Raw genomic sequence first — 72089 nt, forward strand, 5'->3', positions numbered from 1 at the left:
TAACGCCCTAGAGTGACACCTAGGTAGCCTGGAACGTAGAAATGACCATTACTTTCACAATGTTTCCAATTATTCATTTTATACGATGGAAAAACTGTTGTACTTATATTGTATTTTATTCTTATGGCGTTGAATTCTAAGTCCCTAGCTATGCGATTTGGTGGAGCAACGCCCTAGAGTGAAACCCTGGTTGCCCGGAACGTAGAAATTACCATAACTTTCACACTGATAGCAATTATTCGTTTTATACGATGGAACAACTGTTCTATTTATTTTGTATTTCATGCTTCGGGCGTTGACTTCTAAGGCCCTAACTATTCAATCTGTTGGAACAACGCCCTAGGGTGAAGCCTAGGTTGCGCGGAAAGTAGAAATGACCATAACCTTCATACTGGTTGCAATTATTCGTATTATACGATGGAAAAACTGTTGTATTTATATTGTATTTTATGCTTCTGGCGCTGACTTCTAGGGCACTAACTATTCGATCTGGTGGAGCAGCGCCCTAGGGTGAAGCCTAGGTTGCCCGGAACGTAGAAATGACCATAACTTTCACATCGGTAGCAATTATTCGTTTTATACGATGGAAAAACTGTTGTATTAATATTGCATTTTATGCTTCTGGCGTTGATGTCTAAGTCCCTAACTATTCGATCTGGTGGAGCAACGCACTAGAGTGAAGCCTAGGTTGCCCGGAACGTAGAAATGCCCATTACTTTCAAACTGGTTGCAATTACTAGTTTTATACGATGGAAAAACTGTTCTATTTATTTTGTATTGTATGCTTTGGGATTTGACTTCTATGGCCCTACCGATTCGATCTGGTGGAGCAACACCCTACAGTCAAGCCTAGGTTGGCCGGAACGTAGAAATGAAAATATCATTCTCACCGGTTGCAATTATTCATGCTATACGATGGAAAAACTGTTGCATTTTTATTGTATTTTATGCTTCTGGCGTTGACTTCTAAGGCCGTAGCTATACGATATGGTGGAGCAACGCCCTAGAGTGAAGCCTAGGTTGTCCGGAACGTAGAAATGACCATAACTTTCACACTGGTCGCTATTATTCGTTTTATACGATGGAGAAACTGTTATATTTATATTGTATTTTATGCTTCTGGCGTTCACTTCTTAGGCCCTAACTATTCGATCTGGTGGAGCAACGCCCTAGAGTGAAGCTGAGGTTGCCCGGAATGTAGAAATGACCATCACTTTCAAACTGGTTGCAATTATTCCTGTTATATGATGGAAAAACTGTTGTATTTTTATTGCATTTTGTGCTTCGGGCATTGACTTCTAAGGCCCTAACTATTCAATCTGTTGGAGCAACGCCCTAGGGTGTAGCCTAGGTTGCCCGGAACGTAGAAATGACCATAACTTTCACACTGGTCGCTATTATTCGTTTTATACGATGGAGAAACTGTTATATTTATATTGTATTTTATGCTTCTGGCGTTGCCTTCTTAGGCCCTAGCTGTTCGACCTGGTGGAACAACGCCCTAGAGTGAAGCCTAGGTTGCCCGGAACGTAGAAATGACCATAACTTTCACACTGGTTGCTCTTATTCGTTCTATACGATGGAAAAACTGTTATATTTATATTGTATCTTATGCTTCTGGCGTTGACTTCTTAGGCCCTAACAATTCGATCTGGTGGAACAACGCCCTAGAGTGAAGCCTAGGTTGCCGGGAACGTTCAAATGGCCATCACTTTCACACGGGTTGCAATTATTCCTCTTATAGGATGGAAAGACTGTTGTATCTTTATTGTATTTTATGCTTCAGGCGTTGACTTCTGAGGCCGTAGCTATTCGATGTGGTGGAAGGACGCCATAGAGTGTAGCCTAGGTTGCCCGGAACGTACAAATGACCATCACTTTCACACGGGTTTCAATTATTCCTGTTACAGGATGGAAAGACTGTTGTATTTTTATTGCATTTTATGCTTCGGGCGTTGACTTCTAAGGCCCTAACTATTCAACCCGTTGGGCCAACGCCCTAGCGAGAAGCCTAGGTTGCCCGGAAAGTAGAAATGACCATAACTTTCGTACTGGTCGCAATTATTCGTTTTATAGGATGGAAAAACTGTTGTATTTATATTGTATTTTATGCTTCTGGCGTTATCTTCTTACGCCCTAACTTGTCGATCTGGTGGAACAACGCCCTAGGGTGAAGCCTAGGTTGCCGGAACGTAGAAATGTCCATAACTTTCACACTGGTAGCAATTATTCGTTATATACAATGGAAAAACTGTTCTACTTATTTTGTATTTTATGCTTGTGGGGTTGACTTCTTAGGCCCTAACTATTCGATCTGGTGGAACGACGCCCTAGAGTGAAGCCTAGGTTGCTCAGAACGTAGAAATGACCATCACTTTCACACTGGTTGCAATTATGCCTGTTATACGATGGAAAAACTCTTGTATATTTATTGTATTTTATGCTTCGGGCGTTGACTTCTAAGGCCCTAACTATTCGATCTGGTGGAGCAACGCCCTAGAGTGAAGCCTAGGTTGCCCGGAACGTAGAAATGACCAGAACTTTCACACTGGTTGCTATTATTCGTTTTATACGATGGAAAAACTGTTATATTTATATTGTACTTTATGCTTCTGGCGTTGACTTCTTAGGCCCTAAGTTCTCGATCTGGTGGAGCAACGACCTAGAGTGAAGCCTAGGTCGCCCTGAACGTAGAAATGACCAGAACTTTCACACTGGTTGCTATTATTCGTTTTATACGATGGAAAAACTGTTATATTTATATTGTACTTTATGCTTCTGGCGTTGACTTCTTAGGCCCTAACTTCTCGATCTGGTGGAGCAACGCCCTAGAGTGAAGCCTAGGTCGCCCTGAACGTAGAAATGACCATAACTTTCACACTGGTAGCAATTATTCGTTTTATACAATGGAAAAGCTGTTCTATTTATTATGTATTTTATGCTTCGGGCGTTGACTTCTTTGGCTCTACCTATTCGATCTGGTGGAGCAACACCCTACAGTCAAGCCTAGGTTGCCCGGAGCGTAGAAATGACCATAACATTCACACCCGTTGCAATTATTCATGCTATACGATGGAAAAACTGTTACATTTTTATTGTATTTTATGCTTCTAGCGTTGACTTCTAAGGCGGTAGCTATTAGATGTGGTGGAGTAACGCCCTAGACTGACGCCTAGGTTGCCTGGAACGTAGAAATGACCATTACTTTCACAATGTTTCCAATTATTCATTTTATACGATGGAAAAACTGTTGTACTTATATCGTATTTTATTCTTATGGCGTTGAATTCTAAGTCCCTAGCTATGCGATCTGGTGGAGCAACGCCATAGAGTGAAACCAAGGTTGCCCGGAACGTAGAAATTACCATAACTTTCAAACTGGTAGCAATTATTCGTTTTATACGATGGAACAACTGTTCTATTTATTTTGTATTTCATGCTTCGGGCGTTGACTTCTAAGGCCCTAACTATTCAATCTGTTGGAACAACGCCATAGGGTGAAGCCTAGGTTGCGCGGAAAGTAGAAATGACCATAAACTTCATACTGGTTGCAATTATTCGTATTATACGATGGAAAAACTGTTGTATTTATATTGTATTTTATGCTTCTGGCGCTGACTTCTAGGGCACTAACTATTCGATCTGGTGGAGCAGCGCCCTAGGGTGAAGCCTAGGTTGCCCGGAACGTAGAAATGACCATAACTTTCACATCGGTAGCAATTATTCGTTTTATACGATGGAAAAACTGTTGTATTAATATTGCATTTTATGCTTCTGGCGTTGACTTCTTAGGCCCTAACTACTCGATCTGGTGGCGTAATGCCTCACAGTTAAGACTAGGATGCCCGAAACGCCGAAATGATCATCACTTTTACACTGGCTGCAATAACTCGTGCTATACGATGGAAAAACTGTTGCATCTTTATTGTATTTTATGCTTCTGGCGTTGACTTCTAAGGCCCTAACTATTCAACCTGTTGGAGCAACGCCCTAGGGTGAAGTCTAGGTTGCCCGGAAAGTAGAAATAACCACAACTTTCATACTTGTTGCAATTATTCGTTTTATACGATGGAAAAACTGTTATATTTATATTGTATTTTATGCTTGTCTGGTTGACTTCTTAGGCCCTAACTATTCGATCTGGTGGAACGACGCCCTAGAGTGAAGCCTAGGTTGCTCAGAACGTAGAAATGACCATCACTTTCACACTGGTTGCAATTATGCCTGTTATACGATGGAAAAACTCTTGTATATTTATTGTATTTTATGCTTCGGGCGTTGACTTCTAAGGCCCTAACTATTCGATCTGGTGGAGCAACGCCCTAGAGTGAAGCCTAGGTTGCCCGGAACGTAGAAATGACCAGAACTTTCACACTGGTTGCTATTATTCGTTTTATACGATGGAAAAACTGTTATATTTATATTGTACTTTATGCTTCTGGCGTTGACTCCTTAGGCCCTAAGTTCTCGATCTGGTGGAGCAACGCCCTAGAGTGAAGCCTAGGTCGCCCTGAACGTAGAAATGACCAGAACTTTCACACTGGTTGCTATTATTCGTTTTATACGATGGAAAAACTGTTATATTTATATTGTACTTTATGCTTCTGGCGTTGACTTCTTAGGCCCTAACTTCTCGATCTGGTGGAGCAACGCCCTAGAGTGAAGCCTAGGTCGCCCTGAACGTAGAAATGACCATAACTTTCACACTGGTAGCAATTATTCGTTTTATACAATGGAAAAGCTGTTCTATTTATTATGTATTTTATGCTTCGGGCGTTGACTTCTTTGGCTCTACCGATTCGATCTGGTGGAGCAACACCCTACAGTCAAGCCTAGGTTGCCCGGAACGTAGAAATGACCATAACATTCACACCCGTTGCAATTATTCATGCTATACGATGGAAAAACTGTTACATTTTTATTGTATTTTATGCTTCTAGCGTTGACTTCTAAGGCGGTAGCTATTAGATGTGGTGGAGTAACGCCCTAGAGTGACGCCTAGGTTGCCTGGAACGTAGAAATGACCATTACTTTCACAATGTTTCCAATTATTCATTTTATACGATGGAAAAACTGTTGTACTTATATCGTATTTTATTCTTATGGCGTTGAATTCTAAGTCCCTAGCTATGCGATCTGGTGCAGCAACGCCATAGAGTGAAACCAAGGTTGCCCGGAACGTAGAAATTACCATAACTTTCAAACTGGTAGCAATTATTCGTTTTATACGATGGAACAACTGTTCTATTTATTTTGTATTTCATGCTTCGGGCGCTGACTTCTAAGGCCCTAACTATTCAATCTGTTGGAACAACGCCATAGGGCGAAGCCTAGGTTGCCCGTAAAGTAGAAATGACCATAACTTTCATACTGGCTGCAATTATTCGTTTTATACGATGGAAAAACTGTTGTATTTATATTGTATTTTATGCTTCTGGCGCTGACTTCTAGGGCACTAACTATTCGTTCTTGTGGAGCAGCGCCCTAGGGTGAAGCCTAGGTTGCCCGGAACGTAGAAATGACCACTACTTTTACACTGGTTTCAATTATTCGTTTTATACGATGGAAAAACTGTTGCATCTTTATTGTATTTTATACTTCTAGCGTTGACTTCCAAGGCCGTAGCTATACGATGTGGTGGAGCAACACCCATAGAGTGAAGCCTAGGTTGTCCGGAACGTAGAAATGACCATTACTTTCACACTGTTTGCTATTATTCATTTTATACGATGGAAAATGTGTTGTATTTATATTGTATTTTATGCTTCTGGCGTTGACTTCTAAGGCCGTAGCTATTAGATGTGGTGGAGTAACGCCCTAGAGTGACACCCAGGTAGCCTAGAACGTAGAAATGTCCATTACTTTCACAATGTTTCCAATTATTCATTTTAGACGATGGAAAAACTGTTGTACTTATATTGTATTTTACTCTTATGGCGTTGAATTCTAAGTCCCTAGCTATGCGATTTGGTGGAGCAACGCCCTAGAGTGAAACCCTGGTTGCCCGGAACGTAGAAATTACCATAACTTTCACACTGATAGGAATTATTCGTTTTATACGATGGAACAACTGTTCTATTTATTTTGTATTTCATGCTTCGGGCGTTGACTTCTAAGGCCCTAACTATTCAATCTGTTGGGGCAACGCCCTAGGGTGAAGCCTAGGTTGCGCGAAAAGTAGAAATGACCATAACCTTCATACTGGTTGCAATTATTCGTATTATACGATGGAAAAACTGTTGTATTTATATTGTATTTTATGCTTCTGGCGCTGACTTCTAGGGCACTAACTATTCGATCTGGTGGAGCAGCGCCCTAAGGTGAAGCCTAGGTTGCCCGGAACGTAGAAATGAACATAACTTTCACACCGGTAGCAATTATTCGTTTTATACGATGGAAAAACTGTTCTATTAATATTGCATTTTATGCTTCTGGCGTTGACTTCTTAGGCCCTAACTACTCGATCTGGTGGCGTAATGCCTCACAGTTAAGACTAGGATGCCCGAAACGCCGAAATGATCATCACTTTTACACTGGTTGCAATTACTCGTGCTATACGATGGAAAAACTGTTGCATCTTTATTGTATTTTATGCTTCTGGCGTTGACTTCTAAGTCCCTAACTATTCGATCTGGTGGAGCAACGCACTAGAGGGAAGCCTAGGTTGCTCGGAATGTAGAAATGTCCATAACTTTCACACTGGTTGCAATTATACGTTTTATACGATAGAAAAGCTGTTCTATTTATTTTGTATTTTATGCTTCGGGCGTTGACTTCTAAGGCCCTAACTATTCAATCGGTTGCAGCAACGCCCTAGGATGGTTCCTAGGTTGCCCGGAAAGTAGAAATGACTATAACTTTCATACTGGTTGCAATTATTCGTTTTCTACGATGGAAATGCTGTTGTATTTATATTGTATTTTATGCTTCCCGTGTTGACTTCTTAGGCCCTAACTCTTCGATCTGGTGCAGCAACGCCTCAGAGTTAAGTCTAGGATGCCCGAAACATCGAAATGATCGTTGCTTTCGCACTGGTTGCAATTAGTCATGCTATACAATGGAAAAACTGTTGTACTTATATCGTATTTTATTCTTATGGCGTTGAATTCTAAGTCCCTAGCTATGCGATCTGGTGCAGCAACGCCATAGAGTGAAACCAAGGTTGCCCGGAACGTAGAAATTACCATAACTTTCAAACTGGTAGCAATTATTCGTTTTATACGATGGAACAACTGTTCTATTTATTTTGTATTTCATGCTTCGGGCGCTGACTTCTAAGGCCCTAACTATTCAATCTGTTGGAACAACGCCATAGGGCGAAGCCTAGGTTGCCCGTAAAGTAGAAATGACCATAACTTTCATACTGGCTGCAATTATTCGTTTTATACGATGGAAAAACTGTTGTATTTATATTGTATTTTATGCTTCTGGCGCTGACTTCTAGGGCACTAACTATTCGTTCTTGTGGAGCAGCGCCCTAGGGTGAAGCCTAGGTTGCCCGGAACGTAGAAATGACCACTACTTTTACACTGGTTTCAATTATTCGTTTTATACGATGGAAAAACTGTTGCATCTTTATTGTATTTTATACTTCTAGCGTTGACTTCCAAGGCCGTAGCTATACGATGTGGTGGAGCAACACCCATAGAGTGAAGCCTAGGTTGTCCGGAACGTAGAAATGACCATTACTTTCACACTGTTTGCTATTATTCATTCTATACGATGGAAAATGAGTTGTATTTATATTGTATTTTATGCTTCTGGCGTTGACTTCTAAGGCCGTAGCTATTAGATGTGGTGGAGTAACGCCCTAGAGTGACACCCAGGTAGCCTAGAACGTAGAAATGTCCATTACTTTCACAATGTTTCCAATTATTCATTTTAGACGATGGAAAAACTGTTGTACTTATATTGTATTTTACTCTTATGGCGTTGAATTCTAAGTCCCTAGCTATGCGATTTGGTGGAGCAACGCCCTAGAGTGAAACCCTGGTTGCCCGGAACGTAGAAATTACCATAACTTTCACACTGATAGGAATTATTCGTTTTATACGATGGAACAACTGTTCTATTTATTTTGTATTTCATGCTTCGGGCGTTGACTTCTAAGGCCCTAACTATTCAATCTGTTGGGGCAACGCCCTAGGGTGAAGCCTAGGTTGCGCGAAAAGTAGAAATGACCATAACCTTCATACTGGTTGCAATTATTCGTATTATACGATGGAAAAACTGTTGTATTTATATTGTATTTTATGCTTCTGGCGCTGACTTCTAGGGCACTAACTATTCGATCTGGTGGAGCAGCGCCCTAAGGTGAAGCCTAGGTTGCCCGGAACGTAGAAATGAACATAACTTTCACACCGGTAGCAATTATTCGTTTTATACGATGGAAAAACTGTTGTATTAATATTGCATTTTATGCTTCTGGCGTTGACTTCTTAGGCCCTAACTACTCGATCTGGTGGCGTAATGCCTCACAGTTAAGACTAGGATGCCCGAAACGCCGAAATGATCATCACTTTTACACTGGTTGCAATTACTCGTGCTATACGATGGAAAAACTGTTGCATCTTTATTGTATTTTATGCTTCTGGCGTTGACTTCTAAGTCCCTAACTATTCGATCTGGTGGAGCAACGCACTAGAGGGAAGCCTAGGTTGCTCGGAATGTAGAAATGTCCATAACTTTCACACTGGTTGCAATTATACGTTTTATACGATAGAAAAGCTGTTCTATTTATTTTGTATTTTATGCTTCGGGCGTTGACTTCTAAGGCCCTAACTATTCAATCGGTTGCAGCAACGCCCTAGGATGGTTCCTAGGTTGCCCGGAAAGTAGAAATGAATATAACTTTCATACTGGTTGCAATTATTCGTTTTCTACGATGGAAATGCTGTTGTATTTATATTGTATTTTATGCTTCCCGTGTTGACTTCTTAGGCCCTAACTCTTCGATCTGGTGCAGCAACGCCTCAGAGTTAAGTCTAGGATGCCCGAAACATCGAAATGATCGTTGCTTTCGCACTGGTTGCAATTAGTCATGCTATACAATGGAAAAACTGTTGTATTTATACTGTATTTTATGCTTCTGGCGTTGACTTCTAAGGCCGTAGCTATTCGATGTGGTGGAGCAACGCCCTAGAGTGAAGCCTAGGTTGCCCGGAACGTAGAAATGCCCATTACTTTCACACTGGTTGCAATTATTAGTTTTATACGATGGAAAAACTGTTCTATTTATTTTGTATTTTATGCTTCGGGCGTTGACTTCTAAGGCCCTAACTATTCAATCTGTTGGAACAACGCCCTAGGGTGAAGCCTAGGTTGCGCGGAAAGTAGAAATGACCATAACCTTCATACTGGTTGCAATTATTCGTATTATACGATGGAAAAACTGTTGTATTTATATTGTATTTTACGCTTCTGGCGCTGACTTCTAGGGCACTAACTATTCGATCTGGTGGAACAACGCCCTGGGGTGAAGCCTAGGTTGCCCGGAACGTAGAAATGACCATAACTTTCACACTGGTTGCTATTATTCGTTTTATACGACGGAAAAACTGTTATATTTATATTGTATTTTATGCTTCTGGCGTTGCCTTCTTAGGCCCTAACTTTTCGATCTGGTGCAACAACGCCCTAGAGTGAAGCCTAGGTTGCCCGGAACGTAGAAATGACCATAACTTTCACACTGGTTGCTATTATTCGTTTTATACGACGGAAAAACTGTTATATTTATATTGTATTTTATGCTTCTGGCGTTGCCTTCTTAGGCCCTAACTTTTCGATCTGGTGCAACAACGCCCTAGAGTGAAGCCTAGGTTACCCGGAACGTAGAAATGACCAGTACTTTCACACTGTTTGCAATTATTCATTTTATACGATGGAAAAGCTGTTGCATCTTTATTGTATTTTATGCCTCTGGCGTTGACTTCTAAGGCCCGAACTGTTCGATCTGGTGGAGCAACACCCTAGAGTGAAGCCTAGGTTGCCCGGCACGTAGAAATGACCATAACTTTCACACTGGTTGCAATTATTCGTTTTATACAATGGAAAAACTGTTCTATTTATTTTGTAGTTTATGCTTCGGGCGTTGACTTCTAAGGCCCTAATTATTCGACCTGGTGGTGCAACGCCCTAGAGTGAGGCCTAGGTTGCCCGGAACGTAGAAATGACCATAATTTTCACACTGGTTTCTATTATTCGTTTTATACAATGGAAAAACTGTTCTATTTATTTTGTATTTTATGCTTCGGGCATTGACTTCTAAGGCCCTAACTATTCGATCTGGTTTAGCAACACCCTAGGGTGAAGCCAAGCTGGCTCGGAACGTAGGACATACCATTGCCTTCACACTGGTTGCAATTATTCATGTTATACGATGGATAAACTGTTGCATCTTTATTGTATTTTATGCTTGTGGCGTTGACATCTAAGGCTCTATCTATTCGATCTGGTGGAACAACGCCCCAGAGTGAGGACTAGGTTGCCCGGAACGTAGAAATGACCATAACTTTCACACTGGTTGCAATTATTCGTTTTATACGACGGAAAAGCTGTGGTATTTATATCGTATTTCCTGTTTCTGGCTTCGACTTCTAAGGTCCTAGCTATTCGATCTGGTGGGGCAACGTCCAAGAGTGAAGCCTAGGTTGCCCGGAACGTAGAAATGTCCAGAACTTTCACACTGGTTGCTATTATTCGTTTGATACGATGGAAAAACTGTTGCACCTTTATTGTATTTTATGCTTCGAGCGTTGTCTTCTAAGGCCCTAACTATTCCATCCGGTGAAACAACGCCCTAGGGTGAAGCCTAGGTTGCCCGGAACGTAGAAATGACCATAACTTTCGTACTGGTCGCAATTATTCGTTTTATAGGATGGAAAAACTATTGTATTTATATTGTATTTTATGCTTCTGGCGTTATCTTCTTAGGCCCTAACTATTCGATCTGGTGGAACAACGCTCTAGGGTGAAGCCTAGGTTGCCGGAACGTAGAAATGTCCATAACTTTCACACTGGTAGCAATTATTCGTTATATACAATGGAAAAACTGTTCTACTTATTTTGTATTTTATGCTTCGGGCGTTGACTTCCATGGCCCTACCTAGTTGATCTGGTGGAGCAACGCCCTACAGTGAAGCCTAGTTTGCCCGGAACGTAGATATGACCTTAACCGTCACACAGGTTGCAGTTATTCGTTTTATACGATGTAAAGGCTGTTGTATTTATTTTGTAGTTTATGCTTCTGGCGCTGACTTCTAAGGCCCTAACTCTTCGATCTGGTGGAGCAACGCCTCAGAGTTAAGTCTGGGATGCCCGAAACGTCGAAGTGGTCATTACTATCGCACTGGTTGCAATTAGTCATGCTATACGATGGAAAAACTGTTGCATCTTTATTGCATTTTATGCTTCTGGCGTTGACTTCTAAGTCCCTAACTATTCGATCTGGTGGAGCAACGCACTAGAGTGAAGCCTAGGTTGCTCGGAATGTAGAAATGTCCATAACTTTCACACTGGTTGCAATTATACGTTTTATACGATAGAAAAGCTGTTCTATTTATTTTGTATTTTATGCTTCGGGCGTTGACTTCTAAGGCCCTAACTATTCAATCTGTTGGAGCAACGCCCTATGGTGAAGCCTAGGTTGCCCGGAAAGTAGAAATGACCATACCTTTCATACTGGTTGCAATTATTTGTTTTATACGATGGAAAAGCTGTTATATTTATATTGTATTTTATGCTTCGGGCGTTGACTTCTAAGGCCCTAACTATTCAATCTGTTGGAGCAACGCCCTAGGGTGAAGTCTAGGTTGCCCGGAAAGTAGAAATAACCACAACTTTCATACTTGTTGCAATTATTCGTTTTATACGATGGAAAGACTGTTATATTTATATTGTATTTTATGCTTGTGGGGTTGACTTCTTAGGCCCTAACTATTCGATCTGGTGGAACGACGCCCTAGAGTGAAGCCTAGGTTGCTCAGGACGTAGAAACGACCATCACTTTCACACTGGTTGCAATTATTCCTGTTATACGATGGAAAAACTCTTGTATATTTATTGTATTTTATGCTTCGGGCGTTGACTTCTAAGGCCCTAACTATTCGATCTGGTGGAGCAACGCCCTAGAGTGAAGCCTAGGTTGCCCGGAACGTAGAAATGACCAGAACTTTCACACTGGTTGCTATTATTCGTTTTATACGATGGAAAAACTGTTATATTTATATTGCACTTTATGCTTCTGGCGTTGACTTCTTAGGCCCTAACTTCTCGATCTGGTGGAGCAACGCCCTAGAGTGAAGCCTAGGTTGCCCTGAACGGAGAAATGACCATAACTTTCACACTGGTAGCAATTATTCGTTTTATACAATGGAAAAGCTGTTCTATTTATTATGTATTTTATGCTTCGGGCGTTGACTTCTTTGGCCCTAACTATTCAATCTGTTGGAACAACGGCATAGGGTGAAGCCTTGGTTGCCCGTAAAGTAGAAATGACCATAACTTTCATACTGGCTGCAATTATTCGTTTTATACGATGGAAAAACTGTTGTATTTATATTGTATTTTATGCTTCTGGCGCTGACTTCTAGGGCACTAACTATTCGTTCTTGTGGAGCAGCGCCCTAGGGTGAAGCCTAGGTTGCCCGGAACGTAGAAATGACCATTACTTTTACACTGGTTTCAATTATTCGTTTTATACGATGGAAAAACTGTTGCATCTTTATTGTATTTTATACATCTAGCGTTGACTTCCAAGGCCGTAGCTATACGATGTGGTGGAGCAACACCCATAGAGTAAAGCCTAGGTTGTCCGGAACGTAGAAATGACCATTACTTTCACACTGTTTGCTATTATTCATTTTATACGATGGAAAATGTGTTGTATTTATATTGTATTTTATGCTTCTGGCGTTGACTTCCAAGGCCGTAGCTATTAGATGTGGTGGAGTAACGCCCTAGAGTGACACCTAGGTAGCCTAGAACGTAGAAATGTCCATTACTTTCACAATGTTTCCAATTATTCATTTTATACGATGGAAAAACTGTTGCACTTATATTGTATTTTATTCTTATGGCGTTGAATTCTAAGTCCCTAGCTATGCGATTTGGTGGAGCAACGCCCTAGAGTGAAACCCTGGTTGCCCGGAACGTAGAAATTACCATAACTTTCACACTGATAGCAATTATTCGTTTTATACGATGGAACAACTGTTCTATTTATTTTGTATTTCATGCTTCGGGCGTTGACTTCCATGGCCCTACCTATTTGATCTGGTGGAGCAACGCCCTGCAGTGAAGCCTAGTTTGCCCGGAACGTAGATATGACCTTAACCGTCACACAGGTTGCAGTTATTCGTTTTATACGATGTAAAGGCTGTTGTATTTATTTTATAGTTTATGCTTCTGGCGTTGACTTCTAAGGCCCTAACTCTTCGATCTGGTGGAGCAACGCCTCAGAGTTAAGTCTGGGATGCCCGAAACGTCGAAGTGATCCTTACTATCGCACTGGTTGCAATTAGTCATGCTATACGATGGAAAAACTGTTGCATTTTTATTGTATTTACTGCTTCTGGCTTCGACTTCTAAGGTCGTAGCTACTCGATCTGGTGGAGCAACTTCCTAAAGTGAAGCCTAGGTTGCCCGGAACGTAGAAATGACCATAATATTCACACCGGTTGCAATTATTCGTTTTATACGATGGAAAAGCTGTTGTATTAATATTGCATTTTATGCTTCTGGCGTTGACTTCTTGGGACCTAACTACTCGATCTGGTGGAGTAATTCCTCACAGTTAAGTCTAGGATGCCCGAAACGCCGAAATGATCACTACTTTCACACTGGTAGCAATTATTCATGCTATACGATGGAAAAAATGTTGCATTCTTGTTGTATTTCCTGTTTCTGGCTTCGACTTCTAAGGTCCTAGCTATTCGATCTGGTGGGGCAACGTCCAAGAGTGAAGCCTAGGTTGCTCGGAATGTAGAAATGTCCATAACTTTCACACTGGTTGCAATTATACGTTTTATACGATGGAAAAGCTGTTGTATTTTTATTGCATTTTATGCTTCGGGCGTTGACTTCTAAGGCCCTAACTATTCAACCCGTTGGGCCAACGCCCTAGCCAGAAGCCTAGGTTGCCCGGAAAGTAGATATGACCATAACTTTCGTACTGGTCGCAATTATTCGTTTTATAGGATGGAAAAACTCTTGTATATTTATTGTATTTTATGCTTGTGGGGTTGACTTCTTAGGCCCTAACTATTCGATCTGTTGGAACGACGCCCTAGAGTGAAGCCTAGGTTGCTCAGAACGTAGAAATGACCATCACTTTTACACTGGTTGCAATTATTCCTGTTATACGATGGAAAAACTGTTGTATTTATACTGTATTTACTGCTTCTGGCTTCGACTTCTAAGGTCGTAGCTACTCGATCTGGTGGAGCAACTCCCTAAAGTGAAGCCTAGGTTGCCCGGAACGTAGAAATGACCATAATATTCACACCGGTTGCTATTATTCGTTTTATACGATGGAAAAGCTGTTGTATTAATATTGCATTTTATGCTTCTGGCGTTGACTTCTTGGGACCTAACTACTCGATCTGGTGGAGTAATTCCTCACAGTTAAGTCTAGGATGCCCGAAACGCCGAAATGATCACTACTTTCACACTGGTAGCAATTATTCATGCTATACGATGGAAAAAATGTTGCATTCTTGTTGTATTTCCTGTTTCTGGCTTCGATTTCTAAGGTCCTAGCTATTCGATCTGGTGGGGCAACGTCCAAGAGTGAAGCCTAGGTTGCTCGGAATGTAGAAATGTCCATAACTTTCACACTGGTTGCAATTATACGTTTTATACGATGGAAAAGCTGTTGTATTTTTATTGTATTTTATGCTTCTTGCGCTGACTTCTAGGGCACTAACTATTCGAGCTGGTGGAGCAACGCCCTAGAGTGGAGCCTAGGTTGCCCGGAACGTAGAAATGACCATCACTTTCAAACTTGTTGCAATTATTCCTGTTATATGATGGAAAAAATGTTGTATTTTTATTGCATTTTATGCTTCGGGCATTGACTTCTAAGGCCCTAACTATTCAATCTGTGGGAGCTACGCCCTAGGGTGAAGCCTAGGTAGCCCGGAACGTAGAAATGACCATAACTTTCACACTGGTTGCAATTATTCGTTTTATACGATGAAAAAACTGTTGTATTTATATTGTATTTTATGCTTCTGGCGTTCACTTCTTAGGCCCTAACTATTCGATCTGGTGGAACAACGCCGTAGGGTGAAGCCTAGGTTGCCCGGAACGTAGAAATGACCATTACCTTCACGCTTGTTGCAATTATTCCTGTTATACGATGGAAAAACAGTTGCATCTTTATTGTATTTTATGCTTCTGGCGTTGACTTCTAAGGCCGTAACTATTCGATCTGGTGGAGCAACGCCCTAGGGTGAAGCCTAGGTTGGCCGGAATGTAGAAATGTCCATAACTTTCACACTGGTTGCAATTATTCGTTTTATACGATTGAAAAGCTGTTGTATTTATATCGTATTTTATGCTTCTGGCGTTGACTTCTAAGGCCCTCAACTATTCGATCTGGTGGAGCAACGCCGTAGAGCGAAGCCTATGTTGCCCGGAACGTAGAAATGACCATTACTTTCACACTGTTTGCAATTATTCATTTTATACGATGGAAAAACTGTTTTACTTATTTTGTATTTTATGCTTCGGGCGTTGACTTCTAAGGCCCTAACTATTCGATCTGGCGGAGCAACGCCATAACGTGAAGCCTATGTTGCCCGGAACGTAGAAATGACCATAACTTTCACACTGGTTGCTATCATTCGTTTTATATGATGGAAAAACTGTTGTATCTATATTGTATTTTATGCTTCTGGCGCTCACTTCTTAGGCCGTAACTATTCGATCTGGTGGAACAACGGCCTGGGGTGAAGCCTAGGTTTCCCGGAACGTAGAAATGACCATAACTTTTACACTGGTAGCAATTATTCGTTTTATACAATGGAAAAACTGTTCTATTTATTTTGTATTTAATGCTTCGGGCGTTGACTTCTAACGCCCTAAGTGTTTGATCCGGTGGAGCAACGCCGTAGAGTGAAACCTAGGTTGCCCGGAACGTATAAATGACCATAACTACCACACTGGTTGCTATTATTCGTTTTATACGATGGAAAAGCAGTTGTATTTATATCGTATTTTATGCTTCTGGCGTTGACTACTAAGGCCCTCAACTATCCGATCTGGTGGAGCAACCCCCTAGAGTGAAGCCTAGGTTGCCCGGAACGTAGAAATGACCATTACTTTCACACTGTTTGCAATTATTCGTTTTATACGATAGGAAAGCCGTTGTATTTATATTGTATTTTATGCTTCTGGCGTTGACTTCTAAGGCCGTAGCTATTAGATGTGGTGGAGCAACGCCCTATAGTGAAGCCTAGGTAGCCCGGAACGTAGAAATGACCATAACTTTCACACTGGTTGCAATTAATCGTTTTATACGATGGAAAAGCTGTTGTATTTATATCGTATTTTATGCTTCTGGCTTTGACTTCTTAGGCCCTAACAATTCGAGCTGGTGGAGCAACGCCCTAGAGTGGAGCCTAGGTTGCCCGGAACGTAGAAATGACCATCACTTTCACACTGGTTGCAATTATTCGTTTTATACGATGAAAAAACTGTTGTATTTATATTGTATTTTATGCTTCTGGCGTTCACTTCTTAGGCCCTAACTATTCGATCTGGTGGAACAACGCCGTAGGGTGAAGCCTAGGTTGCCCGGAACGTAGAAATGACCATTACTTTCACACTGTTTGCAATTATTCATTTTATACGATGGAAAAGCTGTTGTATTTATATTGCATTTTATTCTTCTGGCGTTGACTTTTAAGGCCGTAGCTATTAGATGTGGTGGAGCAACGCCCTAGAGTGTCGCATAGGTTGCCCGGAACGTAGAAATGACCATTAATTTCACACTGGTAGCAATTATTCGTTTTATACGATGGAAAAACTGTTTTATTTATTTTGTATTTTAAGCCACGGGCCTTGAGTTCTAAGGCACTAACTATTCGATCCGGTGGAGCAACGCCCTACAGTGAAGCCTAGCTTGCGCGGAACGTAGAAATGACCATAACTTTCACACTGGTAGCAATTGTTCGTTTTATACGATGGAAAAACTGTTTTACTTATTTTGTATTTTATGCTTCGGGCGTTGACTTCTAAGGCCCTAACTATTCGATGTGGCGGAGCAACGCCATAACGTGAAGCCTATGTTGCCCGGAACGTAGAAATGACCATAACTTTCACACTGGTTGCTATCATTCGTTTTATATGATGGAAAAACTGTTGTATCTATATTGTATTTTATGCTTCTGGCGCTCACTTCTTAGGCCGTAACTATTCGATCTGGTGGAACAACGGCCTGGGGTGAAGCCTAGGTTTCCCGGAACGTAGAAATGACCATAACTTTTACACTGGTAGCAATTATTCGTTTTATACAATGGAAAAACTGTTCTATTTATTTTGTATTTAATGCTTCGGGCGTTGACTTCTAACGCCCTAAGTGTTTGATCCGGTGGAGCAACGCCGTAGAGTGAAACCTAGGTTGCCCGGAACGTATAAATGACCATAACTACCACACTGGTTGCTATTATTCGTTTTATACGATGGAAAAGCAGTTGTATTTATATCGTATTTTATGCTTCTGGCGTTGACTACTAAGGCCCTCAACTATCCGATCTGGTGGAGCAACCCCCTAGAGTGAAGCCTAGGTTGCCCGGAACGTAGAAATGACCATTACTTTCACACTGTTTGCAATTATTCATTTTATACGATGGAAAAGCTGTTGTATTTATATTGCATTTTATTCTTCTGGCGTTGAATTTTAAGGCCGTAGCTATTAGATGTGGTGGAGCAACGCCCTAGAGTGTCGCATAGCTTGCCCGGAACGTAGAAATGACCATTACTATCACAATGTTTGCAAATATTCATTTTATACGATGGAAAAACTGTTGTACTTTTATTGTATTTTATTCTTCTGGCGTTGAATTCTAAGTCCCTAGGTTTTCGATCTCGTGGAGCAACGCCCTAGAGTGAAACCTAGGTTACCCGGAACGTAGAAATGACCAGTCCTTTCACACTGGTTGCAATTATTCGTTTTATACGATGGAAAAGCTGTTGGATTTATATCGTATTTTATGCTTCTGGCGTTGACTTCTTAGGCCCTAACTATTCCATCTGGTGGAACAACACCCTAGGCTGAAGCGTAGGTTGCCCGGAAAGTAGAAATGACCATAGGTTTCATACTGGTTGCAATTATTCGTTTTATACGATGGAAAAACTGTTGTATTTATATTGTATTTTATGCTTCTGGCGTTGACTTCTAAGGCACTAACTATTCGATCTGGTGGATCAACGCCCTAGAGTGGAGCCTAGGTTGCCCGGAACGTAGAAATGACCATCACTTTCACACTGGTTGCAATTATTCCTGTTATACGATGGAAAAACTCTTGCATATTTATTGTATTTTATGCTTCGGGCGTTGACTTGCATGGCCCTACCTATTCGATTTGGTGGAGCAACACCCTACGGTGAAGCCTAGGTTGTCAGAAACGTAGAAATGAACATAACTGTCACACTGGTAGCAATTATTCGTTTTATACAATGGAAATGCTGTTCTATTTATTTTGTATTTTATGCTTCGAGCGTTGACTTCTAAGGCCCTAACTATTCGATTTGGTGGGGCAACGCCCTAGAGTGAAGCCTAGGTAGCCCGGAACGTAGAAATGACCATAACTTTCACACTGGTTGCAATTAATCGTTTTATACGATGGAAAAGCTGTTGTATTTATATCGTATTTTATGCTTCTGGCTTTGACTTCTTAGGCCCTAACAATTCGAGCTGGTGGAGCAACGCCCTAGAGTGGAGCCTAGGTTGCCCGGAACGTAGAAATGACCATCACTTTCACACTGGTTGCAATTATTCGTTTTATACGATGAAAAAACTGTTGTATTTATATTGTATTTTATGCTTCTGGCGTTCACTTCTTAGGCCCTAACTATTCGATCTGGTGGAACAACGCCGTAGGGTGAAGCCTAGGTTGCCCGGAACGTAGAAATGACCATTACTTTCACACTGTTTGCAATTATTCATTTTATACGATGGAAAAGCTGTTGTATTTATATTGCATTTTATTCTTCTGGCGTTGACTTTTAAGGCCGTAGCTATTAGATGTGGTGGAGCAACGCCCTAGAGTGTCGCATAGGTTGCCCGGAACGTAGAAATGACCATTAATTTCACACTGGTAGCAATTATTCGTTTTATACGATGGAAAAACTGTTTTATTTATTTTGTATTTTAAGCCACGGGCCTTGAGTTCTAAGGCACTAACTATTCGATCCGGTGGAGCAACGCCCTACAGTGAAGCCTAGCTTGCGCGGAACGTAGAAATGACCATAACTTTCACACTGGTAGCAATTGTTCGTTTTATACGATGGAAAAACTGTTTTACTTATTTTGTATTTTATGCTTCGGGCGTTGACTTCTAAGGCCCTAACTATTCGATCTGGCGGAGCAACGCCATAACGTGAAGCCTATGTTGCCCGGAACGTAGAAATGACCATAACTTTCACACTGGTTGCTATCATTCGTTTTATATGATGGAAAAACTGTTGTATCTATATTGTATTTTATGCTTCTGGCGCTCACTTCTTAGGCCGTAACTATTCGATCTGGTGGAACAACGGCCTGGGGTGAAGCCTAGGTTTCCCGGAACGTAGAAATGACCATAACTTTTACACTGGTAGCAATTATTCGTTTTATACAATGGAAAAACTGTTCTATTTATTTTGTATTTAATGCTTCGGGCGTTGACTTCTAACGCCCTAAGTGTTTGATCCGGTGGAGCAACGCCGTAGAGTGAAACCTAGGTTGCCCGGAACGTATAAATGACCATAACTACCACACTGGTTGCTATTATTCGTTTTATACGATGGAAAAGCAGTTGTATTTATATCGTATTTTATGCTTCTGGCGTTGACTACTAAGGCCCTCAACTATCCGATCTGGTGGAGCAACCCCCTAGAGTGAAGCCTAGGTTGCCCGGAACGTAGAAATGACCATTACTTTCACACTGTTTGCAATTATTCATTTTATACGATGGAAAAGCTGTTGTATTTATATTGCATTTTATTCTTCTGGCGTTGAATTTTAAGGCCGTAGCTATTAGATGTGGTGGAGCAACGCCCTAGAGTGTCGCATAGCTTGCCCGGAACGTAGAAATGACCATTACTATCACAATGTTTGCAAATATTCATTTTATACGATGGAAAAACTGTTGTACTTTTATTGTATTTTATTCTTCTGGCGTTGAATTCTAAGTCCCTAGGTTTTCGATCTCGTGGAGCAACGCCCTAGAGTGAAACCTAGGTTACCCGGAACGTAGAAATGACCAGTACTTTCACACTGGTTGCAATTATTCGTTTTATACGATGGAAAAGCTGTTGGATTTATATCGTATTTTATGCTTCTGGCGTTGACTTCTTAGGCCCTAACTATTCCATCTGGTGGAACAACACCCTAGGCTGAAGCGTAGGTTGCCCGGAAAGTAGAAATGACCATAGGTTTCATACTGGTTGCAATTATTCGTTTTATACGATGGAAAAACTGTTGTATTTATATTGTATTTTATGCTTCTGGCGTTGACTTCTAAGGCACTAACTATTCGATCTGGTGGATCAACGCCCTAGAGTGGAGCCTAGGTTGCCCGGAACGTAGAAATGACCATCACTTTCACACTGGTTGCAATTATTCCTGTTATACGATGGAAAAACTCTTGCATATTTATTGTATTTTATGCTTCGGGCGTTGACTTGCATGGCCCTACCTATTCGATTTGGTGGAGCAACACCCTACGGTGAAGCCTAGGTTGTCAGAAACGTAGAAATGAACATAACTGTCACACTGGTAGCAATTATTCGTTTTATACAATGGAAATGCTGTTCTATTTATTTTGTATTTTATGCTTCGAGCGTTGACTTCTAAGGCCCTAACTATTCGATTTGGTGGGGCAACGCCCTAGAGTGAAGCCGTGGTTGCCCGGAACGTAGAAATGACCATCACTTTCAAACTGGTTGCAATTATTCGTTTTAAACGATGGAAAAACTGTTGCATTTATATTGTATTTTATGCTTCTGGCGTTGACTTCTAAGGCCTTAACTCTTCGATCTGGTGGAGCAACTCCTCAGAGTTAATCCTAGGATGACCGAAATGTCGATATGATCATTACTTTCGCACTGGTTGCAATTAGTCATGCTATACGATGGAAAAACTGTTGCATTTTCATTGTATTTTGTGCTTCTGGCGTTGACTTCTAAGGCCTTAGCTATTAGATATGGTGGAGCAACGCCCTAGAGTTACGCCTAGGATCCCCGGAACGTAGAAATGACCATTACTTTCACACTGTTTGCAATTATTCGTTTTATACGATAGGAAAGCCGTTGTATTTATATTGTATTTTATGCTTCTGGCGTTGACTTCTAAGGCCGTAGCTATTAGATGTGGTGGAGCAACGCCCTATAGTGAAGCCTAGGTAGCCCGGAACGTAGAAATGACCATAACTTTCACACTGGTTGCAATTAATCGTTTTATACGATGGAAAAGCTGTTGTATTTATATCGTATTTTATGCTTCTGGCTTTGACTTCTTAGGCCCTAACAATTCGAGCTGGTGGAGCAACGCCCTAGAGTGGAGCCTAGGTTGCCCGGAACGTAGAAATGACCATCACTTTCACACTGGTTGCAATTATTCGTTTTATACGATGAAAAAACTGTTGTATTTATATTGTATTTTATGCTTCTGGCGTTCACTTCTTAGGCCCTAACTATTCGATCTGGTGGAACAACGCCGTAGGGTGAAGCCTAGGTTGCCCGGAACGTAGAAATGACCATTACTTTCACACTGTTTGCAATTATTCATTTTATACGATGGAAAAGCTGTTGTATTTATATTGCATTTTATTCTTCTGGCGTTGACTTTTAAGGCCGTAGCTATTAGATGTGGTGGAGCAACGCCCTAGAGTGTCGCATAGGTTGCCCGGAACGTAGAAATGACCATTAATTTCACACTGGTAGCAATTATTCGTTTTATACGATGGAAAAACTGTTTTATTTATTTTGTATTTTAAGCCACGGGCCTTGAGTTCTAAGGCACTAACTACTCGATCCGGTGGAGCAACGCCCTACAGTGAAGCCTAGCTTGCGCGGAACGTAGAAATGACCATAACTTTCACACTGGTAGCAATTGTTCGTTTTATACGATGGAAAAACTGTTTTACTTATTTTGTATTTTATGCTTCGGGCGTTGACTTCTAAGGCCCTAACTATTCGATCTGGCGGAGCAACGCCATAGCGTGAAGCCTAGGTTGCCCGGAACGTAGAAATGACCATAACTTTCACACTGGTTGCTATCATTCGTTTTATATGATGGAAAAACTGTTGTATCTATATTGTATTTTATGCTTCTGGCGCTCACTTCTTAGGCCGTAACTATTCGATCTGGTGGAACAACGGCCTGGGGTGAAGCCTAGGTTTCCCGGAACGTAGAAATGACCATAACTTTTACACTGGTAGCAATTATTCGTTTTATACAATGGAAAAACTGTTCTATTTATTTTGTATTTAATGCTACGGGCGTTGACTTCTAACGCCCTAAGTGTTTGATCCGGTGGAGCAACGCCCTAGAGTGAAACCTAGGTTGCCCGGAACGTATAAATGACCATAACTACCACACTGGTTGCTATTATTCGTTTTATACGATGGAAAAGCAGTTGTATTTATATCGTATTTTATGCTTCTGGCGTTGACTACTAAGGCCCTCAACTATCCGATCCGGTGGAGCAACGCCCTAGAGTGAAGCCTAGGTTGCCCGGAACGTAGAAATGACCATTACTTTCACACTGTTTGCAATTATTCATTTTATACGATGGAAAAGCTGTTGTATTTATATTGCATTTTATTCTTCTGGCGTTGAATTTTTAGGCCGTAGCTATTAGATGTGGTGGAGCAACGCCCCAGAGTGTCGCATAGCTTGCCCGGAACGTAGAAATGACCATTACTATCACAATGTTTGCAAATATTCATTTTATACGATGGAAAAACTGTTGTACTTATATTGTATTTTATTCTTCTGGCGTTGAATTCTAAGTCCCTAGCTTTTCGATCTCGTGGAGCAACGCCCTAGAGTGAAACCTAGGTTACCCGGAACGTAGAAATGACCAGTACTTTCACACTGTTTGCAGTTATTCCTGCTATACGATGGAAAAACTGTTGTATCTTTATTGTATTTTATGCTTCTGGCGTTGACTTCTAAGGCCCTAACTATTCGATCAGGTGGAGCAACGCCCTAGAGTGAAACCTAGGTTGCTCGAAATGTAGAAATGACCATAACTTTCACACTGGTTGCAATTATTCATTTTATACGATGGAAAAACTGTTGTACTTATATCGTATTTTATTCTTATGGCGTTGAATTCTAAGTCCCTAGCTATTCGATATGGTGGAGCAACGCCCTAGAGTGAAACCTAGGTTACCCGGAACGTAGAAATGACCTGTACTTTCATACTGTTTGCAGTTATTCCTGTTATACGATGGAAAAACTTTTGCATCTATATTGTATTTTATGCTTCCGGCGTTAACATCTAAGGCCCTAGCAATTCGATTAGGTGGAGCAACGCCCTAGAGTGGGGCCTAGGTTGCCCGGTACGTAGAAATGTCCATTACTTTCACACTGTTTGCAAATATACATTATATACGATGGAAAATCTGTTGTATTTATGTTGCATTTTATGCTTCTGGCGTTGACTTCATGGGCCCTAACTATTTGATCTGGTGGAGCAACGTCCTAAAGTGAAGCCTAGGTTGCCCGGAACGTAGAAGTGACCATAACTTCCACACTGGTTGCTATCATTCGTTCTATATGATGGAAAAACTGTTGTATTTATATTGTATTTTATGCTTCCGGCGTTGACTTCTAAGGCCCTACCTATTCGATCTGGTGGAGCAACGACCTAGAGTGAAGCCTAGGTTGCCCGGTACGTAGAAATGCCCATCACTTTCATACTGGTTGCAATTATTCGTTTTATATGATGGAAAAAATGTTCTATTTATATTGTATTTTATGCTTCTGGCGTTCACTTCTTAGGCCCTAACTATTCGATCTGGTGGAGCAACGCCCTAGAGTGAAACCTAGGTTACCCGGAACGTATAAATGACCATAACTATCACACTGGTTGTTATTATCCGTTTTATACGATGGAAAAGCTGTTGTATTTATATCGTATTTTATGTTTCTGGCGTTGACTACTAAGGCCCTCAACTATCCGAACTGGTGGAGCAACGCCCTAGAGTGAAGCCTAGGTTGCCCGGAACGTAGAAATGACCATTACTTTCACACTGTTTGCAATTATTCATTTTATACGATGGAAAAGCTGTTGTATTTTATTGCATTTTATTCTTCTGGCGTTGAATGTTAAGGCCGTAGCTATTAGATGTGGTGGAGCAACGCCCTAGAGTGTCGCATAGGTTGCCCGGAACGTAGAAATGACCATTACTATCACAATGTTTGCAAATATTCATTTTATACGATGGAAAAACTGTTGTACTTATATTGTATTTTATTCTTCTGGCGTTGAATTCTAAGTCCCTAGCTTTTCGATCTCGTGGAGCAACGCCCTAGAGTGAAACCTAGGTTACCCGGAACGTAGAAATGACCAGTACTTCCACACTGTTTGCAGTTATTCCTGTTATACGATGGAAAAACTGTTGTATCTTTATTGTATTCTATGCTTCTGGCGTTGACTTCTAAGGCCCTAACTATTCGATCTGGTGGAGCAACGCCCTAGAGTGAAGCCTAGGATGCCCGGTACGTACAAATGACCATCACTTTCATACTGGTTACAATTATTCGTTTTATATGATGGAAAAACTGTTGTATTTATATTGTATTTTATGCTTCTGGCGTTCACTTCTTAGGCCCTAACTATTCGATCTGGTGGAACAACGCCCTAGGGTGAAGCCTAGGTTGCCCGGAACGCAGAAATGACCATAACTTTTACACTGCTAGCATTTATTCGTTTTATACAATGGAAAAACTGTTCTATATATTTTGCATTTTATGCTTCGGGCGTTGACTTCTAAGGCCCTAACTGATTGATCTGGAGGAGCAACGCCCTAGAGTGAAGCCTAGATTGCCCGGAACGTCGAAATGACCATAACTTTCACACTGGTTGCTCGTATTCGTTTTATACGATGGAAAAACTGTTATATTTATATTGTATTTTATACTTATGGCGTTGAATTCTAAGTCCCAAGCTATTCGATCTGGTGGAGCAACGCCCTAGAGTGAAACCTAGGTTACCCGGAACGTAGAAATGTACATATCTTTCACACTGTTTGCAATTATTCATTTTATACGATGGCAATGCTGTTGCACTTATATTGTATTTTCTGCTTCTAGCGTTGACTTCTTAGGCCCTAACTATTCGATCTGGTGGAGCAATGCCTCAGAGTTAAGTCTAGGATGCCCGAAACGCCGAAATGATCATTACTTTCACGCTTGTTGCAATTATTCCTGTTATACCATGAAAAGACTGTTGTATTTTTATTGTATTTTGTGCCTCAGGCGTAGGCTTCTAAGGCCGTAGCTATTAGATATGGTGGAGCACCGCCCGAGAGTGAAGCCTAGGTTGCCCGGAACGTAGAAATGACCACTACTATCACTCTGGTTGCAAATTATTCCTGCTATACGATGGAAAAACTGTTGTATTTTTATTGCATTTTATGCTTCGGGCTTTGACTTCTAAGGCCCTAACTATTCAATCTGTTGGAGCAACGCCCTAGGGTGAAGCCTAGGTTGCCCGGAACGTAGAAATGACCATAACTTTCACACTGGTTGCAATTATTCGTCTTATACGATGGAAAAACTGTTGTATTTATATCGTATTTTATGCTTCTGGCGTTGACTTCTTAGGCCCTAACTATTTGATCTGGTGGAGCAACGCCCTAGAGTGAAGCCTAGGTTGCCCGGAACGTAGAAGTGACCATAGCTTCCACACTGGTTGCTATCATTCGTTTTATATGATGGAAAAACTGTTGTATTTATATTGTGTTTTATGCTTCTGGCGTTCACTTCTTAGGCCCTAACTATTCGATCTGGAGGAACAACGGCCTAGGGTGAAGCCTAGGTTGCCCGGAACGTAGAAATGACCATAACTTTCACACTGGTTGCAATTATTCGTCTTATACGATGGAAAAACTGTTGTATTTATATCGTATTTTATGCTTCTGGCGTTGACTTCTTAGGCCCTAACTATTTGATCTGGTGGAGCAACGCCCTAGAGTGAAGCCTAGGTTGCCCGGAACGTAGAAGTGACCATAGCTTCCACACTGGTTGCTATCATTCGTTTTATATGATGGAAAAACTGTTGTATTTATATTGTGTTTTATGCTTCTGGCGTTCACTTCTTAGGCCCTAACTATTCGATCTGGAGGAACAACGGCCTAGGGTGAAGCCTAGGTTGCCCGGAACGTAGAAATGACCATAACTTTCACACTGGTTGCAATTATTCGTTTTATACGATGGAAAAGCTGTTGTATTTATATCGTATTTTATGCTTCTGGCGTTGACTTCTTAGGCCCTAACTATTCCATCTGGTGGAACAACGCCCTAGGCTGAAGCGTAGGTTGCCCGGAACGTAGATATGACCATAACCTTCACACAGGTTGCAATTATTCGTTTTCTACGATGGAAAAGCTGTTGTATTTATATTGTATTTTATGCTTCCGGTGTTGACTTCTTAGACCCTAACTCTTCGATCTGGTGGAGCAACGCCCTAGAGTGAAACCTAGGTTGCCCGGAACGTACAAATGACCATCACTTTCACACGCGTTGCAATTATTCCTGTTATAGGATGGAAAGACTGTTGTATTTTTATTGTATTTTATGCTTCAGGCGTTGACTTCTGAGGCCGCAGCTATTCGATGTGGTGGAAGAACGCCATAGAGTGAAGCCTTGGCTGCCCGGAACGTAGAAATGACCATAACTTTCGTACTGGTTGCAATTATTCGTTTTATATGATGGAAGAACTGTTGTATTTATATTGTAATTTATGCTGCTGGCGTTCACTTCTTAGGCCCTAACTATTCGATCTGGTGGAACAACGCCCTGGGGTGAAGCCTAGGTTGCCCGGAACGTAGAAATGACCATAACTTTGGCACTGGTTGCTATTATTCGTTCTATACGATGGAAAAACTTTTCTATTTATTTTGTATTTTATGCTTCGGGCGTTGACTTCTAAGGCAGTAGCTATTCGATGTGGTGGAGCAACGCCCTAGAGTGAAGCCTAGGTTGTCCGGAACGTAGAAGTGACCATTACTTTCACACTGTGTGCAATTATTCTTTTTATACGATGGAAAAGGTGTTGTATTTATATTGTATTTTATGCTTCTAGCATTGACTTCTAAGGCCGTAGCTATTGGATGTGGTGGAGTAACGCCCTAGAGTGACACCTAGGTTGCCTGGAGCGTAGAAATGACCATTACTTTCACAATGTTTCCAATTATTCATTTTATACGATGGAAAAACTGTTGTTCTTATATTGTATTTTATTCTTATGGCGCTGAATTCTAAGTCCCTAGCTATGCCGTCTGGTGGAGCAACGGCCTAGAGTGACACCTAGGTTGCCCGGAACGTAGAAATTATCATAACTTTCACACTCGTAGGAATTATTCGTTTTATACGATGGAACAACTGTTCTATTTATTTTGTATCACATGCTTCGGGCGTTGACTTCTAGGGCCCTAACTATTCAATCTGCTGGACCTACGACCTAGGGTGAAGCCCAGGTTGCCCGGAAAGTAGAAATGACCATAACTTTTACACTGGTTTCAATTATTCGTCTTATACGATGGAAAAACTGTTCTATTTCTTTTGTATTTTATGCTTCGGGCGTTGACTTCTAAGGCCCTAACTATTCAATCGGTTGCAGCAACGCCCTAGGGTGGATCCTAGGTTGCCCGGAAAGTAGAAATGACCATAACTTTCATACTGGTTGCAATTATTCGTTTTATACGATGGAAAAGCTGTTGTATTTATACCGTATTTTATGCTTCTGGCGTTGACTTCTTATGCCCTAACTATTCCATCTGGTGCAACAACGCCCTAGGGTGAAGCCTGGGTTCTCCGGAACGTAGAAATGACCATAACCTTCACACCGTTAGCAATTATTCGTTTTATACGATTGAAAAACTGTTGTATTTATATCGTATTTTATGCTTCTGGCGTTGACTTCTAAGGCCCTAGCTATTCGATTTGGTGGAGCAACGCCCTAGAGTGGGGCCTAGGTTGCCCGGTACGTAGAAATGTCCTTTACTTTCACACTGTTTGCAGATATACATTATATACGATGGAAAATCTGTTGTATTTATGTTGCATTTTATGCTTCTGGCGTTGACTTCTTGGGCCCTAACTATTTGATCTGGTGGAGCAACGCCCTAAAGTGAAGCCTAGGTTGCCCGGAACGTAGAAGTGACTATAACTTCCACACTGGTTGCTATCATTCGTTCTATATGATGGAAAAGCTGTTGTATTTATATTGTATTTTATGCTTCCGGCGTTGACTTCTAAGGCCCTAACTATTCGATCTGGTGGAGCAACGCCCTAGAGTGAAGCCTAGGATGCCCGGTACGTAGAAATGACCATCACTTTCATACTGGTTACAATTATTCGTTTTATATGATGGAAAAACTGTTGTATTTATATTGTATTTTATGCTTCTGGCGTTCGCTTCTTAGGCCCTAACTATTTGATCTGGTGGAGCAACGCCCTAAAGTGAAGCCTAGGTTGCCCGGAACGTAGAAGTGACCATAACATCCACACTGGTTGCTAATATTCGTTTTATACGATGGAAAAACTGTTATATTTATATTGTATTTTATACTTATGGCGTTGAATTCTAAGTCCCAAGCTATTTGATCTGGTGGAGCAACGCCCTAGAGTGAAACCTAGGTTACCCGGAACGTAGAAATGTACATATCTTTCACACTGTTTGCAATTATTCATTTTATACGATGGCAATGCTGTTGCATTTATATTGTATTTTCTGCTTCTGGCGTGGACTTCTTAGGCCCTAACTATTCGATCTGGTGGAGCAATGCCTCAGAGTTAAGTCTAGGATGCCCGAAACGCCGAAATGATCATTACTTTCACGCTTGTTGCAATTATTCCTGTTATACCATGAAAAGAATGTTGTATTTTTATTGTATTTTGTGCCTCAGGCGTAGGCTTCTAAGGCCATAGCTATTGGATATGGTGGAGCACCGCCCGAGAGTGAAGCCTAGGTTGCTCGGAACGTAGAAATGACCACTTCTTTCACACTGTTTGCAATTATTCATTTAATATGATGGAAAAGCTGTTGTATTTATATCGCATTTTATGCTTCGGGCATTGACTTCTTAGGCCGTAACTATTCGATCTGGTGGAGCAACGCCCTGGAGTGAAACCTAGGTTGCCCGGAACGTAGAAATGACCACTACTATCACTCTGGTTGCAAATTATTCCTGCTATACGATGGAAAAACTGTTGTATTTTTATTGCATTTCATGCTTCGGGCTTTGACTTCTAAGGCCCTAACTATTCGATCTGGTGGAGCAACGCCCTAGAGTGAAGCCTAGGATGCCCGGTACGTAGAAATGACCATCACTTTCATACTGGTTACAATTATTCGTTTTATATGATGGAAAAACTGTTGTATTTATATTGTATTTTATGCTTCTGGCGTTCACTTCTTAGGCCCTAACTATTCGATCTGGTGGAACAACGCCCTAGGGTGAAGCCTAGGTTGCCCGGAACGCAGAAATGACCATAACTTTTACACTGCTAGCATTTATTCGTTTTATACAATGGAAAAACTGTTCTATATATTTTGCATTTTATGCTTCGGGCATTGACTTCTAAGGCCCTAACTGATTGATCTGGACTAGCAACGCCCTAGAGTGAAGCCTAGATTGCCCTGAACGTCGAAATGACCATAACTTTCACACTGGTTGCTAATATTCGTTTTATACGATGGAAAAACTGTTATATTTATATTGTATTTTATACTTATGGCGTCGAATTCTAAGTCCCTAGCTATTTGATCTGGTGGAGCAACGCCCCAGAGTGAAACCTAGGTTACCCGTAACGTAGAAATGTCCAATACTTTCACACTGTTTGCAAATATACATTATATACGATGGAAAATCTGTTGTATTTATGTTGCATTTTATGCTTCTGGCGTTGACTTCTTGGGCCCTAACTATTTGATCTGGTGGAGCAACGCCCTAAAGTGAAGCCTAGGTTGCCCGGAACGTAGAAGTGACCATAACATCCACACTGGTTGCTATCATTCGTTTTATATGATGGAAAAACTGTTGTATTTATATTGTATATTATGCTTCCGGCGTTGACTTCTACGGCCCTAACTATTCGATCTGGTGGAGCAACGCCCTAGGGTGAAGCCTAGGTTGCCCGGAACGTAGAAATGACCATAACTTTCACACTGGTTGCAATTATTCGTTTTATACGATGGAAAAGCTGTTGTATTTATATCGTATTTTATGCTTCTGGCGTTGACTTCTTAGGCCCTAACTATTCCATCTGGTGGAACAACGCCCTAGGCTGAAGCGTAGGTTGCCCGGAACGTAGATATGACCATAACCTTCACACAGGTTGCAATTATTCGTTTTCTACGATGGAAAAGCTGTTGTATTTATATTGTATTTTATGCTTCCGGTGTTGACTTCTTAGACCCTAACTCTTCGATCTGGTGGAGCAACGCCTCAGAGTTAAGTCTAGGATGCCCGAAACGTCGAAATGATCGTTACTTTCGCACTGGTTGCAATTAGTCATGTTATACAATGGAAAAACTGTTGTATTTATACTGTATTTTATGCTTCTGGCGTTGACTTCTAAGGCCGTAGCTATTCGATGTGGTGGAGCAACGCCCTAAAGTGAAGCCTAGGTTGCCCGGAACGTAGAAATGCCCATTACTTTCACACTGGTTGCAATTACTCATTTTATACGACGGAAAAGCTGTTGTATTGATATTGTATTTTATGCTTCTGGCGTTGACTTCTAAGGCCGTAGCTATTAGCTGTGGTGGAGCAACGCCCTACAGTGACGCCTAGGTTGCCCGGAACGTAGAAATGACCATTAATTTCACAATGTTTGCAATTATTCATTTTATACAATGGAAAAACGGTTGTACTTATATTGTGTTTTATTCTTCTGGCGTTGAATTCCAAGTCCCTAGCTATTCGATCTGGTGGAGCAACGCCCTAGAGTGAAACCTAGGTTGCCCGGAACGTACAAATGACCATCACTTTCACACGCGTTGCAATTATTCCTGTTATAGGATGGAAAGACTGTTGTATTTTTATTGTATTTTATGCTTCAGGCGTTGACTTCTGAGGCCGCAGCTATTCGATGTGGTGGAAGAACGCCATAGAGTGAAGCCTTGGCTGCCCGGAACGTAGAAATGACCATAACTTTCGTACTGGTTGCAATTATTCGTTTTATATGATGGAAGAACTGTTGTATTTATATTGTAATTTATGCTGCTGGCGTTCACTTCTTAGGCCCTAACTATTCGATCTGGTGGAACAACGCCCTGGGGTGAAGCCTAGTTTGCCCGGAACGTAGAAATGACCATAACTTTGGCACTGGTTGCTATTATTCGTTCTATACGATGGAAAAACTTTTCTATTTATTTTGTATTTTATGCTTCGGGCGTTGACTTCTAAGGCAGTAGCTATTCGATGTGGTGGAGCAACGCCCTAGAGTGAAGCCTAGGTTGTCCGGAACGTAGAAGTGACCATTACTTTCACACTGTGTGCAATTATTCTTTTTATACGATGGAAAAGGTGTTGTATTTATATTGTATTTTATGCTTCTAGCATTGACTTCTAAGGCCGTAGCTATTGGATGTGGTGGAGTAACGCCCTAGAGTGACACCTAGGTTGCCTGGAGCGTAGAAATGACCATTACTTTCACAATGTTTCCAATTATTCATTTTATACGATGGAAAAACTGTTGTTCTTATATTGTATTTTATTCTTATGGCGCTGAATTCTAAGTCCCTAGCTATGCCGTCTGGTGGAGCAACGGCCTAGAGTGACACCTAGGTTGCCCGGAACGTAGAAATTATCATAACTTTCACACTCGTAGGAATTATTCGTTTTATACGATGGAACAACTGTTCTATTTATTTTGTATCACATGCTTCGGGCGTTGACTTCTAGGGCCCTAACTATTCAATCTGCTGGACCTACGACCTAGGGTGAAGCCCAGGTTGCCCGGAAAGTAGAAATGACCATAACTTTTACACTGGTTTCAATTATTCGTCTTATACGATGGAAAAACTGTTCTATTTCTTTTGTATTTTATGCTTCGGGCGTTGACTTCTAAGGCCCTAACTATTCAATCGGTTGCAGCAACGCCCTAGGGTGGATCCTAGGTTGCCCGGAAAGTAGAAATGACCATAACTTTCATACTGGTTGCAATTATTCGTTTTATACGATGGAAAAGCTGTTGTATTTATACCGTATTTTATGCTTCTGGCGTTGACTTCTTATGCCCTAACTATTCCATCTGGTGCAACAACGCCCTAGGGTGAAGCCTGGGTTCTCCGGAACGTAGAAATGACCATAACCTTCACACCGTTAGCAATTATTCGTTTTATACGATTGAAAAACTGTTGTATTTATATCGTATTTTATGCTTCTGGCGTTGACTTCTAAGGCCCTAGCTATTCGATTTGGTGGAGCAACGCCCTAGAGTGGGGCCTAGGTTGCCCGGTACGTAGAAATGTCCTTTACTTTCACACTGTTTGCAGATATACATTATATACGAAGGAAAATCTGTTGTATTTATGTTGCATTTTATGCTTCTGGCGTTGACTTCTTGGGCCCTAACTATTTGATCTGGTGGAGCAACGCCCTAAAGTGAAGCCTAGGTTGCCCGGAACGTAGAAGTGACTATAACTTCCACACTGGTTGCTATCATTCGTTCTATATGATGGAAAAGCTGTTGTATTTATATTGTATTTTATGCTTCCGGCGTTGACTTCTAAGGCCCTAACTATTCGATCTGGTGGAGCAACGCCCTAGAGTGAAGCCTAGGATGCCCGGTACGTAGAAATGACCATCACTTTCATACTGGTTACAATTATTCGTTTTATATGATGGAAAAACTGTTGTATTTATATTGTATTTTATGCTTCTGGCGTTCGCTTCTTAGGCCCTAACTATTTGATCTGGTGGAGCAACGTCCTAGGGTGAAGCCTAGGTTGCCCGGAACGCAGAAATGAACATAACTTTTACACAGCTAGCATTTATTCGTTTTATACAATGGAACAACTGTTCTATATATTTTGCATTTTATGCTTCGGGCGTTGACTTCTAAGGCCCTAACTGATTGATCTGGAGGAGCAACGCCCTAGAGTGAAGCCTAGATTGCCCGGAACGTTGAAATGACCATCACTTTCACACTAGTTGCAATTATTCGTTTTATATGATGGAAAAACTGTTGTATTTATGTTGCATTTTATGCTTCTGGCGTTGACTTCTTAGGCCCTAACTATTTGATCTGGTGGAGCAACGCCCTAAAGTGAAGCCTAGGTTGCCCGGAACGTAGAAGTGACCATAACTTCCAATCTGGTTGCTATCATGCGTTTAATATGATGGAAAAACTGTTGGATTTATATCGTATTTTATGCTTCTGGCGTTGACTACTAAGGCCCTCAACTATCCGATCTGGTGGAGCAACGCCCTAGAGTGAAACCTAGGTTGCTCGAAATGTAGAAATGACCATAACTTTCACACTGGTTGCAATTATTCATTTTATACGATGGAAAAACTGTTGTACTTATATTGTATTTTATTCTTATGGCGTTGAATTCTAAGTCCCTAGCTATTCGATATGGTGGAGCTACGCCCTAGAGTGAAACCTAGGTTACCCGGAACGTAGAAATGACCAGTACTTTCATACTGTTTGCAGTTATTCCTGTTATACGATGGAAAAACTTTTGCATCTATATTGTGTTTTATGCTTCCGGCGTTGACTTCTAAGGCCCTAGCTATTCGATTTGGTGGAGCAACGCCCTAGAGTGGGGCCTAGGTTGCCCGGTACGTAGAAATGTCCAATACTTTCACACTGTTTGCAAATATACCTTATATACGATGGAAAATCTGTTGTATTTATGTTGCATTTTATGCTTCTGGCGTTGACTTCTTGGGCCCTAACTATTTGATCTGGTGGAGCAACGCCCTAAAGTGAAGCCTAGGTTGCCGGGAACGTAGAAGTGACCATAACATCCACACTGGTTGCTATCATTCGTTTTATATGATGGAAAAACTGTTGTATTTATATTGTATTTTATGCTTCCGGCGTTGACTTCTAAGGCCCTAACTATTCGATCTGGTGGAGCAACGCCCTAGAGTGAAGCCTAGGATGCCCGGTACGTACAAATGACCATCACTTTCATACTGGTTACAATTATTCGTTTTATATGATGGAAAAACTGTTGTATTTGTATTGTATTTTATGCTTCCGGCGTTCACTTCTTAGGCCCTAACTATTCGATCTGGTGGAACAACGCCCTAGGGTGAAGCCTAGGTTGCCCGGAACGCAGAAATGACCATAACTTTTACACTGCTAGCATTTATTCGTTTTATACAATGGAAAAACTGTTCTATATATTTTGCATTTTATGCTTCGGGCGTTGACTTCTAAGGCCCTAACTGATTGATCTGGAGGAGCAACGCCCTAGAGTGAAGCCTAGATTGCCCGGAACGTCGAAATGACCATAACTTTCACACTGGTTGCTAGTATTCGTTTTATACGATGGAAAAACTGTTATATTTATATTGTATTTTATACTTATGGCGTCGAATTCTAAGTCCCTAGCTATTTGATCTGGTGGAGCAACGCCCTAGAGTGAAACCTAGGTTACCCGGAACGTAGAAATGTACATATCTTTCACACTGTTTGCAATTATTCATTTTATACGATGGCAATGCTGTTGCATTTATATTGTATTTTCTGCTTCTGGCGTTGACTTCTTAGGCCCTAACTATTCGATCTGGTGGAGCAATGCCTCAGAGTTAAGTCTAGGATGCCCGAAACGCCGAAATGATCATTACTTTCACGCTTGTTGCAATTATTCCTGTTATACCATGAAAAGACTGTTGTATTTTTATTGTATTTTGTGCCTCAGGCGTAGGCTTCTAAGGCCGTAGCTATTGGATATGGTGGAGCACCGCCCGAGAGTGAAGCCTAGGTTGCTCGGAACGTAGAAATGACCACTTCTTTCACACTGTTTGCAATTATTCATTTAATATGATGGAAAAGCTGTTGTATTTATATCGCATTTTATGCTTCGGGCGCTGACTTCTTAGGCCTTAACATTTCGATCTGGTGGAGCAACGCCCTAGAGTGTAGCCTAGGTTGCTCGGAATGTAGAAATGACCATAACTTTCATACTGGTTACAATTATTCGTTTTATATGATGGAAAAACTGTTGTATTTATATTGTATTTTATGCTTCTGGCGTTCGCTTCTTAGGCCCTAACTATTTGATCTGGTGGAGCAACGTCCTAGGGTGAAGCCTAGGTTGCCCGGAACGCAGAAATGAACATAACTTTTACACAGCTAGCATTTATTCGTTTTATACAATGGAACAACTGTTCTATATATTTTGCATTTTATGCTTCGGGCGTTGACTTCTAAGGCCCTAACTGATTGATCTGGAGGAGCAACGCCCTAGAGTGAAGCCTAGATTGCCCGGAACGTTGAAATGACCATCACTTTCACACTAGTTGCAATTATTCGTTTTATATGATGGAAAAACTGTTGTATTTATGTTGCATTTTATGCTTCTGGCGTTGACTTCTTAGGCCCTAACTATTTGATCTGGTGGAGCAACGCCCTAAAGTGAAGCCTAGGTTGCCCGGAACGTAGAAGTGACCATAACTTCCAATCTGGTTGCTATCATGCGTTTAATATGATGGAAAAACTGTTGGATTTATATCGTATTTTATGCTTCTGGCGTTGACTACTAAGGCCCTCAACTATCCGATCTGGTGGAGCAACGCCCTAGAGTGAAACCTAGGTTGCTCGAAATGTAGAAATGACCATAACTTTCACACTGGTTGCTAATATTCGTTTTATGCGATGGAAAAGCTGTTGCATCTTTATCGTATTTGATGCTTCTGGCGTTCACTTCTTAGGCCGCAACTATTCGATCTGGTGGAGCAACGCCCTGGAGTGAAACCTAGGTTGCCCGGAACGTAGAAATGACCATAACTTTTACACTGCTAGCATTTATTCGTTTTATACGATGGAAGAACTGTTATATTTATATTGTATTTTATACTTATGGCGTTGAATTCTAAGTCCCAAGCTATTTGATCTGGTGGAGCAACGCCCTAGAGTGAAACCTAGGTTACCCGGACCGTAGAAATGTACATATCTTTCACACTGTTTGCAATTATCCATTTTATACGATGGCAATGCTGTTGCATTTATATTGTATTTTCTGCTTCTGGCGTTGACTTCTTAGGCCCTAACTATTCGATCTGGTGGAGCAATGCCTCAGAGTTAAGTCTAGGATGCCCGAAACGCCGAAATGATCATTACTTTCACGCTTGTTGCAATTATTCCTGTTATACCATGAAAAGACTGTTGTATTTTTATTGTATTTTGTGCCTCAGGCGTAGGCTTCTAAGGCCGTAGCTATTGGATATGGTGGAGCACCGCCCGAGAGTGAAGCCTAGGTTGCTCGGAACGTAAAAATGACCACTTCTTTCACACTGTTTGCAATTATTCATTTAATATGATGGAAAAGCTGTTGTATTTATATCGCATTTTATGCTTCGTGCGTTGACTTCATAGGCCCTAACATTTCGATCTGGTGGAGCAACGCCCTAGAGTGTAGCCTAGGTTGCTCGGAATGTAGAAATGACCATAACTTTCACACTGGTTGCAATTATTCGTTTTATGCGATGGAAGAGCTGTTGTATTTATATCGTATTTTATGCTTCTGGCGTTGACTTCTTAGGCCCTAACTATTCCATCTGGTGGAACAACGCCCTAGGGAGAAGCGTAGGTTGCCCGGAAAGTAGAAATGACCATAACTTTCTCACTGGTAGCAATTATTCGTCTTATACGATGGAAAAACTGTTGTATTTATATCGTATTTTATGCTTCTGGCGTTGACTTCTTAGGCCCTAACTATTTGATCTGGTGGAGCAACGCCCTAGAGTGAAGCCTAGGTTGCCCGGAACGTAGAAGTGACCATAACTTCCACACTGGTTGCTATCATTCGTTTTATATGATGGAAAAACTGTTGTATTTGTATTGTGTTTTATGCTTCTGGCGTTCACTTCTTAGGCCCTAACTATTCGATCTGGTGGAACAACGGCCTAGGGTGAAGCCTAGGTTGCCCGGAACGTAGAAATGACCATAACTTTCACACTGGTTGCAATTATTCGTTTTATACGATGGAAAAGCTGTTGTATTTATATCGTATTTTATGCTTCTGGCGTTGACTTCTTAGGCCCTAACTATTTGATCTGGTGGAGCAACGCCCTAGAGTGAAGCCTAGGTTGCCCGCAACGTAGAAGTGACCATAACTTCCACACTGGTTGCTATCATTCGTTTTATATGATGGAAAAACTGTTGTATTTATATTGTATTTTATGCTTCTGGCGTTGACTTCTAAGGCACTAACTATTCGATCTGGTGGAGCAACTCCCTAGAGTGAAGCCTAGGTTTCCCGGAACGTAGAATTGTCCATCACTTTCAAACTGGTTGCAATTATTCCTGTTATATGATGGAAACACTGTTGTATTTTTTTTGCATTATATGGTTCGGGCGTTGACTTCTAAGGCACTAACTATTCAATCTGTTGGAGCAACGCCCTAGGGTGAAGCCTAGGTTGCTCGGAAAGTAGAAATGACCATAAGCTTCATACTGGTTGCAATTACTCGTTTTGTACGATGGAAAAACTGTTGCATTTATATTGTATTTTATGCTTCTGGCGCTGACTTCTAAGGCACTAACTATTCGATCTGGTGGAGCAACGCCCTAGAGTGAAGCCTAGGTTGCCCGGAACGTAGAATTGTCCATCACTTTCAAACTGGTTGCACTTATTCCTGTTATATGATGGAAACACTGTTGTATTTTTTTTGCATTATATGGTTCGGGCGTTGACTTCTAAGGCCCTAACTATTCAATCTGTTGGAGCAACGCCGTAGGGTGAAGCCTAGGTTGCTCGGAAAGTAGAAATGACCATAAGCTTCATACTGGTTGCAATTACTCGCTTTGTACGATGGAAAAACTGTTGCATTTATATTGTATTTTATGCTTCTGGCGTTGACTTCTAAGGCACTAACTATTCGATCTGGAGGAGCAACGCCCTAGAGTGAAGCCTATGTTGCCCGGAACGTAGAATTGTCCATCACTTTCAAACTGGTTGCACTTATTCCTGTTATATGATGGAAACACTGTTCTATTTTTTTTGCATTATATGGTTCGGGCGTTGACTTCTAAGGGACTAACTATTCAATCTGTTGGAGCAACGCCCTAGGGTGAAGCCTAGGTTGCTCGTAAAGTAGAAATAACCATAAGTTTCATACTGGTTGCAAGTATTCGTTTTATACGATGGAAAAACTGTTGTATTTATATTGTATTTTATGCTTCTGGCGTTGACTTCTAAGGCACTAACTATTCGATCTGGTGGATCAACGCCCTAGAGTAAAGCCTAGGTTGCCCGGAACGTAGAATTGGCCATCACTTTCAAACTGGTTGCAATTACTCATGTTATATGATGGAAACACTGTTTTATTTTTATTGCATTTTATGCTTCGGCCGTTGACTTCTAAGGCCCTAACTATTCAATCTGTTAAAGCAACGCCCTAGGGTGAAGCCTAGGTTGCTCGGAAAGTAGAAATGTCCATAAGTTTCATACTGGTTGCTATTATTCGTCTTATACGATGGAAAAACTGTTATATTTATATTGCATTTTATGCTTCTGGCGGTGCCTTCTTAGGCCCTAAGTGTTCGATCTGGTGGAACAACGCCCTGGAGTGAAGCCTACGTTGCCCGGAACGTAGAAATGACCATCACTTTCACACTGGTTGCAATTATTCCTGATATAGGATGGAAAAACTCTCGTATATTTATTGTATTTTATGCTTCGGGCGTAGACTTCTATGGCCCTACCTATTCGATCTGGTGGAGCAACACCCTACAGTGAAGCCAAGGTTGCCCGGAACGTAGATATGACCATAACCTTCACACAGGTTGCAATTATTCGTTTTCTACGTTGGAAAAGCTGTTGCATTTATATTGTATTTTATGCTTCCGATGTTGACTTCTTAGACCCTAACTCTTCGACCTGGTGGAGCAGCGCCTCAGAGTTAAGTCTCGGATGCCCGAAACGTCGAAATGATCGTTACTTTCGCACTGGTTGCAATTAGTCATGCTATACAATGGAAAAACTGTTGTATTTTTATTGCATTTTATGCTTCGGGCATTGACTTCTAAGGTCCTAGCTATTCAATCTGTTGGAGCAACGCCCTAGGGTGAAGCCTAGGTTGCCCGGTAAGTAGAAGTGACAATAACTTTGACACTGGTTGCAATTATTCGTCTTATACGTAGGAAAAGCTGTTGCATCTTTATTGAATTTTATGCTTTTGTCGTTGACGTCTAAGACCGTAGCTATTAGATGTGGTGGAGCAACGCACTAGAGTGACGCCTAGGTTGCACGGAACGTAGAAATGACCATAACTTTCACACCGGTAGCAATTATTCGTTTTATACGATGGAAAAACTGTTGTACTTATATTGTATTTTATACTTCTGGCGTTGACTTCTTATGCCCTAACTATTCCATCTGGTGGAACAACGCCCTAGGGTGAAGCCTAGGCTGCCCGTAACGTAGAAATGGAAATAACTTTCACACCGGTAGCAATTATTTGTTTTATACGATGGAAAAACAGTTCTATTTATTTTGTATTTTATGCTTCGGCCGTTGACTTCTAAGGCCCTAACTATTCCATCTGTTGGAGCACCGCCCTAGGGTGAAGCCCAGGTTGCCCGGAAAGTAGAAATGACCATAACTTTCATACTGGTTGCAATTATTCGTTTTATACGATGGAAAAACTGTTGTATTTATATTGTATTTTATGCTTCTGGCGTTGACTTCTATGACACTAACTTTTCGATCTGGTGGAGCAACGCAATAGAGTGAAGCCTAGGTTGCCCGCAACGTAGAATTGGCCATCACTTTCAAACTGGTTGCAATTATTCCTGTTATATGATGGTAACGCTGTTGTATTTTATTGCATTTTATGGTTCGGTCGTTGACTTCTAAGGCCCTAACTATTCGATCTCGTGGAGCAACGCCTCAGAGTTAAGTCTAGGATGCCCAAAACGCCGAAATGATCATTACTTTCACGCTTGTTGCAATTATTCCTGTTATACGATGAAAAGGCTGTTGTATTTATATTGTATTTTATGCTTCAGGCGTAGGCTTCTAAGGCCGTAGCTATTCGATATGGTGGAGCACCGCCGTAGAGTGAAGCCTAGGATGCTCGGAACGTAGAAATAACCATCACTTTCAAACTGGTTGCAATTATTCCTGTTATATGATGGAAAAACTGTTGTATTTTTATTGCATTTTATGCTTCGGGCATTGACTTCTAAGGTCCTAGCAATTCAATCTGTTGGAGCAACGACCTAGGGTCAAGCCTATGTTGCGCGGAAAGTAGAAATGACAATAACTTTCACACTGGGTGCAATTATTCGTTATATACGATGGAAAAGCTGTTGCATCTTTATTGTATTTTATGCTTCTGTCGTTGACGTCTAAGGCCGTAGCTATTAGATGTGGTGGAGCAACGCACTAGAGTGACGCCTAGGTTGCCCGGAACGTAGAAATGACCAGTACTTTCACACTCTTTGCAGTTATTTCTGCTATACGATGGAAAAACTGTTATATTTATATTGAATTTTATGCTTCTGGCGTTGATTTCTTAGGCCGTAACTATTCAATCTGGTGGAACAACGCCCTAGAGTGAGGCCTAGGTTGCCGGGAACGTAGAAATGACCATCACTTCCATACTGGTAGCTATTATTCGTTTTATACGATGGAAAAACTGTTGTGTTTATATTGTATTTTATGCATCTGGCGCTGACTTCTAAGGCCCTAACTATTCGATCTGGTGGAGCAACGCCCTAGAGTGAAGCCTAGGTTGCCCGGAACGTAGAAATGACCATCACTTTCAAACTGGTTGTAATTATTCCTGTTATAGGATGGAAAGACTGTTGTATTTTTATTGTATTTTATGCTTCAGGCGTTGACTTCTGAGGCCGTAGCTATTCGATGTGGTGGAGCAACACCCTACAGTCAAGGGTAGGTTGCCCGGAACGTAGAAATGACCATGACATTCACACCGGTTGCAATTATTCATGCTATACGTTGGAAAAACTGTTGCATTTTTATTGTATTTTATGGTTCTAGCGTTGACTTCTAAGGCAGTAGCTATTCGATGTGGTGGAGCAACGCCCTAGAGTGAAGCCTAGGTTGTCCGGAACGTAGAAATGACCATTACTTTCACACTGTTTGCAATTATTCGTTTTATACGATGGAAAAGCTGTTGTATTTATATCGTATTTTATGCTTCTGGCGTTGACTTCTTAGGCCCTAACTATTTGATCTGGTGGAGCAACGCCCTAGAGTGAAGCCTAGGTTGCCCGCAACGTAGAAGTGACCATAACTTCCACACTGGTTGCTATCATTCGTTTTATATGATGGAAAAACTGTTGTATTTATATTGTATTTTATGCTTCTGGCGTTGACTTCTAAGGCACTAACTATTCGATCTGGTGGAGCAACTCCCTAGAGTGAAGCCTAGGTTTCCCGGAACGTAGAATTGTCCATCACTTTCAAACTGGTTGCAATTATTCCTGTTATATGATGGAAACACTGTTGTATTTTTTTTGCATTATATGGTTCGGGCGTTGACTTCTAAGGCACTAACTATTCAATCTGTTGGAGCAACGCCCTAGGGTGAAGCCTAGGTTGCTCGGAAAGTAGAAATGACCATAAGCTTCATACTGGTTGCAATTACTCGTTTTGTACGATGGAAAAACTGTTGCATTTATATTGTATTTTATGCTTCTGGCGTTGACTTCTAAGGCACTAACTATTCGATCTGGTGGAGCAACGCCCTAGAGTGAAGCCTAGGTTGCCCGGAACGTAGAATTGTCCATCACTTTCAAACTGGTTGCACTTATTCCTGTTATATGATGGAAACACTGTTGTATTTTTTTTGCATTATATGGTTCGGGCGTTGACTTCTAAGGCCCTAACTATTCAATCTGTTGGAGCAACGCCGTAGGGTGAAGCCTAGGTTGCTCGGAAAGTAGAAATGACCATAAGCTTCATACTGGTTGCAATTACTCGCTTTGTACGATGGAAAAACTGTTGCATTTATATTGTATTTTATGCTTCTGGCGTTGACTTCTAAGGCACTAACTATTCGATCTGGAGGATCAACGCCCTAGAGTGAAGCCTATGTTGCCCGGAACGTAGAATTGTCCATCACTTTCAAACTGGTTGCACTTATTCCTGTTATATGATGGAAACACTGTTCTATTTTTTTTGCATTATATGGTTCGGGCGTTGACTTCTAAGGGACTAACTATTCAATCTGTTGGAGCAACGCCCTAGGGTGAAGCCTAGGTTGCTCGTAAAGTAGAAATAACCATAAGTTTCATACTGGTTGCAAGTATTCGTTTTATACGATGGAAAAACTGTTGTATTTATATTGTATTTTATGCTTCTGGCGTTGACTTCTAAGGCACTAACTATTCGATCTGGTGGATCAACGCCCTAGAGTAAAGCCTAGGTTGCCCGGAACGTAGAATTGGCCATCACTTTCAAACTGGTTGCAATTACTCATGTTATATGATGGAAACACTGTTTTATTTTTATTGCATTTTATGCTTCGGCCGTTGACTTCTAAGGCCCTAACTATTCAATCTGTTAAAGCAACGCCCTAGGGTGAAGCCTAGGTTGCTCGGAAAGTAGAAATGTCCATAAGTTTCATACTGGTTGCTATTATTCGTCTTATACGATGGAAAAACTGTTATATTTATATTGCATTTTATGCTTCTGGCGGTGCCTTCTTAGGCCCTAAGTGTTCGATCTGGTGGAACAACGCCCTGGAGTGAAGCCTACGTTGCCCGGAACGTAGAAATGACCATCACTTTCACACTGGTTGCAATTATTCCTGATATAGGATGGAAAAACTCTCGTATATTTATTGTATTTTATGCTTCGGGCGTAGACTTCTATGGCCCTACCTATTCGATCTGGTGGAGCAACACCCTACAGTGAAGCCAAGGTTGCCCGGAACGTAGATATGACCATAACCTTCACACAGGTTGCAATTATTCGTTTTCTACGTTGGAAAAGCTGTTGCATTTATTTTGTATTTTATGCTTCCGATGTTGACTTCTTAGACCCTAACTCTTCGACCTGGTGGAGCAGCGCCTCAGAGTTAAGTCTCGGATGCCCGAAACGTCGAAATGATCGTTACTTTCGCACTGGTTGCAATTAGTCATGCTATACAATGGAAAAACTGTTGTATTTTTATTGCATTTTATGCTTCGGGCATTGACTTCTAAGGTCCTAACTATTCAATCTGTTGGAGCAACGCCCTAGGGTGAAGCCTAGGTTGCCCGGTAAGTAGAAGTGACAATAACTTTGACACTGGTTGCAATTATTCGTCTTATACGTAGGAAAAGCTGTTGCATCTTTATTGAATTTTATGCTTTTGTCGTTGACGTCTAAGACCGTAGCTATTAGATGTGGTGGAGCAACGCACTAGAGTGACGCCTAGGTTGCACGGAACGTAGAAATGACCATAACTTTCACACCGGTAGCAATTATTCGTTTTATACGATGGAAAAACTGTTGTACTTATATTGTATTTTATACTTCTGGCGTTGACTTCTTATGCCCTAACTATTCCATCTGGTGGAACAACGCCCTAGGGTGAAGCCTAGGCTGCCCGTAACGTAGAAATGGAAATAACTTTCACACCGGTAGCAATTATTTGTTTTATACGATGGAAAAACAGTTCTATTTATTTTGTATTTTATGCTTCGGCCGTTGACTTCTAAGGCCCTAACTATTCCATCTGTTGGAGCACCGCCCTAGGGTGAAGCCCAGGTTGCCCGGAAAGTAGAAATGACCATAACTTTCATACTGGTTGCAATTATTCGTTTTATACGATGGAAAAACTGTTGTATTTATATTGTATTTTATGCTTCTGGCGTTGACTTCTATGACACTAACTTTTCGATCTGGTGGAGCAACGCAATAGAGTGAAGCCTAGGTTGCCCGCAACGTAGAATTGGCCATCACTTTCAAACTGGTTGCAATTATTCCTGTTATATGATGGTAACGCTGTTGTATTTTATTGCATTTTATGGTTCGGTCGTTGACTTCTAAGGCCCTAACTATTCGATCTCGTGGAGCAACGCCTCAGAGTTAAGTCTAGGATGCCCAAAACGCCGAAATGATCATTACTTTCACGCTTGTTGCAATTATTCCTGTTATACGATGAAAAGGCTGTTGTATTTATATTGTATTTTATGCTTCAGGCGTAGGCTTCTAAGGCCGTAGCTATTCGATATGGTGGAGCACCGCCGTAGAGTGAAGCCTAGGATGCTCGGAACGTAGAAATAACCATCACTTTCAAACTGGTTGCAATTATTCCTGTTATATGATGGAAAAACTGTTGTATTTTTATTGCATTTTATGCTTCGGGCATTGACTTCTAAGGTCCTAGCAATTCAATCTGTTGGAGCAACGACCTAGGGTCAAGCCTATGTTGCGCGGAAAGTAGAAATGACAATAACTTTCACACTGGGTGCAATTATTCGTTATATACGATGGAAAAGCTGTTGCATCTTTATTGTATTTTATGCTTCTGTCGTTGACGTCTAAGGCCGTAGCTATTAGATGTGGTGGAGCAACGCACTAGAGTGACGCCTAGGTTGCCCGGAACGTAGAAATGACCAGTACTTTCACACTCTTTGCAGTTATTTCTGCTATACGATGGAAAAACTGTTATATTTATATTGAATTTTATGCTTCTGGCGTTGATTTCTTAGGCCGTAACTATTCAATCTGGTGGAACAACGCCCTAGAGTGAGGCCTAGGTTGCCGGGAACGTAGAAATGACCATCACTTCCATACTGGTAGCTATTATTCGTTTTATACGATGGAAAAACTGTTGTGTTTATATTGTATTTTATGCATCTGGCGCTGACTTCTAAGGCCCTAACTATTCGATCTGGTGGAGCAACGCCCTAGAGTGAAGCCTAGGTTGCCCGGAACGTAGAAATGACCATCACTTTCAAACTGGTTGTAATTATTCCTGTTATAGGATGGAAAGACTGTTGTATTTTTATTGTATTTTATGCTTCAGGCGTTGACTTCTGAGGCCGTAGCTATTCGATGTGGTGGAGCAACACCCTACAGTCAAGGCTAGGTTGCCCGGAACGTAGAAATGACCATGACATTCACACCGGTTGCAATTATTCATGCTATACGTTGGAAAAACTGTTGCATTTTTATTGTATTTTATGGTTCTAGCGTTGACTTCTAAGGCAGTAGCTATTCGATGTGGTGGAGCAACGCCCTAGAGTGAAGCCTAGGTTGTCCGGAACGTAGAAATGACCATTACTTTCACACTGTTTGCAATTATTCTTTTTATACGATGGAAAAGGTGTTGTATTTATATTGTATTTTATGCTTCTAGCGTTGACTTCTAAGGCCCTAACTATTCAATCGGTTGCAGCAACGCCCTAGGGTGGATCCTAGGTTGCCCGGAAAGTAGAAATGACCATAACATTCATACTGGTTGCAATTATTCGTTTTATACGATGGAAAAATTGTTGTATTGATATTGTAGTTTATGCTTCAGGCATTGACTTCTAAGGCACTAACTATTCGATCTGGTGGAGCAACGCCCTAGAGTGAAGCCGAGGTTGCCCGGAAAGTAGAAATGACCACAACTTTCATACTGGTTGCAATTACTCGTTTTATATGATGGAAAAACTGTTGTATTTATATTGTATTTTATGCTTCTGGCGTTCACTTCTTAGGCCCTAACTATTCGATCTGGTGGAACAACGCCCTAGAGTGAAGCCTATGTTGCCCGGAACGTAGAAATGACCATCATTTTCAAACTGGTTGCAATTAATCCTTTTATACGATGGAAAAACTGTTGCATTTTTATTGCATTTGATGCTTCGGGCGTTGACTTCTAAGGCCCTAACTATTCAATCTGTTGGACCAACGCCCTAGGGTGAAGTCTAGGTTGCCCGGAACTTAGAAATAACCATAACTTTCGCACTGATTGCTATTATTCGTTTTATACGATGGAAAAACTGTTATATTTATATTGTATTTTATGCTTCTGGCGGTGCCTTCTTAGGCCCTAAGTGTTCGATCTGGTGGAACAACGCCCTGGAGTGAAGCCTACGTTGCCCGGAACGTAGAAATGACCATCACTTTCACACTGGTTGCAATTATTCCTGATATAGGATGGAAAAACTCTCGTATATTTATTGTATTTTATGCTTCGGGCGTAGACTTCTATGGCCCTACCTATTCGATCTGGTGGAGCAACACCTTACAGTGAAGCCAAGGTTGCCCGGAACGTAGATATGACCATAACCTTCACACAGGTTGCAATTATTCGTTTTCTACGTTGGAAAAGCTGTTGCATTTATATTGTATTTTATGCTTCCGATGTTGACTTCTTAGACCCTAACTCTTCGACCTGGTGGAGCAGCGCCTCAGAGTTAAGTCTAGGATGCCCGAAACGTCGAAATGATCGTTACTTTCGCACTGGTTGCAATTATTCATGCTATACAATGGAAAAACTGTTGTATTTTTATTGCATTTTATGCTTCGGGCATTGACTTCTAAGGTCCTAACTATTCAATCTGTTGGAGCAACGCCCTAGGGTGAAGCCTAGGTTGCCCGGTAAGTAGAAGTGACAATAACTTTCACACTGGTTGCAATTATTCGTCTTATACGTAGGAAAAGCTGTTGCATCTTTATTGAATTTTATGCTTCTGTCGTTGACGTCTAAGACGGTAGCTATTAGATGTGGTGGAGCAACGCACTAGAGTGACGCCTAGGTTGCCCGGAACGTAGAAATGACCATAACTTTCACACCGGTAGCAATTATTCGTTTTATACGATGGAAAAACTGTTGTACTTATATTGTATTTTATGCTTCTGGCGTTGACTTCTTATGCCCTAACTATTCCATCTGGTGGAACAACGCCCTAGGGTGAAGCCTAGGCTGCCCGGAACGTAGAAATGGAAATAACTTTCACACCGGTAGCAATTATTTGTTTTATACGATGGAAAAACAGTTCTATTTATTTTGTATTTTATGCTTCGGCCGTTGACTTCTAAGGCCCTAACTATTCCATCTGTTGGAGCACCGCCCTAGGGTGAAGCCCAGGTTGCCCGGAAAGTAGAAATGACCATAACTTTCATACTGGTTGCAATTATTCGTTTTATACGATGGAAAAACTGTTGTATTTATATTGTATTTTATGCTTCTGGCGTTGACTTCTATGGCACTAACTTTTCGATCTGGTGGAGCAACGCAATAGAGTGAAGCCTAGGTTGCCCGCAACGTAGAATTGGCCATCACTTTCAAACTGGTTGCAATTATTCCTGTTATATGATGGTAACGCTGTTGTATTTTTTTTGCATTTTATGGTTCGGTCGTTGACTTCTAAGGCCCTAACTATTCGATCTCGTGGAGCAACGCCTCAGAGTTAAGTCTAGGATGCCCAAAACGCCGAAATGATCATTACTTTCACGCTTGTTGCAATTATTCCTGTTATACGATGAAAAGGCTGTTGTATTTATATTGTATTTTATGCTTCAGGCGTAGGCTTCTAAGGCCGTAGCTATTCGATATGGTGGAGCACCGCCCTAGAGTGAAGCCTAGGATGCTCGGAACGTAGAAATGACCATCACTTTCAAACTGGTTGCAATTATTCCTGTTATATGATGGAAAAACTGTTGTATTTTTATTGCATTTTATGCTTCGGGCATTGACTTCTAAGGTCCTAGCAATTCAATCTGTTGGAGCAACGACCTAGGGTGAAGCCTAGGTTGCGCGGAAAGTAGAAATGACAATAACTTTCACACTGGGTGCAATTATTCGTTTTATACGATGGAAAATCTGTTGCACCTTTATTGTATTTTATGCTTCTGTCGTTGACGTCTAAGGCCGTAGCTATTAGATGTGGTGGAGCAACGCACTAGAGTGACGCCTAGGTTGCCCGGAACGTAGAAATGACCAGTACTTTCACACTGTTTGCAGTTATTTCTGCTATACGATGGAAAAACTGTTATATTTATATTGAATTTTATGCTTCTGGCGTTGATTTCTTAGGCCGTAACTATTCAATCTGGTGGAACAACGCCCTAGAGTGAGGCCTAGGTTGCCGGGAACGTAGAAATGACCATCACTTCCATACTGGTAGCTATTATTCGTTTTATACGATGGAAAAACTGTTGTGTTTATATTGTATTTTATGCATCTGGCGCTGACTTCTAAGGCCCTAACTATTCGATCTGGTGGAGCAACGCCCTAGAGTGAAGCCTAGGTTGCCCGGAACGTAGAAATGACCATCACTTTCAAACTGGTTGTAATTATTCCTGTTATAGGATGGAAAGACTGTTGTATTTTTATTGTATTTTATGCTTCAGGCGTTGACTTCTGAGGCCGTAGCTATTCGATGTGGTGGAGCAACACCCTACAGTCAAGGCTAGGTTGCCCGGAACGTAGAAATGACCATGACATTCACACCGGTTGCAATTATTCATGCTATACGTTGGAAAAACTGTTGCATTTTTATTGTATTTTATGGTTCTAGCGTTGACTTCTAAGGCAGTAGCTATTCGATGTGGTGGAGCAACGCCCTAGAGTGAAGCCTAGGTTGTCCGGAACGTAGAAATGACCATTACTTTCACACTGTTTGCAATTATTCTTTTTATACGATGGAAAAGGTGTTGTATTTATATTGTATTTTATGCTTCTAGCGTTGACTTCTAAGGCCCTAACTATTCAATCGGTTGCAGCAACGCCCTAGGGTGGATCCTAGGTTGCCCGGAAAGTAGAAATGACCATAACATTCATACTGGTTGCAATTATTCGTTTTATACGATGGAAAAATTGTTGTATTGATATTGTAGTTTATGCTTCAGGCATTGACTTCTAAGGCACTAACTATTCGATCTGGTGGAGCAACGCCCTAGAGTGAAGCCGAGGTTGCCCGGAAAGTAGAAATGACCACAACTTTCATACTGGTTGCAATTACTCGTTTTATATGATGGAAAAACTGTTGTATTTATATTGTATTTTATGCTTCTGGCGTTCACTTCTTAGGCCCTAACTATTCGATCTGGTGGAACAACGCCCTAGAGTGAAGCCTATGTTGCCCGGAACGTAGAAATGACCATCATTTTCAAACTGGTTGCAATTAATCCTTTTATACGATGGAAAAACTGTTGCATTTTTATTGCATTTGATGCTTCGGGCGTTGACTTCTAAGGCCCTAACTATTCAATCTGTTGGACCAACGCCCTAGGGTGAAGTCTAGGTTGCCCGGAACTTAGAAATAACCATAACTTTCGCACTGATTGCTATTATTCGTTTTATACGATGGAAAAACTGTTATATTTATATTGTATTTTATGCTTCTGGCGGTGCCTTCTTAGGCCCTAAGTGTTCGATCTGGTGGAACAACGCCCTGGAGTGAAGCCTACGTTGCCCGGAACGTAGAAATGACCATCACTTTCACACTGGTTGCAATTATTCCTGATATAGGATGGAAAAACTCTCGTATATTTATTGTATTTTATGCTTCGGGCGTAGACTTCTATGGCCCTACCTATTCGATCTGGTGGAGCAACACCTTACAGTGAAGCCAAGGTTGCCCGGAACGTAGATATGACCATAACCTTCACACAGGTTGCAATTATTCGTTTTCTACGTTGGAAAAGCTGTTGCATTTATATTGTATTTTATGCTTCCGATGTTGACTTCTTAGACCCTAACTCTTCGACCTGGTGGAGCAGCGCCTCAGAGTTAAGTCTAGGATGCCCGAAACGTCGAAATGATCGTTACTTTCGCACTGGTTGCAATTATTCATGCTATACAATGGAAAAACTGTTGTATTTTTATTGCATTTTATGCTTCGGGCATTGACTTCTAAGGTCCTAACTATTCAATCTGTTGGAGCAACGCCCTAGGGTGAAGCCTAGGTTGCCCGGTAAGTAGAAGTGACAATAACTTTCACACTGGTTGCAATTATTCGTCTTATACGTAGGAAAAGCTGTTGCATCTTTATTGAATTTTATGCTTCTGTCGTTGACGTCTAAGACGGTAGCTATTAGATGTGGTGGAGCAACGCACTAGAGTGACGCCTAGGTTGCCCGGAACGTAGAAATGACCATAACTTTCACACCGGTAGCAATTATTCGTTTTATACGATGGAAAAACTGTTGTACTTATATTGTATTTTATGCTTCTGGCGTTGACTTCTTATGCCCTAACTATTCCATCTGGTGGAACAACGCCCTAGGGTGAAGCCTAGGCTGCCCGGAACGTAGAAATGGAAATAACTTTCACACCGGTAGCAATTATTTGTTTTATACGATGGAAAAACAGTTCTATTTATTTTGTATTTTATGCTTCGGCCGTTGACTTCTAAGGCCCTAACTATTCCATCTGTTGGAGCACCGCCCTAGGGTGAAGCCCAGGTTGCCCGGAAAGTAGAAATGACCATAACTTTCATACTGGTTGCAATTATTCGTTTTATACGATGGAAAAACTGTTGTATTTATATTGTATTTTATGCTTCTGGCGTTGACTTCTATGGCACTAACTTTTCGATCTGGTGGAGCAACGCAATAGAGTGAAGCCTAGGTTGCCCGCAACGTAGAATTGGCCATCACTTTCAAACTGGTTGCAATTATTCCTGTTATATGATGGTAACGCTGTTGTATTTTTTTTGCATTTTATGGTTCGGTCGTTGACTTCTAAGGCCCTAACTATTCGATCTCGTGGAGCAACGCCTCAGAGTTAAGTCTAGGATGCCCAAAACGCCGAAATGATCATTACTTTCACGCTTGTTGCAATTATTCCTGTTATACGATGAAAAGGCTGTTGTATTTATATTGTATTTTATGCTTCAGGCGTAGGCTTCTAAGGCCGTAGCTATTCGATATGGTGGAGCACCGCCCTAGAGTGAAGCCTAGGATGCTCGGAACGTAGAAATGACCATCACTTTCAAACTGGTTGCAATTATTCCTGTTATATGATGGAAAAACTGTTGTATTTTTATTGCATTTTATGCTTCGGGCATTGACTTCTAAGGTCCTAGCAATTCAATCTGTTGGAGCAACGACCTAGGGTGAAGCCTAGGTTGCGCGGAAAGTAGAAATGACAATAACTTTCACACTGGGTGCAATTATTCGTTTTATACGATGGAAAATCTGTTGCACCTTTATTGTATTTTATGCTTCTGTCGTTGACGTCTAAGGCCGTAGCTATTAGATGTGGTGGAGCAACGCACTAGAGTGACGCCTAGGTTGCCCGGAACGTAGAAATGACCAGTACTTTCACACTGTTTGCAGTTATTTCTGCTATACGATGGAAAAACTGTTATATTTATATTGAATTTTATGCTTCTGGCGTTGATTTCTTAGGCCGTAACTATTCAATCTGGTGGAACAACGCCCTAGAGTGAGGCCTCGGTTGCCGGGAACGTAGAAATGACCATCACTTCCATACTGGTAGCAATTATTCGTTTTATACGATGGAAAAACTGTTGTGTTTATATTGTATTTTATGCATCTGGCGCTGACTTCTAAGGCCCTAACTATTCGATCTGGTGGAGCAACGCCCTAGAGTGAAGCCTAGGTTGCCCGGAACGTAGAAATGACCATCACTTTCAAACTGGTTGTAATTATTCCTGTTATAGGATGGAAAGACTGTTGTATTTTTATTGTATTTTATGCTTCAGGCGTTGACTTCTGAGGCCGTAGCTATTCGATGTGGTGGAGCAACACCCTACAGTCAAGGCTAGGTTGCCCGGAACGTAGAAATGACCATGACATTCACACCGGTTGCAATTATTCATGCTATACGTTGGAAAAACTGTTGCATTTTTATTGTATTTTATGGTTCTAGCGTTGACTTCTAAGGCAGTAGCTATTCGATGTGGTGGAGCAACGCCCTAGAGTGAAGCCTAGGTTGTCCGGAAGGTAGAAATGACCATTACTTTCACACTGTTTGCAATTATTCTTTTTATACGATGGAAAAGGTGTTGTATTTATATTGTATTTTATGCTTCTAGCGTTGACTTCTAAGGCCCTAACTATTCAATCGGTTGCAGCAACGCCCTAGGGTGGATCCTAGGTTGCCCGGAAAGTAGAAATGACCATAACATTCATACTGGTTGCAATTATTCGTTTTATACGATGGAAAAACTGTTGTATTGATATTGTAGTTTATGCTTCAGGCATTGACTTCTAAGGCGCTAACTATTCGATCTGGTGGAGCAACGCCCTAGAGTGAAGCCGAGGTTGCCCTGAAAGTAGAAATGACCACAACTTTCATACTGGTTGCAATTACTCGTTTTATATGATGGAAAAACTGTTGTATTTATATTGTATTTTATGCTTCTGGCGTTCACTTCTTAGGCCCTAACTATTCGATCTGGTGGAACAACGCCCTAGAGTGAAGCCTAGGTTGCCCGGAACGTAGAAATGACCATCATTTTCAAACTGGTTGCAATTAATCCTTTTATACGATGGAAAAACTGTTGCATTTTTATTGCATTTGATGCTTCGGGCGTTGACTTCTAAGGCCCTAACTATTCAATCTGTTGGACCAACGCCCTAGGGTGAAGTCTAGGTTGCCCGGAACTTAGAAATAACCATAACTTTCACACTGATTGCTATTATTCGTTTTATACGATGGAAAAACTGTTATATTGATATTGTATTTTATGCTTCTGGCGGTGCCTTCTTAGGCCCTAAGTGTTCGATCTGGTGGAACAACGCCCTGGAGTGAAGCCTACGTTGCCCGGAACGTAGAAATGACCATCACTTTCACACTGGTTGCAATTATTCCTGATATAGGATGGAAAAACTCTCGTATATTTATTGTATTTTATGCTTCGGGCGTAGACTTCTATGGCCCTACCTATTCGATCTGGTGGAGCAACACCCTACAGTGAAGCCAAGGTTGCCCGGAACGTAGATATGACCATAACCTTCACACAGGTTGCAATTATTCGTTTTCTACGTTGGAAAAGCTGTTGCATTTATATTGTATTTTATGCTTCCGATGTTGACTTCTTAGACCCTAACTCTTCGACCTGGTGGAGCAGCGCCTCAGAGTTAAGTCTAGGATGCCCGAAACGTCGAAATGATCGTTACTTTCGCACTGGTTGCAATTAGTCATGCTATACAATGGAAAAACTGTTGTATTTTTATTGCATTTTATGCTTCGGGCATTGACTTCTAAGGTCCTAACTATTCAATCTGTTGGAGCAACGCCCTACGGTGAAGCCTCGGTTGCCCGGTAAGTAGAAGTGACAATAACTTTCACACTGGTTGCAATTATTCGTCTTATACGTAGGAAAAGCTGTTGCATCTTTATTGAATTTTATGCTTCTGTCGTTGACGTCTAAGACCATAGCTATTAGATGTGGTGGAGCAACGCACTAGAGTGACGCCTAGGTTGCCCGGAACGTAGAAATGACCATAACTTTCACACCGGTAGCAATTATTCGTTTTATACGATGGAAAAACTGTTGTACTTATATTGTATTTTATGCTTCTGGCGTTGACTTCTTATGCCCTAACTATTCCATCTGGTGGAACAACGCCCTAGGGTGAAGCCTAGGCTGCCCGGAACGTAGAAATGGAAATAACTTTCACACCGGTAGCAATTATTTGTTTTATACGATGGAAAAACAGTTCTATTTATTTTGTATTTTATGCTTCGGCCGTTGACTTCTAAGGCCCTAACTATTCCATCTGTTGGAGCACCGCCCTAGGGTGAAGCCCAGGTTGCCCGGAAAGTAGAAATGACCATAACTTTCATACTGGTTGCAATTATTCGTTTTATACGATGGAAAAACTGTTGTATTTATATTGTATTTTATGCTTCTGGCGTTGACTTCTATGGCACTAACTTTTCGATGTGGTGGAGCAACGCAATAGAGTGAAGCCTCGTTGCCCGCAACGTAGAATTGGCCATCACTTTCATACTGGTTGCAATTATTCGTTTTATACGATGGAAAAACTGTTGTATTGATATTGTAGTTTATGCTTCAGGCATTGACTTCTAAGGCACTAACTATTCGATCTGGTGGAGCAACGCCCTAGAGTGAAGCCGAGGTTGCCCTGAAAGTAGAAATGACCACAACTTTCATACTGGTTGCAATTACTCGTTTTATATGATGGAAAAACTGTTGTATTTATATTGTATTTTATGCTTCTGGCGTTCACTTCTTAGGCCCTAACTATTCGATCTGGTGGAACAACGCCCTAGAGTGAAGCCTAGGTTGCCCGGAACGTAGAAATGACCATCATTTTCAAACTGGTTGCAATTAATCCTTTTATACGATGGAAAAACTGTTGCATTTTTATTGCATTTGATGCTTCGGGCGTTGACTTCTAAGGCCCTAACTATTCAATCTGTTGGACCAACGCCCTAGGGTGAAGTCTAGGTTGCCCGAAACTTAGAAATAACCATAACTTTCACACTGATTGCTATTATTCGTTTTATACGATGGAAAAACTGTTATATTTATATTGTATTTTATGCTTCTGGCGGTGCCTTCTTAGGCCCTAAGTGTTCGATCTGGTGGAACAACGCCCTGGAGTGAAGCCTACGTTGCCCGGAACGTAGAAATGACCATCACTTTCACACTGGTTGCAATTATTCCTGATATAGGATGGAAAAACTCTCGTATATTTATTGTATTTTATGCTTCGGGCGTAGACTTCTATGGCCCTACCTATTCGATCTGGTGGAGCAACACCCTACAGTGAAGCCAAGGTTGCCCGGAACGTAGATATGACCATAACCGTCACACAGGTTGCAATTATTCGTTTTCTACGTTGGAAAAGCTGTTGCATTTATATTGTATTTTATGCTTCCGATGTTGACTTCTTAGACCCTAACTCTTCGACCTGGTGGAGCAGCGCCTCAGAGTTAAGTCTAGGATGCCCGAAACGTCGAAATGATCGTTACTTTCGCACTGGTTGCAATTAGTCATGCTATACAATGGAAAAACTGTTGTATTTTTATTGCATTTTATGCTTCGGGCATTGACTTCTAAGGTCCTAACTATTCAATCTGTTGGAGCAACGCCCTACGGTGAAGCCTCGGTTGCCCGGTAAGTAGAAGTGACAATAACTTTCACACTGGTTGCAATTATTCGTCTTATACGTAGGAAAAGCTGTTGCATCTTTATTGAATTTTATGCTTCTGTCGTTGACGTCTAAGACCGTAGCTATTAGATGTGGTGGAGCAACGCACTAGAGTGACGCCTAGGTTGCCCGGAACGTAGAAATGACCATAACTTTCACACCGGTAGCAATTATTCGTTTTATACGATGGAAAAACTGTTGTACTTATATTGTATTTTATGCTTCTGGCGTTGACTTCTTATGCCCTAACTATTCCATATGGTGGAACAACGCCCTAGGGTGAAGCCTAGGCTGCCCGGAACGTAGAAATGGAAATAACTTTCACACCGGTAGCAATTATTTGTTTTATACGATGGAAAAACAGTTCTATTTATTTTGTATTTTATGCTTCGGCCGTTGACTTCTAAGGCCCTAACTATTCCATCTGTTGGAGCACCGCCCTAGGGTGAAGCCCAGGTTGCCCGGAAAGTAGAAATGACCATAACTTTCATACTGGTTGCAATTATTCGTTTTATACGATGGAAAAACTGTTGTATTTATATTGTATTTTATGCTTCTGGCGTTGACTTCTATGGCACTAACTTTTCGATCTGGTGGAGCAACGCAATAGAGTGAAGCCTCGTTGCCCGCAACGTAGAATTGGCCATCACTTTCAAACTGGTTGCAATTATTCCTGTTATATGATGGTAACGCTGTTGTATTTTTTTTGCATTTTATGGTTCGGTCGTTGACTTCTAAGGCCCTAACTATTCGATCTCGTGGAGCAACGCCTCAGAGTTAAGTCTAGGATGCCCAAAACGCCGAAATGATCATTACTTTCACGTTTGTTGCAATTATTCCTGTTATACGATGAAAAGGCTGTTGTATTTATATTGTATTTTATGCTTCAGGCGTAGGCTTCTAAGGCCGTAGCTATTCGATATGGTGGAGCACCGCCCTAGAGTGAAGCCTAGGATGCTCGGAACGTAGAAATGACCATCACTTTCAAACTGGTTGCAATTATTCCTGTTATATGATGGAAAAACTGTTGTATTTTTATTGCATTTTATGCTTCGGGCATTGACTTCTAAGGTCCTAGCAATTCAATCTGTTGGAGCAACGACCTAGGGTGAAGCCTAGGTTGCGCGGAAAGTAGAAATGACAATAACTTTCACACTGGGTGCAATTATTCGTTTTATACGATGGAAAATCTGTTGCACCTTTATTGTATTTTATGCTTCTGTCGTTGACGTCTAAGGCCGTAGCTATTAGATGTGGTGGAGCAACGCACTAGAGTGACGCCTAGGTTGCCCGGAACGTAGAAATGACCAGTACTTTCACACTGTTTGCAGTTATTTCTGCTATACGATGGAAAAACTGTTATATTTATATTGAATTTTATGCTTCTGGCGTTGATTTCTTAGGCCCTAACTATTCAATCTGGTGGAACAACGCCCTAGAGTGAGGCCTAGGTTGCCGGGAACGTAGAAATGACCATCACTTCCATACTGGTAGCAATTATTCGTTTTATACGATGGAAAAACTGTTGTGTTTATATTGTATTTTATGCATCTGGCGCTGACTTCTAAGGCCCTAACTATTCGATCTGGTGGAGCAACGCCCTAGAGTGAAGCCTAGGTTGCCCGGAACGTAGAAATGACCATCACTTTCAAACTGGTTGCAATTATTCCTGTTATAGGATGGAAAGACTGTTGTATTTTTATTGTATTTTATGCTTCAGGCGTTGACTTCTGAGGCCGTAGCTATTCGATGTGGTAGAACAACGACATAGAGTGAAGCCTGGGTTGCCCGGAACGTAGAAATGACCATAACTTTCATACTGGTTGCAATTATTCGTTTTATATGATGGAAGAACTGTTGTATTTATATTGTATTTTATGCTGCTGGCGTTCACTTCTTAGGCCGTTACTATTCGATCTGGTGGAGCATCGCCCTGGAGTGAAGCCTAGGTTGCGCGGAACGTAGAATTGGCCATCACTTTCAAACTGTTTGCAATTATTCCTGTTATATGGTGGAAACACTGTTGTATTTTTATTGCATTTTAAGCTTCGGGCGTTAACTTCTAAGGCCCTAACTATTCGATCTGGTGGAGCAACGCCCTAGAGTGAAGCCTAGGTTGCCCGGAACGTAGAAATGACCATCACTTTCATACTGGTTGCAATTATTCCTGTTATATGATGGAAAAACTGTTGTCTTTTTATTGCATTTTATGCTTCGTGCATTGACTTCTAAGGTCCTAACAATTCAATCTGTTGGAGCAACGACCTAGGGTGATGCCTAGGTTGCGCGGAAAGTAGAAATGACCATTACTTTCACACTGGGTGCAATTATTCGTTTTATACGATGGAAAAGCTGTTGCATCTTTATTGTATTTTATGCTTCTGTCGTTGACGTCTAAGGCCGTAGCTATTAGATGTGGTGGAGCAACGCACTAGAGTGACGCCTAGGTTGCCCGGAACGTGGAATGACCATTACTTTCGCAATGTTTGCAATTATTCATTTTATACGATGGAAAAGCTGTTGCACTTATATCGTATTTTATGCTTCTGGCGTTGACTTCTAAGGCCCTAACTATTCGATCTGGTGGAGCAACGCCCTAGAGTGAAGCCTAAGTTGCCCGGAACGTAGAAATGCCCATCACTTTCAAACTGGTTGCAATTAATCCTTTTATACGATGGAAAAACTGTTGTATTTTTATTGCATTTTATGCTTCCGGCGTTGACTTCTAAGGCACTAACTATTCAATCTGGAGGAACAACGCCCTAGAGTGAAGCATAAGTTGCCCGGAACGTAGCAATTACCATCACTTTCAAACTGGTTGCAAATGTTCCTGTTATATGAAGGAAAAACTGTTGTATATTTATTGCATTTTATGCTTGGGGCATTAACTTCTAAGGCCCTAACTATTCAATCTGTAAGAGCAACGCCCTAGGGTGTAGCCTAGGTTGCCCGTAAAGTAGAAATGACCCTTGCTTTCATACTGGTTGCAATTATTCCTGTTATATGATGGAAAAACTGTTGTATTTATATTGTATTTTATGCTTCTGGCGTTGACTTCTAAGGCCCTAGCTATTCTATCTGGTGGAGCAACGCCCTAGAGTGAAGCCTAGGTTGCCCGGAAAGTAGAAATGACCATAAGTTTCATACTGGTTGCAATTATTAGTTTTATACGATGGAAAAACTGTTATATTTGTATTGTATTTTATGCTTCGGGCGTTGACTTCTAAGGCCCTAGCTGTTTGATCTGGTGGAGCAACGCCCTAGAGTGAAGCCTAGGTTGCCGGGAACGTAGAAATGACCATAACTTTCACACTGGTTGCTATTATTTGTTTTATACAATGGAAAAACTGTTCTATTTATTTTGTATTTTATGCTTCGGGCGTTTACTTCTAAGGCCCTAACTGTTTGATCTGGTGGAGCAACGCCCTAGAGTGAAGCCTAGGTTGCCCGGAACGTAGAAATGACCATAACTTTCATACTGGTTGCAATTATTCCTGTTATATGATGGAAAAACTGTTGTATTTATATTGTATTTTATGCTTCTGGCGTTGACTTCTAAGGCCCTAGCTATTCTATCTGGTGGAGCAACGCCCTAGAGTGAAGCCTAGGTTGCCCGGAAAGTAGAAATGACCATAAGTTTCATACTGGTTGCAATTATTCGTTTTATACGATGGAAAAACTGTGGTATTTATATTGTACTTTATGCCTCTGGCGTTGACTCCTAAGGCCGTAGCTATTAGATGTGGTGGTGCAACGCTCTAGAGTGACGCCTAGGGTGCTCTGAACGTAGAAATGACCATTACTTTCACACTGGTTGCAATTATTCCTGTTATATGATGGAAACACTGTTGTATTTTTTTTGCATTTTATGGTTCGGGCGTTCACTTCTAAAGTCCTAACTATTGAATCTGTAGGAGCAACGCCCTAGGGTGAAGCCTAGCTTGCTCGGAAAGTAGAAATGACCATAAGTTTCATACTGGTTGCAATTATTCGTTTTATACGATGGAAAAACTGTGGTATTTATATTGTACTTTATGCCTCTGGCGTTGACTCCTAAGGCCGTAGCTATTAGATGTGGTGGAGCAACGCCCTAGAGTGACGCCTAGGGTGCTCGGAACGTAGAAATGACCATTACTTTCACACTGGTTGCAATTATTCGTTTTATACGATGGAAACGCTGTTGTATTTATATTGTGTTTTATGCCTCTGGCGTTGACTTCTAAGGCACTATCTATTCGATCTGGTGGAGCAACGCCCTAGAGAGAAGCCTAGGTTGCACGGAACGTAGAATTGGCCATCACTTTCAAACTGGTTGCTATTGTTCCTGTTATATGATGGAAACACTGTTGTATTTTTTTTGCATTTTATGGTTCGGGCGTTCACTTCCAAGGTCCTAACTATTCAATGTGTTGGAGCAACGCCCTATGGTGAAGCCTAGCTTGCTCGGAAAGTAGAAATGACCTTAAGTTTCACACTGGTTGCAATTATTCGTTTTATACGATGGAAAAACTGTGGTATTTATATTGTACTTTATGCCTCTGGCGTTGACTCCTAAGGCCGTAGCTATTAGATGTGGTGGAGCAACGCCCTAGAGTGAAACCTAGGTTGCCCGGAACGTAGAATTGGCCATCACTTTCAAACTGGTTGCAATTATTCCTGTTATATGATGGAAACACTGTTGTATTTTTATTGCATTTTATGCTTCGGGCGTTGACTTCTAAGGCCCTAACTATTCAATCTGTTGGAGCAACGCCCTAGGGTGAAGCCTAGGTTGCTCGGAAAGTAGAAATGACCATCAGTTTCATAATGGTTGCAATTATTCGTTTTATACGATGGAAAAACTGTTGTATTTTTATTGCATTTTATGCTTCGGGCGTTGACTTCTAAGGCCCTAACTATTCAATCTGTTGGAGCAACGCCCTAGGGTGAAGCCTAGGTTGCTCGGAAAGTAGAAATGACCATCAGTTTCATACTGGTTGCCATTATTCGTTTTATACGATGGAAAAACTGTTGTATTTATATTGTATTTTATGCTTCTGGCGTTGACTTCTAAGTCCCCAGCTATTCGATCTGGTGGAACAACGGCCTAGGGTGAAGCCTAGCTTGCCCGGAACGTAGAAATGACCATTACTTTCACACTGTTTGCAATTATTCCTTTTATACGATGGAAAAGCTTTTGTATTTATATCGTATTTTATGCTTCTGGCGTTGACTTCTTAGGCCGTAACTATTCGGTCTGGTGGAGCAACGCCCTGGAGTGAAACCTAGGTTGCCCGGAACGTAGAATTGGCCATCACCTTCAAACTGGTTGCAATTATTCCTGATATATGATGGAAACACAGTTGTATTTTTTTTGCATTTTATGTTTCGGGCGTTCACTTCTAAGGACCTAACTATTCGATCTGGTGGAGGAGCGCCCTAGAGTGAGTCCTAGGTTGCTCGGAATGTAGAAATGACCATAACTTTCACACTGGTTGCAATTATTCGTTTTATACGATGGAAACGCTGTTGTATTTATATCGTATTTTATGCTTCTGGCGTTTACTTCTAAGGACCTAACTATTCGATCTGGTGGAGCAACGCCCTAGAGTGAATCCTAGGTTGCTCTGAATATAGAAATGACCATAACTTTCACACTGGTTGCAATTATTCGTTTTATACAATGGAAACGCTGTTGTATTTATATTGTACTTTAAGCCTCTGGTGTTGACTTCTAAGGCCGTAGCTTTTAGATGTGGTGGAGCAACGCCCTAGAGTGACGCCTAGGGTGCTCGGAACGTAGAAATGACCATTACTTTCACACTGGTTGCAATTATTCGTTTTATGCGATGGAAAAGCTGTTGTATTTATATCGTATTTTATGCTTCTGGCGTTGACTTCTTAGGCCGTAACTATTCGGTCTGGTGGAGCAACGCCCTGGAGTGAAACCTAGGTTGCCCGGAACGTAGAATTGGCCATCACTTTCAAACTGGTTGCAATTATTCCTGTTATATGATGGAAACACTGTTGTATTTTTTTTGCATTTTATGCTTCGGGCGTTGACTTCTAAGGCCCTAACTATTCAATCCGTTGGAGCAACGACCTAGGGTGAAGCCTAGGCTGCTCGGAAAGTAGAAATGACCATAAGTTTCATACTGGTTGCAATTATTCGTTTTATACGATGGAAAAACTGTTGTATTTATATTGTATTTTATGCTTCTGGCGTTGACTTCTAAGGCCCTAGCTGTTCGATCTAGTGGAGCAACGCCCTAGAGTGAAGCCTAGGTTGCCCGGAAAGGAGAAATGACCATCACGTTCAAACTGGTTGCAATTAATCCTTTTATACGATGGAAAAGCTGTTGTATTTATATCGTATTTTATGCTTCTGGCGTTTACTTCTAAGGACCTAACTATTCGATCTGGTGGAGCACCGTCCTAGAGTGAAGCCTAGGTTGCTCTGAATGTGGAAATGACCATAACTTTCACACTGGTTGCAATTATTCGTTTTATACGATGGAAACGCTGTTGTATTTATATTGTATTTTATGCCTCTGGCGTTGACTTCTAAGGCACTATCTATTCGATCTGGTGGAGCAACGCCCTAGAGAGAAGCCTAGGTTGCACGGAACGTAGAATTGGCCATCACTTTCAAACTGGTTGCTATTGTTCCTGTTATATGATGGAAACACTGTTGTATTTTTTTTGCATTTTATGGTTCGGGCGTTCACTTCCAAGGTCCTAACTATTCAATGTGTTGGAGCAACGCCCTATGGTGAAGCCTAGCTTGCTCGGAAAGTAGAAATGACCTTAAGTTTCACACTGGTTGCAATTATTCGTTTTATACGATGGAAAAACTGTGGTATTTATATTGTACTTTATGCCTCTGGCGTTGACTCCTAAGGCCGTAGCTATTAGATGTGGTGGAGCAACGCCCTAGAGTGAAACCTAGGTTGCCCGGAACGTAGAATTGGCCATCACTTTCAAACTGGTTGCAATTATTCCTGTTATATGATGGAAACACTGTTGTATTTTTATTGCATTTTATGCTTCGGGCGTTGACTTCTAAGGCCCTAACTATTCAATCTGTTGGAGCAACGCCCTAGGGTGAAGCCTAGGTTGCTCGGAAAGTAGAAATGACCATCAGTTACATAATGGTTGCAATTATTCGTTTTATACGATGGAAAAACTGTTGTATTTTTATTGCATTTTATGCTTCGGGCGTTGACTTCTAAGGCCCTAACTATTCAATCTGTTGGAGCAACGCCCTAGGGTGAAGCCTAGGTTGCTCGGAAAGTAGAAATGACCATCAGTTTCATACTGGTTGCCATTATTCGTTTTATACGATGGAAAAACTGTTGTATTTATATTGTATTTTATGCTTCTGGCGTTGACTTCTAAGTCCCCAGCTATTCGATCTGGTGGAACAACGGCCTAGGGTGAAGCCTAGCTTGCCCGGAACGTAGAAATGACCATTACTTTCACACTGTTTGCAATTATTCCTTTTATACGATGGAAAAGCTGTTGTATTTATATCGTATTTTATGCTTCTGGCGTTGACTTCTTAGGCCGTAACTATTCGGTCTGGTGGAGCAACGCCCTGGAGTGAAACCTAGGTTGCCCGGAACGTAGAATTGGCCATCACCTTCAAACTGGTTGCAATTATTCCTGATATATGATGGAAACACAGTTGTATTTTTTTTGCATTTTATGTTTCGGGCGTTCACTTCTAAGGACCTAACTATTCGATCTGGTGGAGGAGCGCCCTAGAGTGAGTCCTAGGTTGCTCGGAATGTAGAAATGACCATAACTTTCACACTGGTTGCAATTATTCGTTTTATACGATGGAAACGCTGTTGTATTTATATCGTATTTTATGCTTCTGGCGTTTACTTCTAAGGACCTAACTATTCGATCTGGTGGAGCAACGCCCTAGAGTCAATCCTAGGTTGCTCTGAATATAGAAATGACCATAACTTTCACACTGGTTGCAATTATTCGTTTTATACAATGGAAACGCTGTTGCATTTATATTGTACTTTAAGCCTCTGGTGTTGACTTCTAAGGCCGTAGCTTTTAGATGTGGTGGAGCAACGCCCTAGAGTGACGCCTAGGGTGCTCGGAACGTAGAAATGACCATTACTTTCACACTGGTTGCAATTATTCGTTTTATGCGATGGAAAAGCTGTTGAATTTATATCGTATTTTATGCTTCTGGCGTTTACTTCTAAAGACCTAACTATTCGATCTGGTGGAGCAACGCCCTAGAGTGAAGCCTAGGTTCCTCGGAATGTGGAAATGACCATAACTTTCACACTGGTTGCAATTATTCGTTTTATACGATGGAAACGCTGTTGTATTTATATTGTATTTTATGCCTCTGGCGTTGACTTCTAAGGCCGTAGCTATTAGATGTGTTGGAGCAACGCCCTAGAGCGACGCCTAGCGTGCTCGGAACGTAGAAATGACCATTACTTTCACACTGGTTGCAATTACTGGTTTTATACGATGGAAAAGCTGTTGTATTTATATTGTATTTTATGCTTCCGGCGTTGACTTCTAAGGCACTAACTATTCGACCTGGTGGAGCAACGCCCTACAGTGAAGCCTAGGTTGCCCGGAACGTAGAATTGGCCATCACTTTCAAACTGGTTGCAATTATTCCTGTTATATGATGGAAACTCTGTTGCATTTTTATTGCATTTTATGCTTCGGGCGTTGACTTCTAAGGCCCTAACTATCCAATCTGTTGGAGCAACGCCCTAGGGTGAAGCCTAGCTTGCTCGGAAAGTAGAAATGACCATATGTTTCATACTGGTTGCAATTATTCGTTTTATACGGTGGAAAAGCTGTTGTATTTATATCGTACTTTATGCTTCTGGCGTTGACTTCTTGGGCCGTAACTATTCGGTCTGGTGGAGCAACGCCCTGGAGTGAAACCTAGGTTGCCCGGAACGTAGAATTGGCCATCACTTTCAAACTGGTTGCAGTTATTCCTTTTATATGATGGATACACTGTTGCATTTTTTTTGCATTTTATGGTTCGGGCGTTGACTTCTAAGGCCCTAACTATTCAATCCGTTGGAGCAACGCCCTAGGGTGAAGCCTAGGTTGCTCGGAAAGTAGAAATGACCATATGCTTCATACTGGTTGCAATTATTTGTTTCATACGATGGAAAAACTGTTGTATTTATATTGTATTTTATGCTTCTGGCGTTGACTTCTAAGGCACTAACTATTCGATCTGGTGGAGCAACGCCCTAGAGTGAAGCCTAGGTTGCCCGGAACGTAGAAATGGCCATCACTTTCAAACTGGTCGAAATTATTCCTGTTATATGATGGATACACTGTTGTATTTTTTTTGCATTTTATGGTTCGGGCGTAGACTTCTAAGGCCCTAACTATTCCATCTGTTGGAGCAACGCCCTAGGTTGAAGCCTAGGTTGCTCGGAAAGCAGAAATGACCATAAGTTTCATACTGGTTGCAATTATTCGTTTTATACGATGGAAAACTGTTGTATTTATATTGTATTTTATGCTTCGGGCGTTGACTTCTAAGGCCCGAACTATTCAATCTGTTGGAGCAACGCCCTAGGGTGAAGCCTAGGTTGGCCGGAACGTAGAATTGGCAATCACTTTCAAACTGGTCGCAATTATTCCTGTTATATGATGGAAACACTGTTGTATATTTTTTGCATTTTATGGTGCGGGCGTAGACTTCTAAGGCCCTAACTACTTAATCTGTTGGAGCAACGCCCTAGGGTGAAGCCTAGGTTGCTCGGAAAGTAGAAATGACCATTAGTTTCACACTGGTTGCAATTATTCGTTTTATAGGATGGGAAAGCTGTTGTACTTATATCGTATTTTATGCTTCTGGCGTTGACTTCTAAGGCCGTCACTATTCGGTCTGGTGGAGCAACGCCCTGGAGTGAAACCTAGGTTGCCCGCAACGTAGAATTGGCCATCACTTTCAAACTGGTTGCAATTATTCCTGTTATATGATGGAAACTCTGTTGTATTTTTTTTGCATTTTATGGTTCGGGCGTTGACTTCTAAGGCCCTAACTATTCAATCCGTTGGAGCAACGCCCTAGGGTGAAGCCTAGGTTGCTCGGAAAGTAGAAATGACCATATGCTTCATACTGGTTTCAATTATTTGTTTCATACGATGGAAAAACTGTTGTATTTATATCGTATTTTATGCTTCTGGCGTTTACTTCTAAGGACCTAACTATTCGATCTGGTGGAGCAACGCCCTAGAGTGAAGCCTAGGTTCCTCGGAATGTAGAAATGACCATAACTTTCACACTGGTTGCAATTATTCGTTTTATACGATGGAAACGCTGTTGTATTTATATCGTATTTTATGCTTCTGGCGTTTACTTCTAAGGACCTAACTATTCGATCTGGTGGAGCACCGTCCTAGAGTGAAGCCTAGGTTGCTCTGAATGTGGAAATGACCATAACTTTCACACTGGTTGCAATTATTCGTTTTATACGATGGAAACGCTGTTGTATTTATATCGTATTTTATGCTTCTGGCGTTTACTTCTAAGGACCTAACTATTCGATCTGGTGGAGCAACGCCCTAGAGTGAATCCTAGGTTGCTCTGAATATAGAAATGACCATAACTTTCACACTGGTTGCAATTATTCGTTTTATACAATGGAAACGCTGTTGTATTTATATTGTACTTTAAGCCTCTGGTGTTGACTTCTAAGGCCGTAGCTTTTAGATGTGGTGGAGCAACGCCCTAGAGTGACGCCTAGGGTGCTCGGAACGTAGAAATGACCATTACTTTCACACTGGTTGCAATTATTCGTTTTATGCGATGGAAAAGCTGTTGTATTTATATCGTATTTTATGCTTCTGGCGTTGACTTCTTAGGCCGTAACTATTCGGTCTGGTGGAGCAACGCCCTGGAGTGAAACCTAGGTTGCCCGGAACGTAGAATTGGCCATCACTTTCAAACTGGTTGCAATTATTCCTGTTATATGATGGAAACACTGTTGTATTTTTTTTGCATTTTATGCTTCGGGCGTTGACTTCTAAGGCCCTAACTATTCAATCCGTTGGAGCAACGACCTAGGGTGAAGCCTAGGCTGCTCGGAAAGTAGAAATGACCATAAGTTTCATACTGGTTGCAATTATTCGTTTTATACGATGGAAAAACTGTTGTATTTATATTGTATTTTATGCTTCTGGCGTTGACTTCTAAGGCCCTAGCTGTTCGATCTAGTGGAGCAACGCCCTAGAGTGAAGCCTAGGTTGCCCGGAAAGGAGAAATGACCATCACGTTCAAACTGGTTGCAATTAATCCTTTTATACGATGGAAAAGCTGTTGTATTTATATCGTATTTTATGCTTCTGGCGTTTACTTCTAAGGACCTAACTATTCGATCTGGTGGAGCACCGTCCTAGAGTGAAGCCTAGGTTGCTCTGAATGTGGAAATGACCATAACTTTCACACTGGTTGCAATTATTCGTTTTATACGATGGAAACGCTGTTGTATTTATATTGTATTTTATGCCTCTGGCGTTGACTTCTAAGGCACTATCTATTCGATCTGGTGGAGCAACGCCCTAGAGAGAAGCCTAGGTTGCACGGAACGTAGAATTGGCCATCACTTTCAAACTGGTTGCTATTGTTCCTGTTATATGATGGAAACACTGTTGTATTTTTTTTGCATTTTATGGTTCGGGCGTTCACTTCCAAGGTCCTAACTATTCAATGTGTTGGAGCAACGCCCTATGGTGAAGCCTAGCTTGCTCGGAAAGTAGAAATGACCTTAAGTTTCACACTGGTTGCAATTATTCGTTTTATACGATGGAAAAACTGTGGTATTTATATTGTACTTTATGCCTCTGGCGTTGACTCCTAAGGCCGTAGCTATTAGATGTGGTGGAGCAACGCCCTAGAGTGAAACCTAGGTTGCCCGGAACGTAGAATTGGCCATCACTTTCAAACTGGTTGCAATTATTCCTGTTATATGATGGAAACACTGTTGTATTTTTATTGCATTTTATGCTTCGGGCGTTGACTTCTAAGGCCCTAACTATTCAATCTGTTGGAGCAACGCCCTAGGGTGAAGCCTAGGTTGCTCGGAAAGTAGAAATGACCATCAGTTACATAATGGTTGCAATTATTCGTTTTATACGATGGAAAAACTGTTGTATTTTTATTGCATTTTATGCTTCGGGCGTTGACTTCTAAGGCCCTAACTATTCAATCTGTTGGAGCAACGCCCTAGGGTGAAGCCTAGGTTGCTCGGAAAGTAGAAATGACCATCAGTTTCATACTGGTTGCCATTATTCGTTTTATACGATGGAAAAACTGTTGTATTTATATTGTATTTTATGCTTCTGGCGTTGACTTCTAAGTCCCCAGCTATTCGATCTGGTGGAACAACGGCCTAGGGTGAAGCCTAGCTTGCCCGGAACGTAGAAATGACCATTACTTTCACACTGTTTGCAATTATTCCTTTTATACGATGGAAAAGCTGTTGTATTTATATCGTATTTTATGCTTCTGGCGTTGACTTCTTAGGCCGTAACTATTCGGTCTGGGGGAGCAACGCCCTGGAGTGAAACCTAGGTTGCCCGGAACGTAGAATTGGCCATCACCTTCAAACTGGTTGCAATTATTCCTGATATATGATGGAAACACAGTTGTATTTTTTTTGCATTTTATGTTTCGGGCGTTCACTTCTAAGGACCTAACTATTCGATCTGGTGGAGGAGCGCCCTAGAGTGAGTCCTAGGTTGCTCGGAATGTAGAAATGACCATAACTTTCACACTGGTTGCAATTATTCGTTTTATACGATGGAAACGCTGTTGTATTTATATCGTATTTTATGCTTCTGGCGTTTACTTCTAAGGACCTAACTATTCGATCTGGTGGAGCAACGCCCTAGAGTCAATCCTAGGTTGCTCTGAATATAGAAATGACCATAACTTTCACACTGGTTGCAATTATTCGTTTTATACAATGGAAACGCTGTTGCATTTATATTGTACTTTAAGCCTCTGGTGTTGACTTCTAAGGCCGTAGCTTTTAGATGTGGTGGAGCAACGCCCTAGAGTGACGCCTAGGGTGCTCGGAACGTAGAAATGACCATTACTTTCACACTGGTTGCAATTATTCGTTTTATGCGATGGAAAAGCTGTTGAATTTATATCGTATTTTATGCTTCTGGCGTTTACTTCTAAAGACCTAACTATTCGATCTGGTGGAGCAACGCCCTAGAGTGAAGCCTAGGTTCCTCGGAATGTGGAAATGACCATAACTTTCACACTGGTTGCAATTATTCGTTTTATACGATGGAAACGCTGTTGTATTTATATTGTATTTTATGCCTCTGGCGTTGACTTCTAAGGCCGTAGCTATTAGATGTGTTGGAGCAACGCCCTAGAGCGACGCCTAGCGTGCTCGGAACGTAGAAATGACCATTACTTTCACACTGGTTGCAATTACTGGTTTTATACGATGGAAAAGCTGTTGTATTTATATTGTATTTTATGCTTCCGGCGTTGACTTCTAAGGCACTAACTATTCGACCTGGTGGAGCAACGCCCTACAGTGAAGCCTAGGTTGCCCGGAACGTAGAATTGGCCATCACTTTCAAACTGGTTGCAATTATTCCTGTTATATGATGGAAACTCTGTTGTATTTTTATTGCATTTTATGCTTCGGGCGTTGACTTCTAAGGCCCTAACTATCCAATCTGTTGGAGCAACGCCCTAGGGTGAAGCCTAGCTTGCTCGGAAAGTAGAAATGACCATATGTTTCATACTGGTTGCAATTATTCGTTTTATACGGTGGAAAAGCTGTTGTATTTATATCGTACTTTATGCTTCTGGCGTTGACTTCTTGGGCCGTAACTATTCGGTCTGGTGGAGCAACGCCCTGGAGTGAAACCTAGGTTGCCCGGAACGTAGAATTGGCCATCACTTTCAAACTGGTTGCAGTTATTCCTTTTATATGATGGATACACTGTTGCATTTTTTTTGCATTTTATGGTTCGGGCGTTGACTTCTAAGGCCCTAACTATTCAATCCGTTGGAGCAACGCCCTAGGGTGAAGCCTAGGTTGCTCGGAAAGTAGAAATGACCATATGCTTCATACTGGTTGCAATTATTTGTTTCATACGATGGAAAAACTGTTGTATTTATATTGTATTTTATGCTTCTGGCGTTGACTTCTAAGGCACTAACTATTCGATCTGGTGGAGCAACGCCCTAGAGTGAAGCCTAGGTTGCCCGGAACGTAGAAATGGCCATCACTTTCAAACTGGTCGAAATTATTCCTGTTATATGATGGATACACTGTTGTATTTTTTTTGCATTTTATGGTTCGGGCGTAGACTTCTAAGGCCCTAACTATTCCATCTGTTGGAGCAACGCCCTAGGTTGAAGCCTAGGTTGCTCGGAAAGCAGAAATGACCATAAGTTTCATACTGGTTGCAATTATTCGTTTTATACGATGGAAAACTGTTGTATTTATATTGTATTTTATGCTTCGGGCGTTGACTTCTAAGGCCCGAACTATTCAATCTGTTGGAGCAACGCCCTAGGGTGAAGCCTAGGTTGGCCGGAACGTAGAATTGGCAATCACTTTCAAACTGGTCGCAATTATTCCTGTTATATGATGGAAACACTGTTGTATATTTTTTGCATTTTATGGTGCGGGCGTAGACTTCTAAGGCCCTAACTACTTAATCTGTTGGAGCAACGCCCTAGGGTGAAGCCTAGGTTGCTCGGAAAGTAGAAATGACCATTAGTTTCACACTGGTTGCAATTATTCGTTTTATAGGATGGGAAAGCTGTTGTACTTATATCGTATTTTATGCTTCTGGCGTTGACTTCTAAGGCCGTCACTATTCGGTCTGGTGGAGCAACGCCCTGGAGTGAAACCTAGGTTGCCCGCAACGTAGAATTGGCCATCACTTTCAAACTGGTTGCAATTATTCCTGTTATATGATGGAAACTCTGTTGTATTTTTTTTGCATTTTATGGTTCGGGCGTTGACTTCTAAGGCCCTAACTATTCAATCCGTTGGAGCAACGCCCTAGGGTGAAGCCTAGGTTGCTCGGAAAGTAGAAATGACCATATGCTTCATACTGGTTTCAATTATTTGTTTCATACGATGGAAAAACTGTTGTATTTATATCGTATTTTATGCTTCTGGCGTTTACTTCTAAGGACCTAACTATTCGATCTGGTGGAGCAACGCCCTAGAGTGAAGCCTAGGTTCCTCGGAATGTAGAAATGACCATAACTTTCACACTGGTTGCAATTATTCGTTTTATACGATGGAAACGCTGTTGTATTTATATCGTATTTTATGCTTCTGGCGTTTACTTCTAAGGACCTAACTATTCGATCTGGTGGAGCACCGTCCTAGAGTGAAGCCTAGGTTGCTCTGAATGTGGAAATGACCATAACTTTCACACTGGTTGCAATTATTCGTTTTATACGATGGAAACGCTGTTGTATTTATATTGTATTTTATGCCTCTGGCGTTGACTTCTAAGGCACTATCTATTCGATCTGGTGGAGCAACGCCCTAGAGAGAAGCCTAGGTTGCACGGAACGTAGAATTGGCCATCACTTTCAAACTGGTTGCTATTGTTCCTGTTATATGATGGAAACACTGTTGTATTTTTTTTGCATTTTATGGTTCGGGCGTTCACTTCCAAGGTCCTAACTATTCAATGTGTTGGAGCAACGCCCTATGGTGAAGCCTAGCTTGCTCGGAAAGTAGAAATGACCTTAAGTTTCACACTGGTTGCAATTATTCGTTTTATACGATGGAAAAACTGTGGTATTTATATTGTACTTTATGCCTCTGGCGTTGACTCCTAAGGCCGTAGCTATTAGATGTGGTGGAGCAACGCCCTAGAGTGAAACCTAGGTTGCCCGGAACGTAGAATTGGCCATCACTTTCAAACTGGTTGCAATTATTCCTGTTATATGATGGAAACACTGTTGGATTTTTATTGCATTTTATGCTTCGGGCGTTGACTTCTAAGGCCCTAACTATTCAATCTGTTGGAGCAACGCCCTAGGGTGAAGCCTAGGTTGCTCGGAAAGTAGAAATGACCATCAGTTTCATAATGGTTGCAATTATTCGTTTTATACGATGGAAAAACTGTTGTATTTTTATTGCATTTTATGCTTCGGGCGTTGACTTCTAAGGCCCTAACTATTCAATCTGTTGGAGCAACGCCCTAGGGTGAAGCCTAGGTTGCTCGGAAAGTAGAAATGACCATCAGTTTCATACTGGTTGCCATTATTCGTTTTATACGATGGAAAAACTGTTGTATTTATATTGTATTTTATGCTTCTGGCGTTGACTTCTAAGGCCCCAGCTATTCGATCTGGTGGAACAACGGCCTAGGGTGAAGCCTAGCTTGCCCGGAACGTAGAAA

The sequence above is a fragment of the Calliopsis andreniformis genome, unplaced genomic scaffold (genome assembly GCF_051401765.1).
Source record: "Calliopsis andreniformis isolate RMS-2024a unplaced genomic scaffold, iyCalAndr_principal scaffold0007, whole genome shotgun sequence".
NCBI lineage: Eukaryota > Metazoa > Arthropoda > Insecta > Hymenoptera > Andrenidae > Calliopsis > Calliopsis andreniformis.